The sequence below is a fragment of the Papaver somniferum genome, chromosome 2 (assembly GCF_003573695.1).
Source record: "Papaver somniferum cultivar HN1 chromosome 2, ASM357369v1, whole genome shotgun sequence".
Lineage (NCBI taxonomy): Eukaryota > Viridiplantae > Streptophyta > Magnoliopsida > Ranunculales > Papaveraceae > Papaver > Papaver somniferum.
Genome location: NC_039359.1, coordinates 58,830,706 through 58,902,794, shown reverse-complemented (window position 1 = coordinate 58,902,794; position 72,089 = coordinate 58,830,706). Strand labels below are relative to the sequence as shown.

The 72,089-nt window shown below is 38.0% G+C and overlaps 1 protein-coding gene across 1 annotated transcript; it reads left to right on the top strand.

Annotated features, from left to right (window-relative positions):
• Positions 1–47,572: 47,572 nt before the first annotated feature.
• LOC113351138 (mediator of RNA polymerase II transcription subunit 15a-like) lies at positions 47,573–51,638 on the top strand. The gene is made up of 10 exons (XM_026595187.1): positions 47,573–47,657; positions 47,852–49,141; positions 49,341–49,420; positions 49,614–49,688; positions 49,821–50,109; positions 50,321–50,400; positions 50,725–50,866; positions 51,019–51,080; positions 51,275–51,349; positions 51,438–51,638. The coding sequence occupies exons 1-10, from the start codon at positions 47,573–47,575 to the stop codon at positions 51,636–51,638; spliced, it is 2,379 nt and encodes a 792-aa protein (XP_026450972.1).
• The last annotated feature ends 20,451 nt before the right edge of the window (positions 51,639–72,089 follow it).

Sequence of the window (72,089 nt, the reverse complement as noted above, 5' to 3'; positions counted from 1 at the left end):
CTAAACAATAAACATTTCACGGATTGAATAGGTAAAATGCAGAGCAATATTCCAAAAATCCACTACTTAATCAAATTGAATCCAAGAACCCAAGATTATCAAATCAATCTTTCTCGAAGACAGAAACATCTCTCATTCATCAAATTGTAACCGAGTAAAGCAATAAAAGTAAATCTGAAAGAAAAATTCATACCCCAAAGAAAAATTTCTAAGTTGGATGGTTCCTTGAATCCTTTCCCTTCGTCTTCTCCTTGGCGTGATAACTTACCCTGTGAAACCCTAAATTAAATTAATCCAGTTCCAAGCAATTAGTCATCAAAAATCAAAATAAAGCTCAAATTAAAAAAAATCAAGGAACCCAATAGTACAAATCAAACGATTTAAAGATTAAAATTGGAGAAGAAAAAAAGCAAAAAAACTTACAATAGAATCACAATCACTAATTTTTTTCTCCTTCTTCTTCTGGATCGAGAGGTGGTGTAACTTGTAAGTGTAACTGGTGGTGTAAGTAACTGGTGTGGTGTTCGTGGAGTTGAGAAATGAAGAAAACTCTTCTTCTCTGTAAATCTAATGGAGTTCTTCTCCTTCTCATAGAGAGAAGAGTGAAGACGGGAAAAAAAAAAAAACGAGAAACCCTAGCGTCCTCGCCTTATTGTTCTATTATACCCCCCCTCCTTAATCTAATGGCTATTATTAGTTTTTACCCCTAAATCTAATGTCTATAATTCTTCGGTACATTCGGTCTGGGACGGTCCGGGACTTGGACAGGACCGTGTACGTGTACCTCCTCAGCCTCGGTTCCTATTTTTTGGACCGGTACCTGTACCTCCTTCCTCGGTTCGGTACAAAAACAGGTACGGTTCCACCGGTTCCTAGGCGGTCCGGCTTTGTTCCTGTACACCCTTACTTGCAACCTTTCAGATTTACAAAGTTTTACCAAAACGTTTTTCACAAAACGTCAAAAATTTTGTTTTGTACTAAAGTAACGTTTTACAACAAAATCTCTTTTAAATCTGAGCATCTTTGAGTACTAGGGAATCTCAGTGAACGTTCAAGGAGAAAAACTTCTTACAAAGCATTTAATGCACCTTCCTTTTTATGATTTGACATCCTTTTTTAATCATTATCAACATTTAAGATTGTTTCTGTACAAGGTTGTCATAAAACATTAAATACCCATCTTTTCAGACATTATTCACGTACTTTTATGAAAAAGCTGCTTAGCCATCTTCTGTGTCAGAGTATTAATTGCTACTTTTTAACAAGGGAACCCGAGTAGCAAAAATTTCCATCTTTTCTGTGTTCGCAGGGTAGCAGAAATCCGAAGACATGCAGAAACCAAGTGATGTACCAGCAAGCTCACGACCTGCTGTTACAAGAGGTAGATCTCAAAATCCATCTCGAACAAACCAAAGAAATGAAGCAGAGTATGGACAAAGCGAGATAGCAAGAAAAATGGATGCTACAGAACCACCTACCCCTGCTGAAGGGATGGGGCAAACATCGGGAGCACAGCCAATATACGACATGCTGTTACCGGAGCGACCAAATGTTACAAATCCACCTACGGTAAACGGAGGGTTACCCGGAACCTTGACCCCCACGGGACAAGGATTGGGAAGCCTAACACCAATACAGATCGATCCCGATGCTCCAATAGAAGAAGCAGGCTGCGATGGCTCTGAGGACCCGGAGAACAGCAGGGTGGCGGAAATCAAGAAGAAAAACAAATAACAGCGCAGGTAGCGGCCCTCCTACTACGTAACAAAGAGCATGAAGACACAATGCACGCCATGGCTCAGGAGAACCAGAACCTCAAAGACATGCTAGACAACCAGATTGAAGGTTCTCAAACTCACCCGCCTCTGAGAAAGGGTGAGAACGGAGCCATCTGAAGAAGACGATGGGTGGGTCTCAACCCAGCAAAGGATAACCCAACAGGGAGAACAAGGAAAATGAAACACGATCCAAATGAGATTGATCCAACTTACAAGACATGTTAGTATTATTATGATGATACATTTTCTAGAGATGCTCACAACGTGAACATGGTCATGGATCAAATGGAGAAGATGCGCAAGGAAATACAAGGACGTAAAACTGGCCGCGCAGGAACAAGGATAGAAGAAGTACTCCAGGAAGCGACAACATCTCGGTTGTCTTTTCGCATTTTAAAGGAGCCTATCCCTGCGAAATGCCCGGTACCTACGTTTCAGGCGTACAATGGTACCTCAGATCCCGCAGCTCACCTACGTTACTATATTCGTGTCCTTTCCCTTTGGGAAAGAGATGAGATAGTACTTTGTAGTTACTTTCCCGTAATCTTAACATGATCAGCATTGGCATGGTATGAAAATTTACCAGCAAACTCAATTGACTATTTTGAGTAATTGTCTACGGTGTTCTTGGAAACATACATGTACAACAATTCAAAAAATGCGAGGTTAGGTAGGCTATTTGCATTAGCCATCGGACCCAGGGAGACATTGATGTAATACACAGACAGGTGGCAAGAGACGTGCCAAGCAATAGGAAAGGTCAATCCAGAAATTAGCATTATCTGTTATAAATACGGACTTGACAGAACCTCAGCTATCTTCGTTGAGCTTCACAACAGAGCTCTGGATTCTGAAGGGGAGCTTCGGGTTGTTCAATATCGTTACATCGGGCTCGAGGAGATACAAAAGGACAACCCAAGGGCACAAACAAAAGCAGCAGCGTACAAACTCTCTGGAACCAATTCCGGAAGTACCTAAGTGACAAAATGAAGCCGGGAGCAGAACCAGCTCTTGAGACAAAAGATCAAAGTACGGAGATGGCAAAGGCAGGGGAAAAGGCAGACAAGAGTTCGTAGATAAAATCTACACAAATCTAAACACCATGTTCTCCCACATTTTAAGCAAGGAAGGAGGAAAGACAATTTTTCCTTACCCTAACACTAGGGGAAAGCAACCTAACAAAAAAAAGAATGCGAAGGAAGATTGTGAGTACCATCAGTACTACGGGCATACAACGGACACGTGTTACCACCTGCAGAACACAATTCAAAGATTCATCGATGAAGGAAAATTCACGGAGTACGTGCAGGTGCAACCTGCTGATAATGAGATATCCCCCAAGAAAAGGGTGGAGCTACCACAGGACAACAAATACATCAACATGATCACCTTCTCTAATGGGGGGAAAGAGGAGTTACTCGAAGATATCCTTGAATTGACTCGAAACAGGAGAAAGTTGAAAACCCATGAAGTTTTCAAACTAAGTGGACCACCAGCTAACACTTGGGAAGAATGGATGGCTACGCCATTAACATTCTCAACAAGAGATGTCAACCAAGAGGTTGATATGCACGACGATCCTTTGGTGATCACCCTTCCAATTCACGTATGGAACGTTATGAAGGTCCTCATTGATGGGGGAAGCTCGTTAAATGTGTTGTTCTATGAACCATACCTACGTATGGGGTTAACAGTCGAGCAAATGGATTCATCCACTTGCACAATCTATGGTTTCAATAGAGATCGGTTTCAATACCAAGAGGAGAAATTGTTTTACAGGTACGAGCAGGACATTTGGTGATAAACACTAGATTCTGTGTTGTAGATGCACCTTCACCATACAACGTTATTATGGGAAGGCTATGGGTCCATCACTTACGAGGAACAACTTCAACTTATCATAAGTATCTCTGTTTACCCACACCCATGGGAGAAATGGAAATCAAAGGGGATCAACAAGATGCAAGGCTATGTAACCTGACGGAGGTTAAACTTAACGAATAAAGAGTCGCTGCACAACAATACGAAAGGAAAAGAAGAAAAGCAAATACTAAGAAAGTGAAGGATGGAAACTTCTTGGTTCCCGAAGCCTCCCCGGCCCCTGATGCAAGCACCTCCGCTACCCTAGGAGCCAACGTTTCCGCCAAATGACAATTACAGAAAAGCGCTCCTCAAAGACCTTAGAAGAAAATCTTGTCATCGGTAGAGCCAACAAATAAAATCAACATCGGAACGGAGGCAGAACCAAGGATGGTCAGCATCGGCACATTACTTGAAGAGGACGAGGAGACACAACTACAAAGGATACTAAGTGGATACTTAGATGTCTTCGCATGGTCAATGGAAGATATTCCAGGGATTGACCCGAATCTGGTCTCACACCACCTTCGGCTCAAACCAGAATTTGAACCATTTAAACAACATATCCGCAAGGTGGCGGATATCTACCACGAAGTAGTGGATAAGGAACTAGAAAAGCTCCTAGCATCAGGATTCATACGAGAAGTTAAGTATCCCACATGGATATCTAATATGGTGATAGTACCTAAAAAGAACGGAGGTGTGCGCATCAGCATCGATTTTAGCAATCTTAATAAAGCGTTCCCCAAGGATAGCTACCCACTACCCAATATCGACCAACTGGTCAATGCAACCGAATGACACCAGAGACTGTCCTTTATGGATGGTTACTCAGGTTACAACCAAATCGCCCTTGTGGAAGAATATTAGTAGCATACTACGTTCTTTACCCCACGAGGCTTGTATTGTTATACAAGGATGCATTTTAGACTAAAGAATACGGGGGAAACATGCCAACAATTGGTGAACAAAATCTTTAAACCATGGATAGGCAAGATACTGTAGGTCTATGTAGACGACATGCTCGTCAAAAGAAAAGAAGCGAAAAATCATCTGCAGGACCTAAGGGAGATATTTGGAGCCATGAGAAGCTTTCACATGAAAGTAAACCCGGAGAAGTGTGTGTTCGGAGTTACCTCAGGGAAATTCCTAGGTTACTTGGTGACAAAGCGAGGAATAGAAGTGGACCCTGAAAGGGTCAGAGAAATAATGGAAATTTCATCTCCACAAATACTAAAAGAAGTACAGAAGCTAAATGGAATCTTAGCCTCCATGGGAAGATTCATATCAAGATCGTCTGATAAATGCAAAGTATTCTTCGACGCACTAAGAAAAGGAAACAGGTTCGTATGGACCGAGCAATGCGAACAAGCTTTTCAAAAGATCAAAGAATACTTGGCTTCAGTACCCATCCTACAGAAGCCGGAGCAAGGTGAGATACTCACCGTATACTTAGTAGCAACAAGCTATGATGTGAGCGCAATATTGGTACGAGACTAGGGGAAAGGAGAAAATCCATCTACTACATCAGCAAAACCTCAAAAATTGAGGATATATTTTGATACACACACCATCCGAGTCTTCACAAAGGCTCAGCTTGGCCAGATCATCGATAGCACGAATAAAATCGGAAGAGTGGAAAAATGGAATTCCATGATTAAACAATTCCATATAATCTTCGAAACTAGGAAATCTGAGAAATCACAAATCTTGGCAGATTTCCTAGCAGACCTGCCTCTCAGTGACGAAGCAGAAATAGACGACATCCCAGGAATGGAGGAAGACAAGCAAGAACCTGAAGACCTGCTGGAACCTCAGAATTCACGAAGGTGGAAAATATTCTTAGATGGATCCTCTAATGGCGAAGGAGAAGGTATAAGGATTGTAATAACAACCCCTATGTGCCATCGACTAATTTATGCATTCAGTTTAGAATTCGAACAATACACCAACAACATCACAGAATACGAAGCAGTTATACATGGTCTACGCTTGGCACGGGAGTTAGGATTGTCAGATGTTAAGTTAACTAATGACTCTCATCTAGTCATTAGACAAATCGAGCTTAAATATCAAACTTTGGATCCAGTACTATCTTCGTATCTGAAGTTAGCCCAGGAGCATGCGTCCAAAATTAGCAACGTGACATTCAGGCACGTCTGCCGAAAAGACAATAGGCACGCGGATGCCCTGGCATTCATATCTTCAATGCTAAAGGATAAAAACACCACGGCATTGCAAATCGGGAGGATATATGAACCTTCGATAGAAGGTCTTATCTCAGGAACCGAGGAGACCTTGGTTGTCCAAACACGGGCCATGAGAGAGGCGGAAGAAATACGCCTAGAAAAAGAAGAGTCAGATGAGGAAACAAAGGAGTCTTGCGAAGATCAATCCATGCCAGAAGAGGACAGTGGAAACGAAGCATAAGATGATTGGAGAACTCCAATCTACGACTACCTTTACAAAGGTATATTACCAGGTGACATCAAGGAATCCCGGAAGATCGAATCAAAGGCATCAATGCATAGCCTACGTGACGGTATACTGTATAAAAGGTCATTTATGGGACCTCTGTTACGGTTCCTCTCACAAACCGAAGAAAGGAGGGTACTTCATGACATACACAGCAGAGATGCTGGAAACCACAACGGAAGAAGATAATTGGCAGGTAAAGCCAAAATGCAAGGGTACTACTGGCTAAGTATGGATGAATATGCAAAAAAAGTGGCTAAACGATGTGAAAGGTGCCAGCACTTCGCCAAAAAGATCAAGGCACCAGCAACAAAGCTTAACTCAGTTATCAGCCCTTGGCCATTTGCCAAGTGGGGGGTTGATATTGTTGGACCTCTGATAGAAGGAACAACAAAGAGGAAATATCTTATCGTAGCGAAGGATTACTTCACCAAATGGGTGGAGGCCAAGCCTTTGGAAAGAATTAGAGACACGGATGTCTTCAAATTCTTGTTTGAACAAATTATATGCAAGTTCGGGTTACCAGCTGCCATGGTCTCTGATAATGGCAAACAGTTGCAAGGAAAGAACATCGATATGTTGTTCGACACTGTAAGGACCCTCAAGCTCGTCAATGATATTAGACTAGTCAAGATACGTATTAGCCGATAATAACTCGATTAGTTTAATATGAAGGTTAATTAATAGGAACTAATCTAACAACGATCTAGATATGAAACTAGTATCATTAGATAAATATCGAAAAGTTACGCAAAATGGACTACTCGAACGTGTCAATCATATACCGGGTGAAGAAGATATCATTGGTTTAGTATGAAGGGTAAACTCCTCATTTCATGGAAAATGCTATTGATGCAACACAGACACGTGGTGGCTGCCCATATCAATTGAGAAGGTGCCTTTATCATGGGATGCTGGCCTTATCACCAAAACGTGACGACTCGATAGAAGACTTTCACTTTATATTTTATTTTTCTATTCTCTTCTTCTTCTTCTTCTTCTTCTCGTTTCTTTCTTCTTCTCTTCTTCATGTTCTTCGCCTGCGAGAGAGTTGAGAGTTGTGAGTTTGGTTTGACAGATCTAGTTAATGATGGAGAGTATATTAAGTAGAATATGGTGATGATGTGTGGTCAATTAAGCACGGGATGAAGGAGGAGATTAAGTTACTGCGAATCGAAATTAGGGTTATAGATTTGTTTGATGTTTTGAAGAACAAGAAGATGATATACAGATCTACTGTTGGATGAGGAAGCATGGGTAGATGTTTAATTGAAGTTCTGAAATCATTTTGAAGATGAATTAGAGAACCAAGTTAAGGATTCTCAGGTAATTGAATTAAAGTTCAAATTAATGATATATAAGAGGAATTAAAGATTGGGTTTGGCTGATTGAAGAAGGGTTGGTATTAATTTTTCGATGTGAAGCTGTTCTTATGAAGAATCACAAATTAGGCGAATTAGGATTTCATAGAAATAATCTAGAGAAGCTGTAGAAGATAAAATTGATGTTCTGGAAGAATGATTCGAGATGGGTATTAAATGATTGAGTGAATTAGAGTGGAGTTATAGATGAAGTTAACTCTCAGAGGATGAAACTGATGGTGATGTTTGATCAATTAGGGTTTCGGAGGAATTGTCTTGGTGAACCAGTGATTCAGAAGATGTTAATGTTTGGGTAAGCCTTTAATTGTTTAACTTTGGTATTTTGAGTTGAATTGCTAAGATTATTTGAGTTTACATGTTTGTGTTTGAAGCTGAGGTTGAGATGATTAGATAGTGAAACTGTAACTATTGTTAGAAGTGGTGTTGATAGCAAGTTACTGTTGAATTTGAGTATAGTTGAAATTGGTGTTTGCTGAGAAGGACTGGGTTTATTCTTGTTGTAATTGTTATAGGTGAAGATTGAATTGTCTTGGGTACAAGTGTTAGTCAAATGATTTGTTGGATGTTGTTGTGATAAACAAGGTGGTTGGGTTATATTAATAATGGTTGTTATTTGTGTCTGAGTTTTGATTGAGATGGCAGTGTAGAGGAATGTTAGGATGGTTGTAGCATAGTGGTGTTGACTACTGTTGTGTGTTGGTTCAGAGATGGTTGAATTGTGAATGGAGTGTGAGAAGATTGGTTAGTTGTTGTTGTGGTAATGATTTTATTCTTGTAGTATTATGGAGTTCAGGAAAGGGGTTAGTGGTCTGTTGTTGAACTGTTAATGTCTGGATTCACAACTGCAGGGGCATTGCAGTGGCAGTTCAATTGTGTGTGTATGGTTTAAGTGTTGTCAAGATGATCTGGGTTTTTCTTAAACCTGCAAGTGCAGGTAGGCATAGTTTTATTTGTAAATCCATTTTGATTTATTTTTGAATGATTAAGAATAGATTGTACTTTAAAATGGAGTTGGAATTGAACTATGGCAGGGAAGATTGGTTGCTCAGTTTGAGCTTAGTTTAGTTGAGTCTTGTGATGCACTACTGTGGTGCAGTTTAGCTTTTGGCCTTTGCATAGGCTTTGGCCTCGAGTGTTCCTGCTAGTCAGATGTCAGACTTACCTATTTAGCTGACTCAGTTAATCTGACTGAGTAAAATGTGAAACTGACTCACCTGAATCAGTCTTGTAGACTGATTAACTCACTGAGTTTCCTTATCTTGACCTGAATTGAATCATTGACCGATTCATGTTTGACTCATTTGACCATTGACCCTGGGCTTGACTTGACGTAGACTGTTAGTAGACCTGTGACTATTAGTGACCGTTTGTTGGCCTAATGGACTGGGCCTTAGGTTAATGGGTTGGTTCAGTAGACTTGGGCTTAGGGCCATTCTTCTTATTAAACAAGAATTAGACCTTTGTGGTCTGAATTAGTCTTCGACTTCTCCTACAAAGTTGTAGATATTCACAAGACTTATCTAGTGGACTAGAGAGACAATCTAATTCAATTAGTAAACCTTGGCTATGCTAAATATAGATAAATAAAACATGTATAACCTTAAATGGGCCTAGAATCATTAGAAAGACTTGTATGATTCATGTGTGAGCCTTTTGGCTAGATTCTTAGACTTCTTGTGTGATTAACAGTTAGTCTATATTAACAACGATCGATTCAAAGGATGAACTAGTGGATCGTGGATCTCGAGGTAGACATGGATTGTCATCAAAAGACGTGGGAATACATTTGACTCTTTTGTAACCATTGATGTTTTCTTTTACAAAGATTTATGTTTATCAAATTTATGCATTGTCTAGTTGTGCATTCCATGATTTTTTTAAACTGTTTTACTGTACTTCTGTTGATTTTGTTAATCTTTCCATGGTTTGGAAAGGACTTGTAATGTTTGTTTGTCATATGAATTGTTATGGGAAATACGAGTTTCCACTTGTGGTATATAAGATACGCTCCATCACATTTATATCTACATGAATTCAGCTTTTATTTTTTAGAGTGGGTCATCATGGTCTTGGTGATATCAATAGCTAATGAGTGTGGTTAGCACGAATATTATATATTGTTTGAAGAAGGAGTTTGTCCATATACATGTTTGTTTATTTCAGTGACTTGGTCACTTTTTAATGTTTGGGAAAACATTATTGTTTTCCAAATCTTGTCGTGATTACTTGAAAGTTAAATGTTATTCCTATTGGGAACCCCTTTTAGGGATTATGTGCCCACCCTTTTCAGTTTCAGAGACGTATCAGAGTTGCGCAGCGAAAGCTTCAAGGGTTGTTATCGTTAGTTGGTTAACTTCTATTATGTTTATTAGATTACGTATTGTATCTGTAAACCAAATGACTATTGTATATGTATCATTTGAGAGGAATTCTTATATATATATGTTTCATAGCGGGTTAGTTTTGGGTTAAGTTTTGTATCGCATTTTTTTAATTGAATGCTTAAGTACATGTTTTGGATTCTTAGTGCCTCTTTATTTAGTTAAACTCTTGGATTAGTCAGCTGCTAGCTTAGGAGGCGCTACAGACACCTTTAACATTCAGAATAACAAGTCTACTCCCATATATCCTAAGAGCAACGGACAAGCGGAGATGACAAACAAAACCATTACAATGAACTTGAAAAAAAACTAGGAGCATACAAAAAGAGATGGTGCGAACAGCAGAACAATGTCCTGTGGGCCTATCGAACTACAAAAAGGTCAACCACGGGAGAAACTCCGTTCTTACTAACCTACGGAGCCGAATCAGTCATCCCAACGGAGATAATACTTCCAACAACAAAAACGGAAGCATGGGAGAAGAACCTAACAACAGACTTGATGTTAGAAAAGATGGATGATCTCGAAGAAAGACGGGAAGTAGCTTTACAAAAGATGGTGAACTACCAACGAAGGCTAGCCCGGGAATACAACAAAAAGGTTATTCCTAGAAACTTTGTGGTTGAGGAATACGTACTGCATCAGATACCACCATATCAAACGCACAAAAAGTGGGGCAAACTAGCTCCAACATGGGACGGACCTTATATCATACACGAAATAGCAGGAAAGGGGTCTTATTATCTAAGGACCACGAAGGGTGAATTCTTACAACAAACTTGGAGTGCAATGTACTTGAAAAAGTATTACCCATAAGAGAATGGTAATTACTTAGGAGAAGAAAGGAACGGGCCATAGCCCACCATGTTCTATTGATAGGTGTCTAGAACACCTAATTTTGATAACAATTTCTTACAATTTTCTTATTAATTCTCTTGAAATTTTTTATATTACGCATTTTTTCTATGTTTTTAGATACAAAAGCTTGAAGTTGTGAAAAGAAAGAAAAGGCGTCACTAATTTTGTTTTCTTAAATGTTTTATATCAGTAAAATTTCCAAGACATATACTCCATCATAGTTTCAATTTGGTTACACCGAAATGGAACTTATGTGGTGGTCATGTGACCATTTTATGGAGTGCTTTTTCTTTATAAGAAAAAAAAGAAACAAAAGAAAACAGAAGGGCACACAAGGGCACTACACATGTGTGCTGGTGGAGGAAACAAAGAAAAGGGAAATTAGGTCTCATTTAGGCCTAAATCCAAATCGAGAAACCAATTTTTCATCAAGCAGAGAAAGGAAAGTGAAGACCAACTGCCGGAGATGCTGTTACCCGATTCACTGCCGTCAGTTCTATCCAAGGTCCTTATTTCATTCATAGAAGCAAGGAAATGGAGCTGGTAGAATTGATGTTGGTCTGGGGTTGTATTGGGTTTGATTTTGAGCTGGAGAAGAAGAAGGATACATAGTGTGCTGGTGATATTTGGTTCGAGTATGAGTGGTAGTTGTAGCTCAAATTGCAGGTTGAATTGGGTTCGAATTGGAAGAGAATTGCGTCTGTCTTATGCCTGAAATTCAGACGGAGAGAATATGTTGAAGACATGGGTGCTGTTGAGCTATTTGGATTTTTTGAGCTGAAATTCAGATGCAGTCTGAACTGATGCTGTTGCTGTTGGTTTGTGACAATGAATGGCACAGATTGATGAAGATTTGAAGTCCTTGGTGGAATTGGAATGATAGGTCTCTCTAATTGATGAGCACAAGGTGGAGTTTGAAGACTAAATATCACCTGAGAATACAAGAGAAGAAGTGGTGTTGTTGCTGATGATGACTGAACGAATGGTGCTGTTGTAGTGCATCTCGACAGTTCTGGAGTGCGTGTAGGTGCTGAGACAAGGAAAAATAATGGGTTGTCTGCAATGAGTCTCGGTGGTGTTTGTGCTAGCAGCTTGGCAGAGTTTTTAGTCGAGTCTCTGGCAGCAAGAAAGTACCAGTTCTGTGCGAGTATTGCAGTAAACATAGTGATGCTGCTGCCATGGCCATTTGGATTGTGTGGATGAACTAGTTGGGGATGAACTGAATTGGGATTGTTGACTGCAATTGGGAGTTGTTGTTGTTATTGCTGTGCAGTTGAGTGAATGGATGATTTCAGATGGAAGTGTTGAAATTCAGGTGGAGTTGTTGGCAGTGAGAAAGAATGGGAGAAATCCACCAGTTCTGCTCTAGTTAGCAGTACTAGCCATGGTTCAAAGGCCTTGTATGATAGTTGTTTGGCACCTGCTAGGAGAGAGAGTTCTGAGCTTGTTTTGCAGACTAAAATCAGTGAAGTAAGAGGGTTATGTAGCTGGTTTTCCGTGAGCTTATAGGCTGTATACAAGGGTTTACTGAGAAGACAGGTTTTGTGCAGTACTAGCCAAGGTTCAAGGGCTCCGTACAGGGGTTGAAGTGTTTCTGCTGGTTAGCCGTGGCCAGAGTGGTGTCTGCAGTAGTTGGTGATTGCGAAGGTTAGTTTCAGCTATGAGCCATGGCTCTATGGGCAATGAATGATGCGTGTCTTGCATTGGCTAGTATTTGATTTAAGACTACAGGGTAAGCTAACTTGGGTACCAATTTATCTCCATTTTGGAAGGAATTTCTTGCCGTGAAAACAGCCAAGAAGAGGTGACTTTGGCGAGAGTTTTGGGAGTTGAATGGCTGAGAAGATATAAAAGAGAGGCGCAGAATACAGAGAAGACCTACCTCTTTTCCACCAGTTTAGCGCCTGCAAGCTGTTCGCAGAAATTCCTGAAAGAGCTACACAGAAGCAACAGTTCCTGAACCTGTTTTCTCCAGCTGTTTCACAGTGGTTTGCTTTCGCAATTGTTTAGCTTTGAAACCTTATTTATTTTGAATATATTTTTGTGCTTAAACCAAGAATATGAGTAGCTAATCTCTATATTGATTGGGGAGGATTTCAAAACTCCGAACATGTTTTATTGAACAATCTTATGCAAGTTATTCTTCCGATAATATCTTTTGTTGATTGTCTTTTACCGTTTATATGACCATGAGATGTTTGCTAGATATCTAAGTGCGCAATTAAGCATTTTGGATGCAACTCTAATGCTAGTATTGAAAACTTTAATCCGTAATTGTTAGAGTGATCTTTACATAAGTAGCGGTGCACTATTTGTTGCAAAGGGAAGTATGCAATAGTGTGTAAAAGATAACCCTAGGTTAACGTGTCGAGCTTACGAACATGTGGCTAGGAGCAACTTGATTCACAAATTTATCAATTGATTGGATTACATCTAGAGAGCTTATTTTAGGTGGCCCATTTGATTAGAATCCGCTAGAGAACTTATTCTATGCGGTGATTTAAAAAATCTAAAGATTAGTTGAGCTTATAACTTGTCTTAAGTTGTTAACAATCGAAATTAATTGGAAGTAGAACTTGTATGATTAATAATATCTTGTTTCGTAGTGGAGAATGAATCTCTAGTCAATTCCATCTCATAATTTGAAGTACAATCTTTATAATTTGTGTTTTCCAAAAACATCAATTTGTCTTACATAATAACTTAAAACTCACACCTCCCTGTGGATACAAACTCAACTTGCCTCACTACTTCTTTATAGATTTGTGTAGCATAAGAGAATTATTATTGATAGGTTGAAAACCTAATTATCTATCCCTGATCAAAGGTATTATAAACCTTACTAATCAATGAAAGAAATTTTTTGCTAAAATTAAAGTTTGATTGGTAGAATTGGGTTAGAATAGACAGCCTCCGTCAGAATTGACGATGAGACAAGGCAAGGCACAACTGTGCATGTGTCAATACTCGGATCCTCGGGGTGACAACACCCTTTAAGAGGCAACAAGAGAAAGTAAGATATCCCCTATAGAGATACCTGGTCGAAGTAAAGCAGTCTTAGCGCTGAACGCGTAGGGTTACAGAAAAATTATTGCCCACGTAAGAACCTTCGCCACCACGGTACCTTCTGGACAAAGGATACTTGGGTAGGACGATGAATGTTCCACCAAAGGTTAAGTATACCTTGGCACCTAGTGATAACTAGAATGTGCGATAAAATAGACACAATACGTCTAGAAATGAAACATCAATAACATGGTTAAACTACTAATGTTACCAAAATACGACTAACATGTCTTAGCAAAGTGCAGATAATAAAGGTGCAAGCATCACCACCAAGCATTGTTTCGAGGAAAAGGAGACATCTCAGCTATAAAAGAACACCCACGCTGAGAACCAAGGAAACAAACGAAGGTTCTTACAAAGGAAAAAGCTCTCAGCAAATCAAGGATAAGGAATACGAGGGAAGGTAACTACTCCTTCATCCTGACGCTCGGCTTCGGAAAAAGCATTATTAATGTAATCAATAGCCGAGCACTCCAACTGCGACTTCATCTGGGCAGACTGAGCTTCCAAGACTGAGGCTGCGTTGCGTTGGAGCTCCCTCACCTGAGCGCTAAGTTGATCATTGGCATGTTGAAGCGACTCAGCCTTAAACTTAGCAGCAACATCATACTGGCGGGATATCTGCAATGAAGATACTTCACCCTCGAGATGGCTAACCTTATCATTCAATCCAACGATTTTCTCTTGAAGACCTGCGTACAAACAAAGGCTAAGCTACCTCCGGCATGGCTAAGGGATTCTTCTAGACTAAATTGAGCCTCAGCAAGATCTACTTCGACAGAATCAAGATCTTCAACAAGGGAATATCGTTCGGTACGAAGATCCTCGACATCAATCCGGAGCGAAGCATTCTCAGAAGATAAGGCTTGGTAAACATTTTCTAACTCTTCCAACCTTTTTACCTTAGCCAAATGAGACATGGAAGATGAGACGGAGTTAGCTTCGTTGAGTTTGCTCTTGAGATAACAAACTTTCGAAGCCAATACGTTACGCTCAACAGTAACCTTAGCTAAGGAGGCACAAGCATCCTCGAAGGCCGTATGGTGTTTCTTAAGGATAATCTCTTGGGCTGAGAGGCATTTCTCTAACAAAGCCATGTCACTCTTCTGCTTGGAGATTAGATCCTCTTTCCACTTAAGAGAATCTTCGCATTCTTTGCGAAGCAAAGCCATCTTCTTCACTAGATCTGAGTTATGATCAGACTCAAGGGATTCATTATGAAATGTTACGTTCATTAATCTATCATATTTCTTCTGATAATACCAAACATCGTATCTTAGATTGGATACTTGCTCTTTGAGGTATATAAGTTCGCCGGAGCTACCAACTGGCAGGCGTAGGTTCACTCAGGACCATGCTACCATACAAAAATGAAGGAAAAAAGTTACGAAGGTAAAAGGAAACGAACCTATAACTTTGGAGGCCTCCGCAGCAAGCGCGGAGTAAGCAGCTCTATGGCCTTCCTCAGTAATCTTTACAGCATTGTTGGCTCTCTCGAGTGCAAGAAAGCAGGCTTCGAGATACCGTTGGGTCTTTTCTAGCTCATCCTCCAGCAAAAATATCTTGGCAGCCGAGACAACATCATTGGAAGAAGGTCGTTGCGCATGTTCTTGGTGTACATGCTCCAATAAAGCACTTAAGCGAGTGCACTTAGCCCTGTAGAACTTGAAAAGGGTACAACCAACATAGATTTGTTTGCAAAGCTGTAAACAAAGGAGCATAAAAATGAACAAATATTCAAGGACCATAAAAATGAACGAAGGTTCTGGGAGCATAAAAACGAACGAAGGTTCGAAACAAAGCGTGGATCAGAAACATAAATGCTACTTAACCACGATACATATAGACGAGGGAGAAAGTCAGCGTAGGTATCCATGAAAGCCTCCATCTCCTAAATACTACCTCTGCGAGTCTCGCCAAAGACTTGGATAGAATGAAGGTAGTCTGGATCGAAGAATAGATCCTTAGCCATTCGGTATTGAGCAGTCAAGGTATCCAACCTTGTGGTAATGTCGAAGGAGCTGGAAAAACAATGGTGATCAACTTCTGAAGAAAAGGGTCCTTTCGAATCCCGAAGAATAGATGCAAGAATGGCATCATCAGATCTACCAAGGCTCAAATTCTCAGCCGAGACCCCACCAATCGCTTGGGAACGAGCATGGGGCACAAGGGCTGAACCATCACCACGATAAAGAGAAGGCGAGATGGATGAGCTAGGAAACAAAGAAGGATCTTGGCTAGAAGGACCACCCAATTCCATAGTGCCAGCTGAGGGTAGATTACCCAGCACGGTCCAATATGGAGACGAAGGCGGAGGTCCAATAGGCTTGAAGATAGGAGTAGTAGAGACAGACTGAGCACTTCCCAACGAAGTGGGGGAAACATTAAAAGAAAATCTTCCAAGGGAAATCACAATCTTCTTCTTCGGCTGAGAATCCGAACTTCCAGCTCTCACAACCGGAGCCACGCCCTTCGAGAATGAACCAATCGAATGAAGCAAAGTGACAGGAGAAGAAGGAAGACTCTTGGAGGACACTACCGCAGCACTAACAGTAGACAAAGAAACAGGCTAAAAACTCACAGGAGCGGACAACGAAGGTACCTTCGCTACAGAAATAGGAGTTGTAACTTGGGTGATGTCTTGACTCACCAGCAAAGAGCCGCTAGCACCATGAAGGTTATCTCCTTCCACAGAATTAGCAGGGGCAGGACTGGGAACATCCTTGGAGAAATCCTTCTATATGTCATCCAAATGAGGACTAAAGGCGGTATCCTCAACATCTTCCATGCCCCCGTCCTAGGGATCCTCCCCACCATCTTTGGGGTCCTCATCAGATTCATCAACATGGATCACAACTTTTAGCTTTCCCTTCTTCCCGGAAGCCTAAGGGAAAAGCACATGCGATAGCTAAGGATCAGGGGAAAGATACTAAAGAATCTATGAATACTTAGGTAGGAATGTAATCCTTACCTCCGCAGGTGTAACAACAGCTTCAGACGAAGCCCTCCTCTTCCTTGTCCTAACACCTACAGTATTACTAGCAGAGCCAGCATTCCCAACAGAAGAAGTAGGGGCAGGCTACAAAAGGAGTATACTTAACAAAAGCCAGGAGACAAAGGAAATCAAAACAAAGGGATCTACGGATAGAAAGCATACCTCGTACGTAGCAGGATTGAAGACCCAAGGTTGATACCCATCATACTTAGCAGGAAAAGACGAAGTTGTGCGGGGAACATCGGGGTCTGCAAAGGTAAATCCATAAGCCCAAGGACCCGTAATGCGAAGGGGTGTATGAGACCAACGATCATCATGATCCAGTCAAATGCGATCAACTTTCGGAAAAGGAAGCTTCGCGGAATAAGGAATGACAGTCAGCCCAGTCTTCTCTATTTCCTCCAACAAACGAAGGGCATTACCTCCCTAATATGCTTGGAAGTAACATGAATACTTCGAGGGATAAAACTCCAAGGAAGAAGTGTAACACCCTGTGTTTTTAGCATGGCGCATGCTAAAAGATGCGCCATGTATTGAGATGAAGCTTCATCCAAGCTTCGGTTGCGTATGGAAAAGAACATTGGCTCTTGTCCAATGCGTTGACAATGTGCAGACAACATGGATGGACATCGGAGTTGGCATTTGCAGTGAACAGCCAACATGGCTGGACATCGGGTTGGCAGTGAAGAGCCAACATGGCTGGACATCGGTTTGGCAGTGGACAGCCAACATGGATGCACATTAGAGTTGGCAGCGGACAACCAACATGGTTGGACATCGGAGTTGGCATTGGCAGTGAGCAGCCATCTTGTCCGTTCATTCATAAATTCATGGTAACGGCCATGAATAGTGAAGCAAGCATGTCAATATGCTCCCCTTTCCATACTTATAGAAATTCCATTAAGACACATATAGGGAGGAGTACTTGGTTGAAGGTGCACATACGAACCATGCACCAAGTGAAATAGCCTTCGAGATGTACAACCATTACGGATAAACATTGGAGTGGCCTATGGGCCAAAGCCGGAAGTACATCCGTCAAGGCCCTTCACAGGACCTGGCTCAGGAAGTGTTTAACCATAACGGCCGGGCATCACAGTTTGCCAGGGTGGTAAGATGCATCCATCACGGCCTGAGGAGTTGATGAATGATTTTTACTCCCCTAATTTAAGTTGTAAAAATGTAAAGTTAACATATATAGGGAGGGTAGTTGGTTGAAGGTACATATGGGACCATGTACCAAGTAAGCTTCATAGCTTAGCCGGAAGAGTATAAATGATGCCTAAGTCTCATTTATAGCCGTGAAGCCTTACAAACGGAGCGTGTTAAGCATGGAAATCACTATGCCATGCCGCAGGCAAAGTATTCAACACTTGGATACATTTTGACGGAACGGCCTATACGGACTAGGCCATTACCATTATTGTTTGGCCACGGCCATGCAAACGAGTTGGCTTAAGCTTCCGTCCCTTCGAGGATTAACTACGGTCTGTGCTTGATCCCTTTAGAGTATGGAAGGGTACGTATGCATCCGCAATGAGTTGCAGCATTGCTGGTCCAGCACGTTGTCGCTCATATCATCTAATTTAGAGATGATTGCGGCACTTTGGCCCCTCATATCATCTAAGCTCGGTAGCTCGATGCAAAAGATAATTGTGGCCAATCTTGATGAGGCTTATTTGCATGCCATCAAGTGGATGCTAATACTTCCTATCAAGCTACAAAGAGTAAGCTAAGTTGAGGCAAATGAGCAAACTATAGTCTATCTGGAGGCTTAAAACCCGAGTGTCGTAATTTAACTCAAGAGGAGTCCATTTTGATTGGAAACATCCCAAAGATCAAGACATGTTGATCTATAGATCCACGTGGTCACCAGAATTTAGCCAAATCCCATCGTTTAGCATATTAAGAAAGTTTTTATTTTCTTGATAAACCCTCTGCGGAATAAGGGTAAGTTGGAACGGTGTGGAAGCTAAGTTTTCCGCATCATGCTCGTCGAGTATGCCTGCGAGGGCAAATGAGCGTGCATTTTGCCTAGCTTTAAGTCCCGTATAGTAGCTTCATCATGGCGCATCGGGGAAGTTACGGCATGCGGGGCAACGCGCCAAAGGCGTAATTTTCTGGTCCGTCACAGTTGGTATCAGAGCAAGTTCCGAGATAACTCTAGGGACTGTGCGAAGTGGACTCGTCAACGAGTAATTCTCCTTCAAATAGGAGATAAAGTTTGAGAGTAGGCCAACTTTTGCGCGGAAAGGAGTTTGTAACTGCTATGCCAGTTACTATGCGAATCGAGTTGAGCTTGTTAAGTACTGTGAGTTTTCTTGGCCTACACTAGTGGAAAATGGGTGTTTAGCGACCTACAGCAGAGACCCCCGGTAACGGTAGTTGGGCCGCAGACCCGTAAAAGCGGTCTCTGATATGACAAAAACAAGGAAAAATTCCGAGATGATTAATAGCCGTCTCAGGATAATTACTATTTTACCCTAAATCTACCGCCGATCCCGCGACCCTTCCAAACCGATTCAAATTTGATAATTTTTTATTTTTTATGGAGCATATAAATACTTCTTTCTCTCACCTTCTCTTTCTCTTTTCTCTTTCTCTTTTTCTTTTTCTTTCTCTTTTTTCTTCTCTCTCTCTCTTCACTTATCTCCTCAGCTAGCAGAAACTCATATCTTCTTCATCCACCAAATCGAAACTGAAAAGAAAACCCAGAAGAAATCAATTAAATCATCTTCTCTCTCGGTCTCTTATCCATCTTCTTCATCGACCAAATCGAAACCTAAAAAAACCCATAAGAAATCAATTAAATCTTTGCTCTTAAACCCATGGTTTGTTTTTATAAATTACAAGAAACACCCATTTTTCCAGTTTGATTAAATCATTGGGTTTGTTTCTATAAGTTTCTTCTGGTAATTAGGGTTTATTGTTTGATTTTTCTTCAACTTTTTTCTTTTTCCTTTTGTTTCTTCATAAGGTTATTTTGAGTATTCTCGTGATTTAATCCAAGGTCTCTTCTTTTAATTGATAGCCATTTAGGCATTTTTCTTAATTAGTCTCCACAATTTTCGATTTATTTTGGTTTGATGAATCAAGGTTCGATTATCAACTCTACTTGTTTTGCTAATCTGGGGTTTGTGATTTTGCTATAATATGGTAAGATTTCAGGTCTAAATTTGTTAGAATATTTGTTTGATTCAAAATCTAGTTGAAGTATTCCTTTTTCTCTCAATTTTTATACACAAAAAATTGGTAAAAGATTTTATTTATTTTTTAATTTTGGAATTATGGGTTTGATATTGGAAACCTAACAAGGAGGTTTTATTCCAAATTGTTTTTATCTCACTGATTGGATGTCCCCTGTTTAGTTGTTTTTCATTGATCTCTGAATTATTTGAATTTTGATGAGCATTTTTGTTTTCCCTTGATCGCAGTTGGTAAGTCTTTGTGCCATGGAAAGAAATTGAAACTAGTTTTTTAGAGGATCTGTTGTTGTTTTTGTTGGATCAATTCCAGATCTGTTAATTGGTTCTGGAATATCAATATCTGCAATGGGGAGTCCACTTTCCTCGTGTTGCTGGAATTGCTGGAATGTTCAAGCATGCTTTGCAACCCGTCGCTCTATCTTGAGGAAATGCAGATGATGAGGCCCATGGAAAGTCTCTACACATGAAGGTTAAAATTTTAAACTATCTCCCTTATGTATTAGTCTTGATCAGTTTGCTCACATGTATGCTATTTAATTTTAATGTTGAGTTGCATTTTACAAATATCAAGAGTATGAGGAATCCAATGAAGCCTGCTGGAGTTTAGGAAAGTTTGCTTTGTGTTTGTGTTAGAGAAGTCTTCAGATTCAAAATGGGTTTTTGTAGCTAATTAAATCTTTTTGGGTTGTGGCAAAAACATGTTCTTTGTTGCTGAAAAGTATATAGATGATTAGTTTGTCAACACAATTTTGTGTATATAGCTAATTAAACTTTGGGGGGTTATGATATAAACATGTAAGTTTGTTTTATTTTTGATTCAAGAATGTTAAATGGAAAAGTGCTTGGTTTGCTTGATTTTAATAGTTAATTTTCTTTTCTACTTGATGCAGGTTCTTGGTTTTGAAGCTGGAAGACCCTACACATCCAGGGTAAATACTATGATCTGCTTGTATGCCTATGTTTAATGGAAAAGTGCTTGGTTTGCTTCAAGAATGTTACATGGAAAAATGCTTGGTTTGCTTGATTTTAATAGTTAATTTGCTTTTCTACTTGATGCAGGTGCTTGGTTTTAATAGTTAATTTGCTTTCCCCGAAACAGCACTGAGCTCATTGCTTTTCTAGTTAAGTGCTTCTGTTTAATATCGAGTAGCAGGCAACCAAGTAACAGCACTGAGCTCATTGCTTGATTTTTTTTTGGTTAATCAGGGTTTATGTTAGTGATTCTGTGCTTGCACTGGAAGAGTTCAACTTAGTGATTAATGATGATTTATCGGTTTACCCTTTCCACGTGGTCATTGTGATTTCATGGTGTACTAGAGTCTTAGTTAAATTCTAGGTTACTTGACTTCTGCATCGGCTCAGCATTTGAATTTCTAATTAAGAAGTTTTCAGTGATAAATTCTTAAAAGGTCACCTAATTGCACAATGGCTAAATCACTGAACTATACAGCATTGTATTGCTTTTAGAAAGTCATTTACTGACATTCTGTTGATTTTATGACTTGAAAGAACTGTGTACATTTTTGTGCATTTTAGATGTTTAATTGCCACATTTTCAATGTTCTCATCTTTTTATTCTAACCAGGGAGCTTCGAGGTACCTCGACCAAACATAAAGGTCCAGTCAACTATTTAAAATGGAACAAAGAGGGTGATCGTCTTCTTACTGGAAGTTCCGATGAAGCTGTTGTGTGGCAGTGGCAAATGAATACCTTGAGACGGGCTCAAAACTTTGAATTTCATACTGGTTAGTGGTTAGTCCTTTGGTTTTAATAGTTAATTTGATAGCTATTCGGACCGATTTTCATACTTGTCTTTAATGGGAATTGGAAGCCACATATCATAGAGGCGTCTTATTGACGAGCTTGCTAGAATGGGACTGAATGATTCCATTGTAAGGATTTTTTTCTTTATCAATTTAGTTTTATGCTTCCATTAAGTTTATGATGTGGATCTTTTTCTTGGCATATCTGTTTTTTTTTTCTGTGCCACTGAGAAATGATACTATAATAGTGCCATCCACTTGTCTTTAATGTTCATAATTACCCATGGCAGGTGAGAAGAGCTCTGTTGATTATGCACCAGAGAGAGGAAGTTGAATACAAGAGAGAAAGACGTGTTATTCTTCGCAAAGCTTGATGTTTTTGTAGTGCAGAAAAGAAAGGTAGAATCTAAGGATTTGCATATTTTCTCAGGGAAATGGCTCCTACGTTGAATCATTACTACAGTTCTTCACTAAATTTCTCCCTCGGAGATTTTAGTATTTGCCTGCACAACTTCATTGTTATGATGTTAACTGCATTGATAATGTTCAAACTAATCATATGTATTCTACTCCCGTTGTTCCTTGAGATTATTCAGTGTCTTGTAACTACCTTTGGTATTGTAAATATTCACTCACTAATCCCTCCTCGTTCTCTTCATGGCATCTGCAGTTACATCGAATACCTCTTCTTAGGGGAATATGTTGACCTAGGCCAACTCAGCTTAAATGATTAATGTTTTGCTTGCATTGAAGGTATTTCTTGGGGTATCGTTTCCCGTTTGTTTCTTTCTGGTGTTTACCCTGTTTTTTATAAAATGAAAGTGAATTAAGTGTATTTCTATGGCCATCTGTACATCCCAGGTCGAGTATCCACAAGATGTACATTTTATTCGTGGAAACCCCGAGGCAACAGATATTGATGTTGTGTTTGGATTCAGGATCGGGTGCACTGAGGATGGTATTTTTCACAATCTCATTGGCTTCCTAGTTTCTTCTCTAATTTGTTTGACAAATGATTCACTAAGAACTAATGTGTTGGGAGGTAAGGTGGTCATCTTTTCGTATTACCTTACTCAATTACATGGTAATAATAATACTAGTTGTACACATTAAAACTACAGGCAAGAGAAACTACTTGAGATGGTTTCCAGAATTACACTAGATGGTTTGTTGATGGTAATGAAGAATAACTAGATGTTATTGACTTATCCTACAAGTGTGTTTCTCTGTATACAAGTGACCTGGCTAATTTTTTTGTACAGAAGCTTGATATCTCCAATTTGCTGTTTAATCAAATGTCTATTAGTTTCATCTTGTTGTTCAATTGTAGATATTACTAGTTAGATAGAACTTAAATGTTGTTTTGAACTCAGGATTCAATCCTTTTGTTGTGTAATCTTAAACCTAATGGGCACAATGAATGAATGTTGAATTTTGAGTTTGAGTTGAAGTTATTGTTTCATTTAAATTAAGTTTGGATTGAAATCGACTTTAATTTGAATTAAATTTGAGTTTCATTTGATGTTCAGTCAGATTATTTCAGATTTTGCCATTCAGGCATTTCAACAAATCTGAATATATTTTTTTTTTATATTATAATTTAAATCTGAGACTCACGGTTAAGGGTCTGTACCTCCTTACCCTTAAAATCAGTCGTTATTCTGAGACACACGGTTTTGGGTCGTACCAAACAGAGACGCTTTATCAGAGACCCCAACAGAGACGGTTAAAACTGGTCGTATAACTCGTATATATGACTTGTCCTGACAGTCGCGGAACTTCTGTTTTCCACTAGTGCTAAGTGGCACCCCACTTACTAGTGGATATCCGGAAGACCGTCTAGGACGGTGGGTAGACAATGAGACTGATCATCCCTACACGTTGGAAACTGGCCAAGTGTGTGTTGTCAGGCCCGGCTAGCATCCCACTAACGAGTAGCAACCTGGATGACCGTCAGGGACGGTGGGAAACTGGATCATGCTCCACATAGTACTAGGTGTTGTTGACATCAACTTTGTGAACTTTAGGGACTCCTGAGTGTGTAGTATGGGATGCACATTTGGGATACCTTGTTGAGATATTTTTTTGGCACTGGCCAATTGAGATTCTTGGTGACGTTGTGGACTCTTTTTGGATTCCTGGGCAGGCGGTATGATACCTTTACTCAGAAGGTCTAAATTGTTGTTCATGACAACTTGAAGAAACTCGTGATTTCTGAGTATTTGGTATGAGACTTTTGCTCAGAAAATACAAACCGAAGCATTTGTCCACAATAGTTCTTGTTTTGAATTTCTGGGAAGAATTTTTTTAAAGTGGTGAGTAATGTAACACCCCGTGTTTTTAGCATGGCGCATGCTAAAAGATGCGTCATGGATTGAGATGAAGCTTCAACCAAGCTTCGGTTGCATATGGAAAAGAACATTGGCTCTTGTCCAATGCGTTGACAATGTACATCCAACATGGATGGACATCGGAGTTGGCATTGGCAGTGAAGAGCCAACATGGCTGGACATCGGGTTGGCAGCGGACAGCCAACATGGCTGGACGTTGGAGTTGGCAGCGGAAAGCCAACATGGTTCGACATCGGAGTTGGCATTGGCAGTGAGCAGCCATCTTGGCCGGTCATTCAAAAATTCATGGCAACGGCCATGAATAGTGAAGCAAGCATGTCAATATGCTCCTCTTTCCATACTTGTAGAAATTCCATTAAGACATATATAGGGAGGGGTACTTGGTTGAAGGTGCACATACGAACCATGCACCAAGTGAGATATACTTAGAGATGTACAACAATTACGACTGAACATTGGAGTGGCCTATGGGCCAAAGCCGGAAGTACAGCCATCAAGGCCCTTCACAGGACCTGGCTCAGGAAGTGTTCAACCATCACGCCCAGACATCGCAGTTGGTCAGAGTGGTAAGATGAAGCCATCACGTCCTGGGGAGTTGATGAATGAATTTTTATTCCCCAATTTAAGTTGTAAAAATGTAAATTTAACATATATAGGGAGGTAGTTGGTTTAAGGTACATACGTGGACCATGTACCAAGTAAGCTTCATAGGTTAGCCGGAAGAGTATAAATGATGCCTAAGTTTCATTTATAGCTGTGAAGCCTTACCAATGGAGCGTGTTAATCATGGATATCACTATGCCATGCCAAAGACCAAATATTCAACACTTGGATGCATTTTGACGGAACGGCCTATACGGACTAGGCCATTACCATTATTATTTGGCCACGTCCATGCAAACGAGTTGCCTTAAGCTTCCGTCCATTCGAAGATGAACTAAGGTATGTGCTTGATCCCTTTAGAGTAGGGAAGGGTACGTAGGCAGCTGCAATTAGTTGCAGCATTGCCGGTCCAGCACGTTGTCGCTCATATCATCTAATTTAGAGATGATTGCGACACTTTGGACCCTCATATCATCTAAGATCGGTAGCTCGATGCAAGAGATGATTGTGACCAAGATTGATGAGGATTATTTGAATGCCAGCAAGTGGACGCTCATACTTTCTATCAAGCTACAAAGAGTAAGCTAAGTTGATGCAAATTAGCAAACTATAGTCTATCTGGAGGCTAAAAACCCGAGTGTCGTAATTTAGCTCAAGAGGAGTCCATTTTGATTGGAAACGGCCCAAAGATCAAGACATGTTGATCTATAGATCCACATGGTCACCAGAATTTAGCCAAATTCCATCGTTTAGCATATTAAGAAAGTTTTTATTTTCTTGATAAACCCTCTGCGGAATAAGGGTAAGTTGGAACGGTGTGGAAGCTAAGTTTTCCGCATCATGGTTGTCGAGTATGCCTGCGAGGGAAAATGAGCGTGCATTTTGCCTAGCTTTAAGTTCCGTATAGCATCCCCACACGTTGGAAACTGGCCAAGTGTGTGTTGTCAGACCCGGCTAGCATCCCACTTACGAGTGGCAACCTGGATGACCTTCAGGGACGGTGAGCAACTGGATCATGTTCCACACGGTACTAGGTGTTGTTGACATCAACCTTGTGAACTTTAGGGGCTCCTGAGTGTGTAATATGGGATGCACATTTAGGATACCTTGTTGAGATATCTTTTTGGCACTGGCCAATTGAGATTCTTGGTGACGTTGTGGACTCTTTTTGGATTCCTTGGCAGGCGGTATGAGACCTTTGCTCAGAAGGTCTAAATTTTTGTTCATGACAACTTGAAGAAACTTGTGATTTCTGAGTATTTGGTATGAGACTTTTGCTCAGGAAATCCAAACCGAAGCGTTTGTCCACAATATTTCTTGTTTTGAATTTCGGGGACGAAATTCTTTAAAGTGGTGAATAATGTAACACTCCGTGTTTTTAGCATGGCGCATGCTAAAAGATGCGCCATGGCTTGATATGAAGCTTCATCCAAGGTTCGGTTACGTATGGAAAAGAACATTGGATCTTGACCAATGCGTTGACAATGTACAGCCAACATGGCAGGACATCGGAGTTTGCATTGGCAGTGAAAAACAAGCATGGATGGACATCGGGTTGGCAGTGAAGAGCCAACATGGATGGACATCTGGTTGGTAGCGGATAACCAACATGGATGAACATCGGAGTTGGCAGCGGACAACCAACATGGCTGGACATCGGAGTTGGCATTGGCAGTGAGCAGCCATCTTGGCCGGTCATTCATAAATTCATGGCAACGGCCATGAATAGTAAAGCAAGCATGTCAATATGCCCCCCTTTCCATACTTGTATAAATTTCATTAAGACATATATAGGGAGGGGTACTTGGTTGAAGGTGCACATACGAACCATGCACCAAGTGAGATAGCCTTAGAGATGTACAACCATTACGTCTGAACATTGGAGTGTCCTATGGGACAAAGCCGGATGTATAGCCATCAAGTCCCTTCACAGGACCTGGCTCAGTAAGTGTTCATCCATCACGGCCGGACATCGCAGTTGGCCAGGGTGGTAAGATGCAGCCATCACGGCCTAGGGAGTTGATGAATGATTTTTTCTCCCTCAATTTAAGTTGTAAAAATGTAAAGTTAACATATATAGGGAGGGTAGTTGGTTTAAGGTACATATGCGGACCATGTACCAAGTAAGCTTCATAGCTTAGCCGGAAGAGTATAAATGATTCCTAAGTTTCATTTATAGTTGTGAAGCCTTACCAACGCAGCGTGTTAAACATGGACATCACTATGCCATTCCGCAGACCAAGTATTCAACACTTGGATGCATTTTGACGGAACGGCCTATACGAACTAGGCCATTACCATTATTGTTTGGACACGGTCATGCAAACGAGTTGGCTTAAGCTTCCGTCCCTTCGAGGATTAACTACGGTCTGTGCTTGATCCCTTTAGAGTATGGAAGGGTACGTATGCATCCGCAATGAGTTGCAGCATTGCCGGTCCAGCACGTTGTCGCTCATATCATCTAATTTAGAGATGATTGCGGCACTTTGGCCCCTCATATCATCTAAGCTCGGTAGCTCGATGCAAAAGATAATTGTGGCCAATCTTGATGAGGCTTATTTGCATGCCATCAAGTGGATGCTAATACTTCCTATCAAGCTACAAAGAGTAAGCTAAGTTGAGGCAAATGAGCAAACTATAGTCTATCTGGAGGCTTAAAACCCGAGTGTCGTAATTTAACTCAAGAGGAGTCCATTTTGATCGGAAACGGACCAAAGATCAAGACATGTTGATCTATATATCCACATGGTCACCAGAATTTAGCCAAATCCCATCGTTTAGGGCCTCAAAAGGCCGTTTTTGCCGTATTAAGAAAGTTTTTATTTTCTTGATAAACCCTATGCGGAATAAGGGTAAGTTGGAATGGTGTGGAAGCTAAGTTTGCCGCATCATGCTCGTGGAGAATGCCTACGATGTAAATGAGCGTGCATTTTCCTAGATTTAAGGCCCAGATCGTAGCTTCATCTTGGCGCATCGGGGAAGTTACGGCATGCGGGGCAACGCGCCAAATGCGTAATTTTCCGGTCTGTCACAAGAAGACTGCTTCTCTAAATGGCATTAGCATAGGTGGTATTGAAATTGGAAGGAGTATAATCTCCTTGCTTAGATATCCCCGGAGAAAAAGAGTCATAAGACTCCAAAGTAGTCTTACCCTTGATACGGTACCAAGACTCACGAAGGGCACGCCAATAATTACCATTAGACTGCTCTACTCCTAGAACCTGAGTTTTGTTCACCGGATCATTCATAGTGGACAAAAAATCATAGTATAAAGGGTCCTTCCTACTATACAAAGGCAGAAGTAAACCTGCAGCCAACTGGCCTACGCTGATCAATAAGTTGTTTTCATCATAAGGAAAGCCTCGGATCAGAGACTCAGTAAGAACATCAGGGCCATCAACAAAGGAGATCTCAAATTTGTGAAGACGAAAATATTTACAGATGTCATCCAAAGAAAAATGAGCGTAGTTATCCTTGTCACGAGGCTGCAACCTCTGGAGCTCATAATGGGGTGGAGGAAGAGCAAGATCCTCAATAGCAACTTCTCCAGCATCATACTGCGTAACAACCTCAGGGACCACAGCCACCTCTATAACATCAATCTCCTCAGGAGGAGGAGAAGGCATAGCATCAGGATGATCCATACGCGGAGGAGGCTCAGCAGAAGATCTAGGCCTCGTATCCTTACGCATAGGTTTCTTCGGAAGCCTCATAATCCCTAACACCAGCAGGAAGAACAATCTTCAACAATGGCGGACCAAAAATTGCAGATAAGATAAAAATGCAGTTGGGGAGAAAACTAAAGTACTTTGGGCATCGGTTTTATTAAACCAAACAAAGGAAACAGTTAAAACCATTCACAAGGCATAATGAACGCAATCTCACATCATCACCAAAATCATGAAACCAAGACAGTCATGAAGGAAGATTGAGATATGAAGCAGTTGAAGAAACACCCAATTCCACAAATAACAAAGAGAATACACTGAAGACCACAAACTACACATACAAAGATTAAAGAACATAAAGGATGCTAGGAACAAGGCAGTTAAGGCAAAAGCAAGACTAACCCAAGTCAAATACACGAAGAATCAAGAAGAAAGACGAAGAATTATTGACCTGTGAGTAATGACCAAGCAAGGAAAGCCAGAACTCCAGAAAGATCGAGTGAAGAATCAAAAAAGCGGGCAAACAAAAAATCTCTGAAAAAGAGGATGGAGAGCAACAGTTCACAAAGAAGGAAAAGAAGTTAAAGAGAATATTTGCTATTATTCTCTTCTTATAGGCGGCTTGAGAATCCAGAAATTTGAAGGGCCCGAAATACAAGGGAAAGTTATTGCATGAAAGGACATGTAGGGATCATCCAATCGGTACGTGCAAAATGGCGGCGTTACAAAGAAACGTTTTTCCTCCAATCATATCGGATGGTAGAATATGAAAGAAAAGGGGCAAACTGTGAATATCAATATTCCACGGAGCACATGTCACGATCTCGACGGTCGCATATAAGATAACTGAATAACCCTTGTTGTACAGAGGAACCTGAGCAGCAGAAGATACCTTCGTATATCTACTTTATCTTCCCCCAAGAAGAAACGTCTCGACGGTCAAGATGGATAAAGTAAAACCTAGCCTAGTGGAGGCAGCTGATGAAGGGACAGAGTTAGATAACAAATCTAATCAGCATTAAATGCAAAAATATCTTATTTATACGCATAATCAAAGCACGTGGAGAGAAATGACGTGGAAGGACTCGGTAGGAGAAATCTAGCGGCGAGCGAATCTACAATCTGTACTGAGGCTTGGAAGTTCCCGAAGGAACGTGGGTCAGCTGAGGTGGCAGAGTTCGACTGGAGGAAACATGCTGTGAACGAAGGTGACACTTGTACGGAAGGTATATCAGGATAACGATGGACTCCAAGACAGAAAAGATATACCTGGAGTCGAAGGGGCTATAAATACCAAGCCTCGCCAACAAATTAAGGCATTCAATTCTTAGGAGAAGAAGATCTAGTGTTAAGCTTATACCTCTTTAATGTTTAGAACTTAAGTATATACAACAACTTGAGTTCTCTTTATTACTTTGGGAAGCATTTAAGATCTCTTGTAACCATCTAAAACTTAATACAAACAATCACTCATTTCCCCTTTGACGTAGACTAAATAGTCGAACCACGTAATCTCTTGCGTCATATGATAACTCAGCTTTATTTTCATTACTTATTATTCTTTGTTATCGTTTTTATCTAGAGAACCATTTATTTACTTAGCATCATCAGTTCAACAGAGGTACCTTTAATACTTAGTATACGATTCTCTGAGCTGTACACATTACGTAGACTATGGGAAAATTAGTAGTCACAAGATTCAAGTGATTGTGTGCAGGTTTTGATTGAATATTTAAGAAGATTTGAAGACAAAGAAGATATTTAAGATCTGACTTGGGTTTATAATCTTTGGTGTGCACAATACTTATTTCGGTAAAAGAGGATCCAATTAATAATCGGTTTATCCTTGTGGTAGATTGGATTGACTAATTGAGTAGATCGGCATCAACACAATTCTTTGGATTAAGAGTGTTGTTGGCTTAATCTTAAACGATTACTTCGGTAATTGAACATGAGATAGATCTAAGGACCTGACAAAGGAGTTTATGTTAAGATAAACAGAAGAGCCGTTGTCTGACTCATATCACTTGGTTGAATAGAGTTGATACAAAACATATTTGTTGTTCCTTTACTGTTTGGAATACGAACCAAAGGAATTATTCCAAGTACGTGACTTATTTATAAGTTGGAGGCGTGGGAATACAGACGAAACTAAGTGAACTATAGGTTTAGTTGCTTGGTCTCAACTATACGAAGTTAGGTGTAATTTTGTGTAGCGGCTTAATCCTGAGAGTATTCAATTCTGGACAAGGTCCTGGGGGTTTTCTGCATTTACGGTTTCCTCGTTAACAAAATCTTGTTGTGTCATTTACTTTATATTTCCACGTTATAATTGTTTTATTATAATTAAAGTAAATTACACAAACGTTAATTCCTATTTACTTGATAAGCAATCCTATTGTGTTTGGTTCAATTAAACATACTTCGTTGTTGTATTGTCTCGATCTCGTTTCCATAGACGATCATACGAAGTGTGAACCGATTAGTTGTATTGTCTCGACTCAGTCCATAGACAATCACTTTAGGAGAAAGGACTTATAGGTAGGAAAAGTTTTAGCTTGAGGTATTTTTGGGTACCCTCGCCTTTTCAATTGGTATCAGAGTAGGCAAACACGAAAAGATCTAAAAATCTGTGTTTGGTGTGATCCAACCTATAAGAATGAACTCGAGTTCTCTTGAATCGACTTCAATTAACGTATCTCCAAGATTTGATGGAACAAACTATCTATGGTGGAAATCTGCTATGAGATATTTTCTTCAATCACGAGACTTTAATACTTGGTTATTAGTCGTCGATGGTTATATTCGTCCAAAGATAGAAAATTCAGAAATTGAGTTTAAACGCTTAGTAGATTTTTCGAACGAAGAAAAGGCACTTGCAAAGCAGAATTCAGATGGTTTGAATGCTATTATTCATGCTGTAAGTTGTGATTTACAACATCATGTGTCAACATGTCAAACTTCGAAAGAAGCTTGGGATAATCTTCAGATGGTATTCGAAGGAAATTCATCATAGAAAGAAGCTAGACTTCAAACTCTCACTTCCGATTGGGAAAACCTTCGAATGGATGCCAACGACACTTTTTAAGAGTTTGATTTTATATCGAACTCTCTGAGATAATTAATGATTCTTTCTCGTTAGGAAAGACTATTTCTGAAAAAGATATAGTATGCAAGATTCTCAGATCGTTGCCATCTAGATACGATTCTAAGAAGCATGCAATCATAGAAGCAAACGATCTCTCAACTCTCTCACAAAGCACACTCGTTGGAAAGTTAAAGATCTTTGATCATGAATCACATTCTATTCAAGGTAAAGAAATCGTTTTTAAAGCTGCAAGAATTCCGAAAGCTCCAATGGAAAGGAATAGACAAATGGATGATTCAGATGAACAGATTGCAGAAAATTCTGATGATAAGATTAAACAATCATTGTCATTAATTACTAGACAGTTTCGAGATATCTTAAAGAAAAGAAATAAGAGATTCGTTAAGGATACTTATCGATCTTCTTGCCCACATGATCGAGTTCCTGTCAAAAAGGATCATGAAGAAGATGATAAATATCATCCGCAGTGCTTCAAGTGTAAAGGGTTTGGTCATATTTCTAAAGACTTTCCCAATCTTAAGAAATACACTGGAAGCAAGGCATTGGTTGTAACTCAAGATGAGACCTCTGATTCATACGATTATGAAGAAGAGGAAACAACTAATATTGCATTAGTTGTAAATCTTATTTCTTCCTCCTCCATTAGTGATTTAACCATTTTAAGAATGGACATGTCTTCCGATGTTATTAAATCATCTAATGGAAAAAGGAAAAATAAGACAAGATGCAAAAACTGTCTTAAAAACAGAATTGCTAAGAGTTGCATATCCAATTCCAGAAAATCTCAAGATACTTTGTTAGTTCGAGGTAACAAAAGGAGATCTTTTCATATTATATTAGATCATGAACACTCTGGTTGTTCAAAATTCCATAATGAGAGAAAATCTCATACTAATGCCTCTTGATTGGTATTAAAATTATTTCCTCACCACGTGTGCCAAATGTTTGAGTGAGGAAGAAGAGAAATTAAGGCACTTTGTGTAGATTATGGAAATAATATATAGTATTTGAAAATATTTGATATATTCGTATTTTTAGGAATATTACATTTTCGGTAGTATGAAAAATATAAAAAGATTCTTCTCCTATTTTGATCATTCATTCTCCGAACTATGGGTCTGGATCAAATGGTTTCTTTGGAGAAGATGCAAGATCAGAAAGATTGTGACGGACCAGAAATTACGCCTATGGCGCGTTGCCCCGCAGGCTGTAACTCCCCCGGTGCACCATGATGAAGCTACGGTCCGGGCCTTAAAGCTAGGAAATTGCACGTCCATCTGCACTTTAAAGCCCTAAACGATGGAATTTGGATATATTATGGTGACCATGTGGATTTATATATCAACATGGCTTGATCTTTGGGTCTTTTCCCATCAAGATGGACTCCTCTTGAGCTAAATTACGACACTCAGGTTTTTGGCCTCCAAATAGGCTATAGTTTGCTCTTTGTAGCTTGATATGAAGTATGAGCATCCACTTGCTGGCATGAAACTAAGCCTCATCAATCTTGACCACAATCATCTCTTGCATCTATCTACCGAGATTAGATGATACGAGGGGCCACTCTGCCGCAATCATCTCTCAATTAGATGATATGAGCGACAACGTGCTGGACCGGCAATGTTGCAACTCATTGCGGCTGCCTACGTACCCTTCCCCACTCTAAAGGGATCAAGCACAGACCGTAGTTCATCCTCGAAGGGACAGAAGCTTAACCAACTCGTTTGCAAGGCCGTAGCCTAGCAAAAATGATAATCGCCTGGTCCGTAGGCCATTCCGTCAAGATGCAGAATGATTATGCATCATCGGGTCCGCGACATGGCATAGTGATTCCTAAGCATCAAATTCCCTCTTCTCAAGGCTATGCATCTATAAATGATCCTTAGGCATCATTTATACTCTTCCGACTAAGCTACGAATCTTACTTGGTACATAGTCCGCATATGCACCTTCAACCAAGTACCCCTCCCTATATATTTCTTAATGGAATTTCTACAAGTATGTTTAGGGGAGAAAATTGACATGTTTGCTTCACTGTTCATCGCAATGATTGCGTTTCTTCGCAATGATTGTGTTCATTTGCAATGATTTCTTTACTTCGCAATGATTGTGTTTATTCGCAATGATTGCGTTACTTCGCAATGATTGCTTTACTTCGCAATGATTGTATTCATTCGCAATGATTCCGCAACACTCGTTCGGCCAGCCCTATCTGGCCTGATTCACAATGATTGTGCGATATTGGCTCTAGGCCAATAACTTTCGTAATGCGCCATTATTATGCTGCAAGCTCAAGGCCACCTACCCAACTGGCCTAATGCATCATGATGATGAAACATTGACCCTTGGCCAAATGCCAAACATAATGCGCCATTTTGGCATGACATTGGCCTTAAACCAATCTACCGCGTACCACGCAATAGAAGCTTTAGATGAAGCTTCATCTCAGGCCACGGTACATCTTTTAGCATGCGCCATGCTAAAAATACAGGGTGTTACACTCTTCACCCCTTCAAAGAATTTCGTCCACGAAATTCAAAACCAAAAACTATTGTGGACAATCTCTTCGTTTTGGATTTCCTGAGCAAAAGTCACGTACCAGATGCTAAGAAATCACGGGTTTCTTCAAGTTACTGTGAACAACAATTTATACCTTCTAAGCAACCGTCCCATACCTCCTACCCAGGAATCCAAAAGTTCCCACAACAATACCAAGAATCGCAATTGGCCAGTGCCAAGAGAATATCTCGACCAGGTATCCTAGATGGCATGCCATACTACGTACCACCCAGGAATCCTAAGGTTCACAAGATTAAAGATGTCATCGAAATGACAATATTTTAGCACAGTACTGTGTGGAACAGTTTCCAGTTGTCCACCGTCCCTGACGGTCATCCAGGTTGCCACTCGTAAGTGGGATGCTAACCGGGCCTGACAACGCACACCGTTTACCAGTTTCCAACGTGTGGGGATGATCACCCCCATTGTCCACCCACCGTCCCAGACGGTCTTCTGGATATATACTCGTAAGTGGGGTGCCACTTAGGCCAGGCAAACTCACAGCACTCAAACAAGCTCAACTCGATTCGCATAATAACTGGTATAGCAGTTACAAACTCTTTTCCACGCAAAAGTTGGCGTACTCTCCAACTTTATTTCCCTTTGAAAGAAAAATACTCGTGTGATGAGTCAACTCCGCACAGTCCCTAGTGTTTTCTCGGAACTTGCTCTGATACCAACTGTGACGGACCGGAAAATTACGCCTTTGGCGCGTTGCCCCGCAGGCCGTAAATCCCCCGGTGCACCATGATGAAGCTACGGTCCGGGCCTTAAAGCTAGGAAATTGCACGTCCATCTGCACTTTCAAGCATGCTCGTGAATCATGATGCAGCTAACTTAGATTCCACACCGTTCCAACTCACCCTTGATCCGCAAAGGGTTTATTAAGAAAACAAGAACTTTCTTAAAACGACAAAAACAGCCTTTTAAAGCCCTAAACGATGGAATTTGGATATATTATGGTGACCATGTGGATTTATATATCAACATGGCTTGATCTTTGGGTCGTTTCCCATCAAGATGGACTCCTCTTGAGCTAAATTACGACACTCGGGTTTTTAGCCTCTAAATAGGCTATAGTTTGCTCTTTGTAGCTTGATAGGAAGTATGAGCATCCACTTGCTGGCATGCAACTAAGCCTCATCAAGCTTGACCACAATCATCTCTTTCATCGAGCTACCGAGCTTAGATGATATGAAGGGCCACTCTGCCGTAATCATCTCTCAATTAGATGATATGAGCGACAACGTGATGGACCGGAAATGCTGCAACTCATTGCGGCTTCCTACGTACCCTTCCATACTCATAAGGGATCAAGCACATACCATAGTTCATCCTCGAAGGGACATAAGCTTAACCAACTCGTTTGCAAGGCCGTAGCCTAGCAAAAATGGTAATAGCCTGGTCCGTAGGCCATTCCGTCAAGATGCACAATGATTATGCATCATCGGGTCCGCGACATGGCATAGTGATGCCTAAGCATCAAATGCCATCTTCGCAAGGCTACGCAGCTATAAATGATCCTTAGGAATCATTTATACTCTTCCGACTAAGCTATGAAGCTTACTTGGTACATAGTCCGCATATGCACCTTCAACCAAGTAGCCCTCCCTATATATGTCTTAATGGAATTTCTACAAGTATGTTTAGGGGAGCAAATTGACATGCTTGCTTCACTATTCATCGCAATGATTGTGTTCATTCGCAATGATTGCGTTACTTCTCAATGATTGTGTTCATTCGCAAAGATTGCTTTACTTCGCAATAATTGCGTACAATGATTGTGCAACACTCGTTCGGCCATCCCTCTCTGGCCTGATGAACAATGATTGTGCGATATTGGCTCAATAATTTTCGTAATGCGCAATTATTACGCTGCAAGGTCAAAGCCACCTACCCAACTGGCCTAATGCATCATGATGATGCAATATTGAACCTTGGCCAAATGCCAAACATAATGTGCCATTTTGGCGCGACATTGGCCTTAAGTCAATCTAACGCGTACCACGCAACAGAAGCTTTAGATGAAGCTTCATCTCAGGCCATGGCGCATCTTTTAGCATGCGCCATGCTAAAAACACAGGGTGTTACAAAGATCATCTTAAAACTAAGTCTGGATTGCCTCTTGATATTAAGGGCAAAATTAAAAAGGGAGATTGTCTTAGCAATAAGGAAAGAGAGAATACTCTGAAGAAAGATCAGTGTATTAAGGCATTGACACACTTTTGTGTTCAATCAAAGACAAAATTACATGCTCTTACAGAATCCTTCAAAAAAAATTCTCATCTGCAAGAGACTCTGGTGAAGCAACAAGGTTTTATACTTGAAGAAATTCAAAAGCTAAAGAGTAGTAATCCACCTTCATTCAGCTATGATATGATGGACTAATTTGCTAGGAAAATAGACATCAATTTTTGATTTCTTTCATTGATTGTATTGGTCTATTATGAATAAAACTATTATGAATAAAATTATTTGATTGGTAATTTTTCTTGTGATAGTTTTCGGTTTACATAGCCTGTGCTTGAATGCTTTTATCTTATTTCTATGTATGTTTTTGGGATGTTTGATTTTTGTTTTACTACCTTAATATTCGATCTCATATATTGTGAACCCTTGTGGTTTGGGTGACTTTTTGATTTAGCAGGATTAATTTCTAGCCCATGTTGGTAGGATCTATCAAAGAATCATGAGGGGTTCTGGTAGAAACAATATGTGAAAAAGTCACAATACGTTGAATCGGTTTTGGTTTAGCATAAAAGCATATGTGTTTCGACGGTTTTCAACTTTTGCTTGTAATTGTTAAAACCGATTCTCTACCTTTATCTGGTAAAGGTTGGTTGTTGTTATTCTTTTGTTTATGCATAAGGATGACAACATGATGACATTTCGATATCAATTCTCCCTGGACGAAGATGCAACCATATTGGAGAAGTGGATGCGAAATTTGAGGCAACAATCTTGTTAGTTAATTGTTTTCCTGTTTAAGAAAAGACTGAGTTTATATCATATATATTTATTGCTTTTGCTTAACAAAATTTCGGTACAATTAATGTTTATTCCATGATGAGTGTGCGGATGTGTGTGATTCAATTGGTTCCGGTTAAGAAAAACTATTGTTATCTTGCTTTATTGTGTGGTATCAATTGTTTAGGCTTACAAAATTTCGTACAATTGATGTTGTGTGTGATTCAATTGGTTCCGATTAAGAAAAACTATTGTTATCTTGCGTTTGTATGGTATCAATTGTTTAGGCATACAAAATTTCGGTGCAATTGCGGTGCTTTTAATGTCTATGTTGTTTCAATTGCTTCTGGTTGAGGTGAATAATTATGCAAGTTGATTTATGTTAGTTTGTATGAATTATTTATGGCTTAATGAAATAAAAGGTGTACGGGATGAGTTGTTTAGTCCAATTCGATTCCGGATTAGAGAAACTAAGTTAATTCTGATCTTAGTTAGACTTATCAAATTGAGGTTTCAGTTATTCAAGTCTAATCGAATGCCTTAACAAGAAATGCTAGTTAACTAACCTCGTACTTGTCTTATTTAAGTTTATGGATAATTAGAACCTGATGAGAAAAATAGAGTTATCTTTATTTTGGTCTTATCGAATTAAGCGGTTGTTTTTGAAAAATCGGTTTAGTAAAGGGACTAAGGTGCTTAGTTGATTTTTTTTTTTCTAAACTAAAGTGGAAAAATTGTTTCGGACAATTGTTTCCTTGGTAACATATCAAAATAAAACTACTTGTAGTTTCGGTTTGATATTGGTTATCATAACATGATGTGTGGAACCCTCGTGCCTAACTCTACAGGTTGCAAGTCTGCTGAGATTTGTAAGATTCTTTTCGTGATGTCCTTTATTTATTCGTTTCTTTGTCATTTTTGTGACAAAAAGGGGGAGAAATATATGGATTAAACAGGTGATACTGGCATTGATTTTATATCGATTGGTATCGCTAAGGAAAAGAACAGTGGTGCTTGAACGTTTATCTAACGAAAGAGTGAAAGCACGGACTAAGGGGGGGTAACATGTCATATGAATTGGTATAACAAAGACGTGCGGATTGAATATCTACATATCTTCCTTGGGGGTAATAGTTTTGTTATTATAATGTTAACAGCGGCATTTTCAAGGATTGAATGTAAGCAGTTTTACTATGTTGTTGAATCAGGAATCAAGCATATGTGTAATGAATTCTTGTAATTCGTTTATCCATATGATGTAAGAGTTATGTCACTAAAATTGACAAAGGGGGAGATTGTTAGAGCATTGCTCGGTTGAACTCACAAAACTTTGGTATGTCAAGTTTGGTTGTCATATTTTAGTGAATCAAAACTCATGTTAAGAGTCGTTTGATTATGTACTAGAGTCAACTTCGTATAGGTTAGCTTGAAAGTGTTAGGATATGAGATATTACAAGTACTGTGAAGACTTGAAAGATGTGAAGAAGCAAGGAGCTACAACGACAAAAATCATCTTTCCACTTGAGGTTAGTGATATTTGACTTGAACTGTTTCATTCCCTAATGTATCTTTCAAGTCGTGCATATTGAAAACATAAATGCGAAGCATATTTGAACTCTAGATAGACATAGTATTAAGGAATACAATACGAGGTTTATTGCTTAACCATTAAACTTTTGTAGATAAGACATCACCATAATCATTTGAATGTTATTGTGATTATGTATGGTATGAGGTGAGGATTTCATCCTAGGGAACAATGTTTACATGTGTTCTAAGGAAGTAAGTTCATAAACTTGTTTGTGAACCGAAAAGGAAATTTCCAGGTGTTATTGGTTTTGTTATTCATTGCATCTCTTATGAACAACCAATATGTGTGATTGAGTATAACCGCTCACAAATTGTTTGTGTTCTTGGTATAACTATTCACAAAGGCCTGACTTATGTATTGGTATGACTTTTATTAGTGAAACCTATATTAAGTAATCACCTGAGATGGTATGATCGGGTTTATGTTATTTCTGACCAAATTTGGGAAAGGGGAACCGATCCTAGTAAGAGGTGCAGTACATCAAAAAGGGTAACCGATCCTTGTATGAGGTGCAACAAGGTTTATAGCAGAAAGGGGTACCGATCCTATGGACATGTGAAACACGTTTTTAGGAAAAGGGGAACCGATCCTATGTACATGTGCAACACATATAAGTTAGATACCATATATATGTGGGGAACCGATCCTAGTACCTAGTCAACCGAATTTTTGGAAAGCTAGTGTGACTATGCACAATACTCACATGGAGGTATAACCGAAACTTGTTTTGGTAGAACCGTTAAACCCATGATTGTGATTGAATGTTTGATTGATCAATCACATAGTTCTTGAAAGTCAGATGAACCAATTCTAAACTTGTTTGGAAGTGTGGCAAATCGGTTTCAAGGTTGTAAGTGTGAAAGAGAACTTACAAAGTGAGGATGTCGACATACTTTGAACACGCTGTGAATGTTTATTTCTTTAATTGTTCAAAATTATTCCTTAATAGCTAAAGGAAGAAAATCCCAGGATGGAAACATAAGTAAGTTAAGAATCTTTTAGTTAAGGTAATTAATTTCATTTTTATAGGAAAATATAAGAATTAGTAATGTGCATTTACTAATTAGATTTTCCGAGAGATTTCAATCATTATTTTTGGACAGAGCATTTCCAAGAATTATGGAAAGCGAATTTGTGCTTTAATGAATATCTTGAGAATATTTTTGGGTTTGGAAATTCGTTGGTGCCCAAACTTCCTTGTCTGTAAATACTTGAAGTTTTCCTTTCTAGGAAATTAATCCTTCGTAACAACAGACTTCCTCTTTTGTTGTTGTTACTGGTGAAGCCGCCTATTCGGAGAGGAGAGTAACCTAATTAGGCGAAATCTCTTACGGCCGCTCATTTTAAAGTCTTATTTGGGATTGAGAAGCTCTAGCGTGTACCGTTGGTGGGAAACTAGATAATTACGGTCTATCTTTTGTTTTCGATTGATTTGATTGACTAATAGTGGTTGAAATCTGATTGCACCTGGTTTGTTTATGGTTGAGGATCTTCTCTTCTGATATAAGATTCACTCAAACTAGTTCAGAGTTTCGACAGGGATCTTTAGACTGTTGTTAGTTCTAAAGACGATCTTGTGATAATCCATTGTTAAAAGACTCCATTCTGTACGTGATTGATCACATGAGATTCAAGTGATTGTGCGCAGGTTTTTATTAAAGATTTAAGAATATTTGAAGACAAAGAAGATATTGAAGATATGACTTGGGTTTATAATCTTTGGTGTGCACAATACTTGTTTTGGTAAAAGAGGATCCAATTAATAATCGGTTTATCCTTGTGGTAGATTGGATTGATTAATTGAGTAGATCGGCATCAACACAATTCTTTGTATTAAGAGTGTTGTTGGCTTAATCTTAAACGATTACTTCGGTAATTGAACATAAGATAGATCTAAGGACCCGACAAAGGAGTTTATGTTAAGATAAATGGAAGAGCCTTTGTCCGACTCATATCACTTGGTTGAATAGAGTTGATACCAAACAGATTTGTTGTTCCTTTACTGTTTGGAATACGAACCAAAGGAATTGTTCCAAGTACGTGACTTATTTATAAGTTGGAGGCCTGGGAATACAGACGGAACTAGGTGAACTATAGGTTTAGTTGCTTGGTCTCAACTATACGAAGTTAGGTGTAATTTTGTGCATCGGCTTAATCCTGAGAGTATTCAATTATGGACAAGGTCCCAGGGTTTTTCTGCATTTTCGGTTTCCTCGTTAACAAAATCTTGTGTCATTTACTTTATATTTCCGCATTATAATTTTTTTATTATAATTAGATTAAATCACACAAACGTTAATTCCTATTTACTTGATAAGTAATCCTATTGTGTTTGGTTAAGTATGAACCTTTGTATCAAGTAAACATACTTCGTTGTTGTATTGTCTCGATCTCGTATCCATAGACGATCACACGAAGTGTGAACCTATTAGTTGTACTGTGTCGACTCAGTCCATAGACAATCACTTTCGGAGAAATGACTTATAGGTAGGAAAAGTTTTAGCTTGAGGTATTTTTGGATACCCTCGCCTTTTCAGTATCCTATTTATCAGTAGGAAGTCTGATACTAGTAATATTGTGTGACACTACGGAGTGAGGATATCTAGGCTTATGCAGGTTCCGAGAGGATTTCTTGACATAAGTCCTCAAATTTTCAACAGTGTTAAGATTGATTGAAGATGCAGACAGATTTTTCATTTCATCAATAGCAAAAGTGATCAATTTTTTAAGTTCAGTAATTTGTTTTCTTCTAATGCTAAATCACCTTTTTTACCACAGTGTGAACAATTTCGTGGATTAAGAAACTTAGTCAATTCATGATCTTTATCGAAAGTATGTACTGGTTTTCTACGCAATTGTTTCTTACCAGTTTCCTTTTCTAAAACGAAATTCTCAATACTAGGTAACGTCTTTGAAGATTCAAGGACAACATCAGGTTTTGAGGATTCCTTACTCATAAGTACATATATAATTATCCTTTTTAAGGAGTTTATTTTTTTCTCGAGCTAAGAGAAGATCATAATCGACTTTTTCTTTTTTAACACAAAGTTCATTCATTTCTGATGAATGAGTCTCAATTAGATGTTTATCACGTATCTCGTTTTCCTTAACAGTATCCTCAAGCATACTAACCTTTTCTCAGAGAATGTTAGTTTCTTGAAAAAGTTTTCGATATCGTCAGGGATAGATTCCATCATGTTAATGAGATCACGCTTTGTAACTAGAAACTTTTCAATTTCATCAATATACTAAGCCTTTTCTTTTTCAAGTTCCTTAATTCTGGACACTTGAAAATCAATCATCTCAACAGCCCTTTTTAAGCTTCTGGTTAGCTCCAATTCGGATTCTGATATGAATCCATTTATGTATTCAGGAGTATCTCCTCTGGATTAAGAAGAACCAACTAAGGTGTTATCCTTTGAGGTAAATCCCAAACACTTGGCATAATCAAAATCAATAGGAGACATGTTTGTACGTGAATACATATTCCTAGAGAGTTTCAAACACAAACTTATTAGGTATTAAACGTGTTTGCCTGCTCTGATACCAATTGCAAACGTGGGGGTACTAAAATACACCACCAACTTTTTTCTTAGGCAGTCGGTATGGAAAAATTTAAATACAATTCCGAGAGTTCAACTTAATGAATCTCAATCAAGGAATAATATTTAGAGTTATATCTCTTTCTCCCACAATCAGAAAGTTTACCAATGAATGCCTGTTTATGTTTTTTTAGGTACTTCTGACACTCTTCACCATCCATGATAGAAATGTTTGCAGACTATATCATTCCTTCTATCTCAATGCTTTTCCTTTCTTTCTTGAAGGAGATGGATAGTTTGGAGAAATCAAATTGTACAGAGCTTATTGTTTTCATCCAATCTACCCCTAACACCATACCACAACCCCCTAATATAATACTCTCATACTAAACTCAAAAAGGTGTTCTTGCATACTCCATGAAAAACTTGGGCATTTAGCATTGCTATGTAGTATACCCGAGCTTAGGTGGCCTTTAATAGAACATGAAAGCATTTCATGAGGACTTAAACCGTGATATGGCCCACAAATGATAACGATTTTCCTCTTCAAAATTTGAAATGTCCGTTCCTCATCTTTCCTGAACGTCATTTAGTGGTCGTTAAAATACCGGTATGAACGACCCATTTCGCGGATAGGGGGCTGACGGAAACATTGGACCAATGTTGACCATTTGAGATAGATGTCATCCACAAGATAATACCCATGAGTGTATTGATGGTTGTTGGTCGTGAAACGGAATTGGGGCAAATTCCATTCTTTAGATTTTCAAATTCCTCATCGCCAAGTTGTTGCAATCTCCATTAAAGCATTTCTTGTTGTAATTTAAACTGATTCATAATTACATTTCTCTATTCATTAGATCTCACCGATGAAATTTAAAATTGAGAATACATGTATAGGAATACGTAAAATATATGTATAAATAGATGTGAGTAATCTGATAAGTGAAGGGGCGTATGTATATGAATGAAATAAAGGGGAAATAGCCGTTAGGAAATAACTGTTTGTTGAACGATTTAGTTTCCATCGGTTTATGGATATATCGCTCGTTAGGAATTCTATCGTTTTAACCGCTTTACCATAATATCGCAACTGGTTTTCCATGTCACCTGGTATAACAAACGGGGAAAATATCGTTTGGTCCTTTTTTAGGTGGGTCCATGTCAGTTTAATCCTTTGGGAAAACGCCTTTACTGTTTGGTCCATAATTATATAAAAATATTAAATGGACAAAAGTACCCTTCCGTGTAAATTTCTACTTTTTTTGGTAGCAGTCCATTCGTCAAAATGAACTCTTGTTAATTTCTACTTATTTTTTCAGAAATCACCTATATAAACCAGAGGTTATTCCAGAAATGAACTCCATATAAAAACCTAAAAGAACAGAGTTCATTCCAGAAATGAACTCATATAAAAACCTAAAAAAACATAGTTCGTTCCAGAAATGAACTCCATATAAAAACCTTAAAAAACAGAGTTCATTCCAGAAATGAAGTCCATTTAAAAATCTAAAAAAACAGAGTTCATTCCGGAAATGAACTCCATATAAAAACCTAAAAAAACAGAGTTCATTCCAGAAATGAACTCACCTAATAAAAACAGAGTTCATTTATGGAATGAACTGCAGCATCATCATCTTCAAAACAGCAGCAGAAAGAAATTCTTCATCATCTTCAGCAACACGTCGTCTTCAACAGTAGCAGCAAACAAAACAAACAAAAACAGATATTTATCATCAGAAATCAATCACCGTCTTCAACAACAACAAATCTCGAAGTCTTCATCGTCTTTAAACAAACAGATCTCGTAATCTTCAACTGCAGATCTTTAACGTCTTCAACTGCAGATATTTATCATCAAACAACAGACGCAACAAAAAAAGCAGCAACACCAAAATATTATCATCTTCACCGTATTTCACAGCAAACAACAAACGAAAAAAATTAGTAACCCAATCTTCAAAATCAACAGTTTAACAGCAGCAGCAGAAAAGAGAAGTGAATAATAAGAATCTCAACCATCTTTTACTGTATAATAAACATAAATATAAATCAAACTCCATTTTTTTCTTTCGTTTCTTGATTTTTTCTAGAGAGAAGAAGAAGAATGCGACGAAGTTTTCATTGCGGACCTAGGTTTTCTTTAATTAAGAGACGTAAAAACAAACAGTAGCAGAACTCGAAGTTTTCTATGTATAAAATCTTCATCTCAATCTTCAAACAAAACAGCAGCAGGAAAAAAAATCAAATGAGAGAGAAAGTAGATCTGAAACTAAGAGAGAGAAAGTGAATCTGAAAATAAAATTATTTTCCATTGATTTTTTGCATATATACGGGTCCCCAAAAAAGGATATTTTTGTCCCTACCAGACCAAAATTACATCATTCATTACGTCATCTTAGGACCAAATCATAATTTCTAGGACCAAACTATAATGTATTTTACCAAAAAGGACCAAACAGACAGTTGACTGGGTCAACTAGACTAGACTCATCCTAATATATTATTCCTAGGACCATATGGTATTTCCTATATAACAAACTATGGCTGCACATGGTCCCGTACGGCCCGGTTCTCTTATGGAACCGGTCCATGTACTTGGTGTTGGCCGGTTCCTCATTTTGAGGACAGGTACCTGTACCTGTACCTCCGGTACCGGTACCGGGTTTTTACCCGCTGAATCATAAATTTCTTTCTTCCTTTCATTTTCAATCCATTCAAAATTTCCAACTCAATCTCAAACAAAACTTAAATCAAACATTCAATTAAATTTACAAATTAATCAAACATTCAATTAAATTTACAAATTTAGTTATATCTATAACTGTTGTACCTAAAATCAACCGAACATGAACCCTAAAATAATTTTCAGGTTAAAATGATTGATTTATTCAAGCATTCATAATCATTCCCTATAGCAGTACCAACACTTCTCAACTGCAATTCAACCAATAATCCATGAAAATTAACAGGAACAATATCTTCTCTTTCTCAATTCACAGATCTATTCCAAACCCATCTACAAGCTTCAATTCCTGTCTTCTCATCCTCTTCTTCATCTAACAATAATTCACAGATCTATTGAAAATTAACAGGAACAATATCTTCTCTTTCTCAATTCACAGATCTATTAACAATAATTTCAGTTCCAATAAAAACACAAAAATCCATCAATATTACATATTCTTCAAGCAAATTAAGATCTGGGTTTTTCTTTAGACTTCAATTCAAGAAGATTTCAATAACAATCAGAAGAAATTTCATCAGGATAAAAAAAACTGATCAAATTAGAAGAAAAAGAAAAAGACAAATAAACTTGAGAGAAGCAGAGTACTGAGAATAACAATTAGAATCAGAGATTCGAGAAGCACTTGGATATGACGATTGCGACGATAATAATGACGACGAAGCCATGATTTTGCTGCTATACCCTTTCTTCTTCGATTCATATCGGTTGTTCTCTTCGGCAGTGGAGAAGGAGGAGGAAATAAGGAGTGAAAATATCTTGACCTAAAATAATCGTTAGGTTTGGGATTAGATATATCTTTAGTTGGACGGCTAGGATATATATTAGATTAAATCCAAAATGAAACAGGTTGCTGGGTCCGGTACAGGCCGGGAATAACGCTAGAACAGGTATCTGTCCCGATCTACACCGGTTCCCATGTTTCATTCCCGTTCTCTGTACCGGCTACACCGGTACGGTATCGGTCCGGTTTTTCCGGTCTTCTCAACCGGTTCTTGTGCACCCTTATAACAAACATGTAATTTTGACCTAGTGCATAATAATATGCCTCAGTTTGGTTGTAGGCCGCCGGCGCTATCCCAACCCGCTCCAGACTAACAAGGGTCCATTTAATGCGTCGGTTTTGGCCGTGTCTAAAACAGTAAAACTCTCGCTATATAGAGCAATCTCCATTAGTGATAAATTTTTGTTTCTCTCTCCCAAACCAGGACAACAATCTCACTACTGTGTGTATCGGTGAAAAATAGTATTATCAGAGTCGACGATCTTCCTCAAATGGTTCAATAAAATCAACTAATGATTTTAGGGTTTTTATTAAACTATTTGAGGGGTAATCCCATTTTTTGCTGGCTGTGATTTTAGGATTTCATTTTTATCCTCATCTTCTTCTCTGTGTGCTGAAGTTGAACCACTTAACACATGGAGGACGCTACTGGTGTAATTCGCATGATTGTTAAGTACGCATGTCATTTTGCGCTGCACTAGTAATTGTTTTTTTTTTTAATTTGTTATTAACGGATCTTCTGGTGTAATTCGCATGATTGTTAAGTACGCATGTCATTTTGTTTCTAAATTGATATCATAACCTTTTACATAGAACAATCCTGATATATGTAGTGCACATGACATTTCATGTACACAGCTCACTGAACTCATTTGTGTTCTGCTGTTGCAAAACTTGTGTGAGAACCTCAATTTCTTACTTTTATTATATCTTCTCTGGTTCTCAATTCCATTGGGTTATCCCTCCAGAACGTACTTCATTACCCGAAAGGCCTAAGTAAGAGTAGCTAAATTATAGGGGGTTGTTTGTGAGAATTTGCTCCGATAAGCCAATGGTAAATATACATTCTGTGTGGCATGCCTTTCCCTTTGAACTTGTTGGAAAGATCTGACTGCAGATGGTCGATATAAAAGCTTTACTCTAAATATGATAGTTAACTGAGTTGTTACCGTTTTGCTATGTCCTCTAATTATTCGGTTCCAAACCGTTCCGACTTCTGACTAGTAATTCATTTTTCCATTATAGATATGATCTGAATTTTTGCTATGAGGAGATCTCCTTATCCATCTCCTTCTCTCTCCCAACCAGAATCTTTAGCTGTGGCTTATAAAAAAATCATGTCTGTTGTTAGGAAGCTCCATGGTCTGTCACTCTGTTGGTAGTGTTTGATCCTGCACAACCTTGTTTTAGTTTCCATATATATTTTGACCCCTTCTGTGCCACTCTCCTCTGGGTCCTAGATGGTTGATTTTGTCACTTTACATTCGAAACATATAAGTTCTAAGCAATTTCAGGTTGATTTTGTCACTTTACATTCAAAACGTATAAGTTCTAAGCAGTTTCAGGTTGATGGGCTGTTTTCAGGGGAATAGATGGTGTACTAAAAGAGCAGAATCATGTAATAAATATACTTTACATGGTCTCTACATAGAAAAGTGATCTTTCGTTGAGAACTGGGTAAAGATCAGGTGCATCTGGTGTAATTCATCATTACTTGAAGGCTGTTTATCATCTCTGCATCATATATTAATTTTTGTCCGTATTCTTCGTTATATTTTGCTCAATAATCTTTTCTTTACACACATGCAACACTCATGTAATCTAACTAAATTAATTATGTAAATTCAGTTGGATTATCTCCAAAAAATATCTATGAAGATGCTGACAATGGAGACAAAATCTCATACAAATGGAGTTGCTAATTCTCTACCTGTAAATACTGGTGGTGGTAGTCAAAATCCTCAAGATCCAGGTAAGAGTCGCCGGTTTACAATATTTTGTTGATGCAAAAATATATCCTGTAAGGAATTTTGTTAATACGTACTCAACCATGGTACAGCATTGACTGATTTGGAACGTGGCACATGCTTTACTTATTCTCATTTGTTGTGAATTATTGGTCACCTTATTATCTGTTTTTTTCCTCCTGTCATTCTACCAAAATAGCGTCTCACAGTATGCAGTCCCAAGGTCGCAAACCAGGGCAGTCACAAATTCTTCTAGCGAACCAGTCTCAAGTACGGCAGCAGCTGTTTTCCCAGAATATTCAGTGTTGTGTCGGAGATTCTGGAATCCAAGCGTCCGTGGCATTGTCATCTGCATTGCCTTCAGGGGCCAGTCTCACTCAGTTCTCTATGCCCAATGCCGTTAGTCAGGGATCCAACATGCAGTCTGGAATGTCACAGAATTTTTCTGGGAATCTAGTTGGTGAAGGAGGTGTAGCATCGAATATGTTTGCTAACTCAACAAGGCAGATGCAAGGAAGGAAGCTTCCACAACAGACCGCTTCTCAACAACAGCAGTCTCTAAGTTCGCAGCAGTTTTTGTATCAGCAACAACACCTTTTGAAGCAGAAGCAGCAGCAGCAACAGCTACAAGGAAACATTCCCTCCATAATGCAGTCACACATGCAGCAACAACCGCAGCTACAACAGCAAAATCCAATACAGTCAACTCATCTGCAATCTACTTTACAGACTCACATGAAAATGTCATTTGGTCTTCAGCCATGCCAATCCACTCTTCAACGGACTTGGCCCTTTGCGATGCAATCATCTTCAGGTCTTCAACAGAAACGGCAGCCCGCCTTTGCACAGTCCACACCAAATGTTCAACAACATCCACAAAGTGTCATCAGGCAACCACAGCAACAGTCTCAACAGTCTATGCACCAACAAGCTCCTGTTCTGCATCAGCAACAGCATCCAGTTTTGCCTTCACAGCAGCAAATAAATGCCCCAAACTTGCAACAGAATCAGTTAATTGGGAAACAAAACGATGTATTGAATATGCAGCAAAGGGGGTTGGTAAACCAACAGACTAATGTCACAAACATGCAACAATATTTACTTGGAAATAATATCCCTTATCAGCAGCAGCTAGGTCAACAAAGTAACATGTCAGGGTTACAGAAGCAGCAACAGCAGCCAATGCATACCATGCATCAGCAAGGAGGAAAGGCGCAGCAACAACAAAATGCACAGGTATCACCAAATATGTTACAATTCCAAGGGAAACATGCACAATCCCAACCAGCACAACAACTTATGTCTCAGCATCCATCTCAAACAACGCAAATGCATAAGCAATTGGGATTGCAGCAACAACCAAAATCATTGCAAAGCTATATGCAACAAAGGATCCAGACATCTGGTGGCTCGATGCTCAACCATCAAAGTTTATTGGACCATAAGCAAGTGTTCCATTCACAAACACCACCTCCGGAGGCCTCATCAAGTATGTCATTTTGGTCGAGAAGTCCACTTTACACTGCTTGTGTTTGGGTTGTTTCTTCTGTAGAACTCTTCTGCTATTTGGATACAATTATTTTTCTGTTTCCTTCCTTTCCTCTTCTTCAGTTCTGTTTTTGTTTTTTACTGTAGAAGAATGGCTGGGTAGTAGTCTAATGGGTAATTATTCGCTGTTTTTCTTCTAGCCTCAATAGATGCATTAATGACAGGAAATGCAACCGCAACAGGAACTGCCATCGACATGCAAGAGGAAGTTTATCAGACAGTATAGTTCTAATCATCTCTTTTAGCTTTCTCTATGTTTTCTTTTCTTTCCAATGTCGTTTGCATCTGAGCCGTCTCAAATATTAGCCATTAGAGCTTTTGTCGGTTGACAAGTTTAGCTAAGTTGCGAAAAACATACCATCATGGCCAAATCCAACTACGTTCTTAACAATTTTATTTTGTTATGATTGTAGATTAAGTCCATGAGAGAAAAATACTTACCAGATCTTAGTGACATGCGCTGGAAAATCTCTCAAATATGCCAACAGGTCAGTATTTTGTTTTTCTTTCTATTTACAATATATTCAAGACCACAGTTCTCTTAACCTGCAACATTTCTCATTTATCTATTGGGTAATTGAAGTTGATAAATTGTGTCTCCTTTTGTCTTGTGATGATAGTATGATTCTCTTCCACAACCACCAAAGTCTGAGGGAATCGAGTTGCTCAAAAATTTCAAGATCGTGGTGGACAGGATGATGGGGTTCTTGAATCTTCCAAAGAGTAATGTGATACCTAGTATGAAGGATAAGTTGGATTCATATGAGAAACAGATTTTGGATATTCTGACCTTGCATCCCCCAAGGAAACCTGGTCCACCCCAGCAACAAATTCAGCCAACTGGTGGCCACCCACTCTCTATACAGCAACAACAAGAGCAGCAGCAGCAACATCAACTGCCCTCATCAAGTATGTCATTTTAGTTGAAAAATCCAATTCAGATTACCTTCGTTTGGGTTGTTTCTTCTGTATAACTCTTCTGCTTTAATGATTTTATATAAAATTATTTTCTGTTGCCTTCCTTTCCTCTTCTTCAAATCTTTCTTCTTCTTTTTTTTTTACTGTAGAAGAATGGCAGACTAGTAATCTAATGAGTTATCATCTGCTGTTTTTCTTTTAGCGTCAATAGATGCAGTAATAACAGGAAATGCAACCGCAACAGGAAGTCTGGTTGATGTGCAGGAGGAAGTTTATCAGACAGTATAGTTCCAATCACCTTTTTTAGCTTTGATATGTTTTCTTTTCTTTCTAATGTCATTTGCATCTGAGCCGTTTCAAATCTTAGCCACTAGAGCTTTTGTCGGTTGACAAGATTAGCTGAGTTGCGAAAAACATACCCTTCTTGGCCGTATACAACTCCGTGACATGCACCGGAAGATCTCTCAAATCTGCCAGCAGGTTAGTATTTGGTTTTTCTTTCTGTTTACAATATATTCCAAAACCACAGTTCTCTTAACTTACATCATTTCTCATTGTTGTATTGGGTAATCGCGCTTGAATAATTTTGTGTCTCCTTTTGTCTAGTATGATTCTCTTCCACAACCACCAAAGTGTGAAGAAATTGAATTGCTCAAAAATTTCAAGATCGTGGTGGAAAAGATGATGGGGTTCTTTCTTGCTTTAATGATTTTGGTCGAAAAAACCACTTTACATTGCTTTCATCGGGGTTGTTTCTTCTGTGTAACTTTTCTGCTTTAATGATTTTCGATACAATTATTTTCTGTTGCCTATCCTCTTTTTCAGTTCCTTCTTCTTTTTATTGTAGAAGAATGGCTGACTAGAAGTCTAATGAGTTATCATTTGCTGTTTTTCTTTTAGCGTCAATAGATGCAGCAATAACAGGAAATGCGGTCGACGTGCAGGAGGACGTTTATCAAACAGTAAAGTCCTAATCTTTTTGCTTTCGTTATCTTTTCTTTTCTTTTTAATGTCATTTGCGTCTGAGCCGTCTCAAATCTTAGCCATTACAGCTTTTATCGGTTGACAAGATTAGCTGAGTTGGGAAAAACAAACCTTCTTGTCCAAATTCAACTACGTTATTATTATTAACCATTTTATTTTGTTATAATTGTAGATCAAGTTCATGAGAGAAAAATACTTACCAGATCTTAACAAAATGCACCAGAAAATCTCTCTAATATGCGAACAGGTTATTTTTTCGTTTATCGTTCTGTTTACAACTTATTCCCCTTTTTTTTAATTGCTAAATGTTTGTTTCTCCTTTTGTGATGTGGTAGTATGATTCTCTTCCACAACCACCAAAGTCTGAGCAAATTGAGAGGCTTAAAATGTTCAAGAACTTGTTGGACCAGATGATGGGCTTCTTGAATCTCCGAAAAAGCAGTGTGATGCCTAGTTTCAAAGATAAGCTGGTTTCATATGAGAAACATATCATAGATATTCTGAACTCGAATCGGCCAAGGGAACTTGATGATTAGTGTGTCATTTGCTCTTTTTATGTAACCCGTTATAGGTGCGGCATGGTTTGTTAGAGGGGCGGCATTCTAATAGGACAAAAAGGGTCATTACATGATCATTCAAGATGTCCCTTATATAAAAAATACTGGAAATGACAAATTAACCCTCATAATTGATAACCTAGTTTAGTGATGATAATCAAATTTAGTGTTAATGATTAATTTCACTTATGTTAACTCAAAATCAAAACCAAAATCAGATTTTTAGAGTTAAAAAAAAAGTTTAGATGAGAAGGTCAATCTCAATCAATTGAAGAAATTAACCAACAAAATGAACAATCAGGACCTGAAAATGACCGTGTATACTTCTAAATTAGTCCCAACTAGCTTTTTGTTGCTCAAAGTTATCTAAAGTACGTAAAAAATTCAATTTTTTTATATTTTCAGAGCTAATTACGGTGGGAATTGTGCTCATAACCAACCGTAAATCGAAGTTACGGTTCGTAAAAGATTAACTACCAACCGTAACTGGTTAAATTTGAAGAAAACCCAATCGTAAAACCAGTTACGGTTCGTAACCAAATGCTCGATACCAACCGTAACTGAGTTACGGTTCGTAAACTAAAATGGTTACCAACCGTAACTGAAGAAAATTCTCAGATATAAGAACATACGGTTGGCAATTGAACTATTACCAACCGTAACAACATCAAAATATCCAGTTACGGTTCATAATTGAGTTAAAATCAACCGTAACTCACATAAATCCAGAAATTTCAATGTCAACTCTATAAACCTTAATTTTCGATAGAAATTAAACTTAAATCGAACAAAATAAACCAAATCATAACTGGGTTTTCAAAACATACCTCATATAAGTCATTACACTACACTTTATTAATTTTCGAATCATTGATTAATCGAAGACGATGAAATTTTGAGTTTAATGGAGGTTACGGTTGATGGGAGGAGGAGAGGGATGAAGAAAGAAAACAAATTTTCAATTTAGCTTTGATTTAGGTTAAAAAATGGGGAGGGTAATCTAGTTAATTTACACCCCCTATAGGACATCCCCTAACCAACTAGAGGGACATTACTATCACACTGCCGCCCTCTGATAAACCATGCCGCCCCTATAACAAGATACCTTTTTATTGATTAACTTTTATTTTTTAACAAAAATAACATAGATAAATGTATTACAAGGAGGTGGTTGGGAGGCTAGCAACCAGATGGGCTCCTACTTATTAATCACCAAAAGAATTACACAAATTGCAGGACACTGGGCCCAAAAGAAAGAAGGATGACACGCCAAAAGGCCCATTATCCAAAAAAAAAAAAAAGAAACAAAACATACATCAAGTAAACTGAAAGAATCATCATTTGGGGCATACAAGAAAATTTTGTGGCATATTGAATAAGACAAAAACAAAATTGGAAATAGTATTTCTAGGGTATCTCTTATCCAACCTATTTTCATAAATGCGAAAATACCCTTGAATGATTAGTGTTTAATTAATGTTAATTTTATTAATTAGTTGTTAATGATTGTAGTTAGGTTAGTGTTAATTTAGGATTTTCTTTTTTAAGAGAGTGAGTGAGTTATTTTAGAAGAAGAAGAAGAGGAGGAGGAGGAAGTAGAAAAACAAAAACTTTTTTTTCTTTGAGATTTTTGTGATTGTTGATAGATGTGTGATCCAAATTCGAGTGAGGAAGCTGAATCTTCATCACGTAAACCTAAGAAAATACATATCAATTACGATAGAGATCCGTAGATGGCTTATTTGTTGGATTATGAAATTGATTTTACCCAAACTCAATCTCAAACTCAACTTTTTTCTCAAGCTCAAGATGATGACTTTTTGGAACCAAATCCCAAAGATGAGTACATGGATAAGGAACCCAATGCTAATAATACATAAGTATGGTTGTAGACGTTGTTAATGTCAGTTTTGTAGCTTGAATTTACCAAAAGTTTTGATTTTTGTATGTAGTTCGGTGCAACAGAGTTAGGTTCGACAGATAATTTGTATGTCGAACCTTGATAAATAAGAACAGTTCGGTTTGTACGATTGAATTCTTTACAAGACGAATTGTCATATAATTATTTTCGCACCAAATAAATTCCATGATTCGGCTTAAAGAGGATGTGCTAATGAGCCGAACTTCAAATATCGACTTTCAAATAGTATTGCGAATGAGCCGAACCTAACTCCACACGATAGTGAAGTCTACTAATGGAGAACATCAATGTCCAAATTAAACTCATTCAAATCAATGAGATATTATCGTCATCTTCAAGAGAACGAAAAGACAAAAACAACGCAAATAGAATGAGCCCATTCCGATATCGGACGAAGAAGTTATGGCCAAAATAAAATCTAAAAACTTGAGTTTACAAAGATAAGTTCGGCTGATAACTCATCATCACGAGTTATCCGAACCTGAAGCCTACAAATCAAGATTTTCGAAGTGTTTACAAAGATAAGTTCGGATTAAAAGTAATCTAATCGGGTCATCCGAACCTGACAACCACCTGGGGTAAATTTCATTTGTCAGGTTCGTCCGGGAAAGGTTGGAAAGGTATTAGATGAACCTGACACTGTTATGGGGCATGTTTGGACGCAAGATTGACTTTTATCTCAAGGAGAAACGGTTTCAGAAGGATTCTAAAGCTTAACTTTGAGAGCTTTATTTAAGAAAATCCTTAAGAAGAGACCTTTCAATCTTTATCATCTCTTTACACCACATTTTATCATTCATATTATCTTCCACATCATAGAAAATACATCCAAAGGTCTAAAACGACATGCATCAATTTTGAGAAGAAAAATCAAGTTAGAGGTTCGCGATCACCACCATATTCATCATCCCCTCCTCCGCCTCCACCACCATCTTCATCATCACCTCATACTACACCCTTATTTTCATCATTATCATCCTCTTGTTCTACAGGCAAACATCCACCCGTGTCATTTCTCCTTTTCCCTGCATGCAAGTTTTTGGTGCCACCACCTCGAGGTTTGGGAGTTTTTAAATTAGAAGGAGTCACTTCCATTGTTCTCCTTTTAAGCTTCTCTTTGAATTTTACTGTATGGGTGCTAAAACAAATGATACACCTTAATTAATTTTCCAAAATAAATAAATATGACTCTACTAAACAATGTGATAAGTCACCTATAAATGGACGAGTTTATAGGAAGCTATTAGCCATTCACAGAGTAAAGTTCACATATTCGATATTTATCAAAATGAGCCGAACAATGTGCCGAAAAGTGTAAGATGGATTATTCAAGTTCGGCTGATTATCATAAAAAATATTTAGAAGCCGAACATGTAGGTTCGGCTGATTTGATATTCAAAACACAACATGTTTTTCAGCCGAACTGTTCTTCGTCTGTAGAAAAAAAAAAAGTTCGGCTGATGAATATCAGCCGAACACTACTCTGTAACTACCAAAATCGCAAGGAATCATCGATTACATGTCATGAAATCAATGAAATACGAAAAGAAAAAAAAAACAAGCTATAGGTTTGTGGGAAATACCTTTCTATGTGCAATTTTATGGAATCAGGGTCTATTTCTCGCTCTCCAACACCAATTAATCCACTATCTTCTTCATCTCCATCTTTTCCAAAAACCATAGATTGAGATGATACAGAAGCAACACCAGGATTCGGCGTCTTACCTCTAGCACATCGCTTATAACAAAGTGACATATATGGGTTTAATCGAGAGCTTAATCGAAAAATCAAATTTTGAGAATTTGGTAGTTGTTTTTGGAGAAGAAGAGGAAAAGAAGAGGGAGAGAGAAAGGGTTTTTGTTTTTAAAAGTTTAATTTATTTTTTTTATTAAGTAACGATTAATTAGTGGGTTAATTAGTGGGTAACGGTTAATTAGTGGAAGGATAGTTAATTAGTGGATGGTTAATTAGTGGAAGGATTTTAGGATTAGAAATTAATTTAATGGAAGGGTAATAATGTAATTTAAACTATATGAGGGTATTATAGTAACTTAAATATCACTAAAACACCCCTTATCATCTTGCATTGGATGGCATAATAAGTTTGTATGTCCCAAATGAGGGTTCAACCCAAAACATACAATCAGGTGTTCAATCCTAAGCAAGTTACTTGGTCGAGAATTGAATTGCATCACTTGACCTTTAGCAACCTTTTTTGCGCAAAAACAGAAAAAAAATCAGCAGAAAAATTTACTTCAGCATGCTTAAACGGGAGAGCTTGCAGTTTGAAACAAATCTTTCTCCACTTCGACCACACAATCAAAGGAAGCTTGTTATTCATGAAGGGCATAATCGTTGCCGAAAAATCTGATTGAAGAATCGCTCCAAACCACATATAATGAACAACTTCAACAATGAAGTTTGTTGTACCACCCAGACCACCTAACAGTGCAAAAAATGAATCCACTAATGTCCTAATCACAAACCCAAATCCAGGATGACCTGGATTTCCTATTGATGCTGCGTAACAACAAATTAAGATATTATGAGCATTAGGTAATCGAAAGAAAACTTTTTATAACGGAGACCATTTTGACCTTTCTGCAGGCTATACATTAGCATATATCCTTTAAGCCTAATTTCACATTTATGTACTTTGTGAATAATTCTTCTTTGTGAATAATCCTTCTCTTAAAATTTTCAATGTCAAGTCTTGTATATTTCATTTCTCATAAACCACTGACTTACCATAACATTGAAACTAGCTATCAACCAAAAGTTTCTGAAGAGCATGACTTTTATGTTTGCAAAGATTTATAAATCATTCAAGAGAATAAGGATTTAGAAAATAAAATATACCTCCAAACCAGTTCCAAATTATTTGAGAAAAGTCACAATGCTATAGGTGCTGGTCCATAGCATCTTGATCTTTGTGGCAGATGAAACATCTGAAATCCAGGTTAAAATCTCTTTTCTTCAAATTTTCATCATTAGTACAGACCCCTCTTATACTTTTCCAGATATTATTAGCTGTGGAAGGATGAACACATGAACTCTAGATCTTCTTATACCACATCAACTTAGGCATTTTTATTATGATCTTTTCAATAGCATTAGAGACAGAAAAACAACCATCTTGACTGCCACTCCAAATCACAATATCATCACCAGAAGACAAGGAGGAAGTTGATCATTAGAAAAGAATTCCATCATTGTAGCTGGGATTACCCATTGATTCTCAACTATTAGATCATAAACTTTCAAATTAGGATTTTCCTTAATGAATTCATGATCATGAAAGTCTTTAATTATAGCAGATTCAAGAATCCATTCCATTCCAGACTGACATATTAGTACCACACCCTATACTCCATCGAGTATAATCATTAACATCTTGAATTAGCCATTTTATTCCAGGCCATATCAAGGATTGCTTGTAATTAAATATCCAATTTCCTTTCTTATCCTTATATTTTGCTAAGAAAAATCTAGTCATTTCGGTGTATGCAAATCTTGAATTTTTCAAAGCAGTTTCATCAGTAGGAAATATAGGCTACCTGAGTATTCCAAGAATCTTAAACAACCTTCATAAAATTAGGATGAGACAACCGCATCGTTTGAAATTTATAAGGAATGTTTTTTGGTTTGGAAATAATCACATCATAACCAATTAAGAAGCTATGGTCAAAAATACCTCTTGCATCAACATAATAATTCCAACCATTATAGTTTTCTAATCATTTCAAATTATATATTACAAAGAATTCTATCAAGATTCCAATCATTGTGTTCTATCAAGAATACAAATAATTCTCTTATTAGCACATCTCCCATTTGACCACAAGAAATTTAAACCACCATTTGGAGCCTGGAGAAGACCACAGTGATCAATGCAATCATTAAAATCTTTCATTGAAATATTTAAAGGACATCTTCCACCCTTTTTCTCACTTATTGAAGTAACATAATTAAAATTACCAATCACCATCTGGGCTTATTCATATTACTAATGTCATAAATATATCCTTATATAATTCTCTTCTGTTGATAGTATAAGTATCAGCATGAACATCAGTCACAAGATTTCAACCAATATCAATTGTAATACACTGCCTAGACATATAAACAATAGTAGGAGCAGATATAGAAAAAAAGTATATTTCCTTTTTTATTCTCACAGGAGTTGTGAATTATTTATAGTGCATACCGGGACATTTTATTCTTCTAGCATCCAAATGCTTTATTTTAGGTTCTACCACACAAACTAAAGAAGAATTATTTTGTCTAACTAAAGATTTTAACTTTTCTTTAGACCTATCTCTTTTAAGACCTCGGACATTCTAAAAAAGAATCTTCATTTGAAGGAAGGAGATTGGGAAGTTGAGGAGCTTCCCTTATTATTAACAGATTTCATGAGTTCCCTATTTGTTATTCTAGTAACATGCATTGTATTGAGTTTAGCAGTTTTTGTGGGAGGTTTCTTCTCAACAACATTTTAATATTAACCTTAGGATGCATAGAATTATTCTCCATAATAGTTATCTTTTGAGGAGGAGAAGCATTATTCATCATAAAATTTATACGAACCTCTTTGATTTCGCCATCTTCAGAACTATCAAATTCATATCCTGCTTCAGAGTATTGTAAGGCTACAAATTGGTTATCAGTACGAGAAATATGAGGCATGTGTGGGGTTGTTTTCGTATTCTAGAAATTACCAAATTGAGGCAATAAATTTAGATTTGCTTGTGATTCCACTGGTCCTGTAGCTGTTACTGATTCCACTAAGATGTTGACCTTCTCAGTATTAGATAGTAGAAATATCTTCATTCACACCATTAGTACCAATATTCATCTTGAATCTATATAAGTATCTTTACAATCTTGATTTTTCGAAACAGAAGAATTTGATGTAACCATTCCTTTCTCCACCATCTTAACTCATGATGTGTTTGATAATGGTTCATCAGAATTTTTACCTAAAACACCATTCAGAATTTTGATAGTTGAGTCTGTCCCATTCATTACAGAATTTTCACAGATATCAAAAGGAATTATAACTGTTTCTTCTTTATCCTTATGCTTCTGAACATTCACAACATAGTGGGTACTTCAGCCTTTGTTTTTCTCCAATCTACGTTCAGTAATCAAATGCCCAACTATCTTGCAAGTAGTACAAAACTTTGGACAGTATGGAATTAATACATCTTGGAAGAGGCCACCAAACTTAGTACATTGGACACCTTATTAGTAGGAACCGATTGAGAAAAATCAATTTCAACAAGAACATTAGCATAAAATCCCAACTCACATTTTGCAGTCGCAATATCAATTTTAATTGGAGCACCAAAATCCTTACAAATAGTAAATTGTATCTCATCACTCCAAAACTCCAAACCTAACCCAGGAAAACAAACCCATACCATAGCCTTTGAACTTCTTTGATTATCCGGACGAAAATTAGGAACCCAATTCTTGATATATAAATCATGATTTGTTACTTCCCATGCTCCATATCTAATATATTGTCTCAATTTCATTATCCAGTTGAATTGTGAAAAAGCCTCTTCCCAACGGAATAATCTTGCAATCTCCAACTAATTTTCATTGATTACGTAATATTACAGAAGCATCTACAAACTTGATCTTCAGTAAAACCAATCTTACTAGAAGAGAAAACTTCCATAGATTTATCAATATTTAGACTCAGCAATATTGAGCTTGCTTCAAGTCGCAGAACTTCCACGACTAACTTCCTTAAACTTGCATGTGTATATCAATGTTCAGATTCTAATCATTCTAGTGTTCAGACATACTACCTCCTCAACACTCACCTGTGTTGTCAGGCTTCACTGCCTTAACACATCATCCTAATGTTGAGACGCACTACCTCAACACTCACCTGTGTTGTCAGGCTTCACTTCCTCAACATCCTAGTGTTGAGACGCACTACCTCCTCAACACTTACATGTTTTTTCGGGCTTCACTACCTGAACACATCATCCATAGTTGAGACGCACTACCTCCTCAACACTCACCTGTGTTATCAAGCTTCACTGCGTCAACACATCATCATCAGTGTTGAGACGCGATACCTTCTCAACATTCACTTGTGTTGTCAGGCTTCACTGCACAACATCATTAGTGTTGAGACGACATCACTTCCTCAATACTCATCACTATGTTGACGGATCAACTTCCTCTACACCCACCAAAGTGTTGACCGCTCCACTTCCTCAACACTCTTCATGATGTTCAGGATCCACTGCCTCGACACAAAATTTCAGTGTTCTTGGCACCGTCGCCTCAACATTCACTTTAGTGTTCTAACACACTGTTGGCCCGACTGTTATCCTGGTTTATGCTCTTCAGACGATGTTCCTCTCGTCCCTCTCTACTGTCATTGCTCCTTGGATGACTACTTGACATCACTAGGCCGAAAGTATCAAGGTAAGTCAACTACAAGGCCTTTGGTAAAAATCTCACGACTAAAATTAAATTACTTTTTTTGCTCTTATTTATAAAATCACCATCTAGTGCTTACCACACAACAATTTTACTGTTCCGCGTTAAGCATGAGACTTAATGTTGGTGGTGAATTTTTGACAAAGGGTAAAACAGTTATTTTGGGTGAATTTTCGGACCAGGGATAAAATAGTAATTTTACATATCAGTGAAAAAATGATCATCTTATAATTCAAAGTGAAAAGTCATATTCATGAAATTTAAACCAGGGGGAAAATAATCATCAAAATTTGACCTAAAAGGGCATAATAGTCATTTTGGGATTTTTCCCACAATATTTGATTGTCAAAATATTTTAGTGCTACGTTCCCTAGATGAACTCCTAATAAAGCTTATCTGACATTTATGTTCATTCTCAGCTTACCTCTTTCCAGGGCAAACCTAGAAAGAGGTTCATTGAGTCGATAATGGACAAAATTAAACTAAAATTTGCTACCTGTAAGGGCAAGTCTCTTTCTATGATGGGTAGAGTGGAATTAGTGAATTCTGTAATAGCAAGATCCTCATTATATAGTTTTCACGTGTATGAATGGCCAAAAGCCTGTATTCATACTCTGGAAAGATGGATAAGAAATTTTATTTTGTCCGGTGACATTAGTATTATATATTAAACATACCACAGTAGGTTGGGACAAAATGTGTTTACCTACTTCTGAAGGTGGATTAAACATCAAGTCCTTGGTAAGCTTGAATCATGCTACTCTAATGAAAACTACTTGACAAATCATGACGGGAGACGCGTAATGGTGTTAGTTTACTAAGTCTAGATTTTTACTAAGTAGTTCTTAGAATAAATCATCGGTATGGCCGGGGATTTGTCGTCAATGGGAATGCATTAAGCTTTTTATTTTTTGGTTAGTTGGAGATGGATCAAAGATTTACTTCTGGCGAGACAATTGGTGTGGCGCCTTTGGTTCATTGATAGGTGACTATCTAGAGTTGGACGTCACCTAAATTCAAAATATGGTAGCTGACTTTATAGTGAATGGCAACTGGGTCATCCCAGATTACATGCCATAAATTCATGGAGAGATGCAAACAAATCGCTTATATCCTACATGCTCCACTCTGTCCAATCAAATCGCTCATAGCCTACATGCTCCGCTCCGACCAATCAGATCGCTTATAGCCTATTTGTTCCGCTATGGACAATCAGATTGCTTATAGATTACCTGCTGCGCTCAGGTAAATCTAACTAGTATAGATCATCCCATGACCAAACAATCATGTCTCATGGTGTTTACCTGTCACCCCTCTTTCATTCTGACCAATCAGAATGCTCGAAGCTAATCAGCCAACTTGGTCGGTCTCCAAATTCACATGTACGACCAATCATATATCTTCAGCTTGGTCGGCCATCCCCCCTTCCCTTCCGACCAATCACATCTTTTTAACTTGGTCATACGACATCCAAAAGGTCACCCAAGGTTGTCTGAACAGCTGGGCGCAATTCGTAAAGAATTTAAGTATGAATTATATGACAAATTTTTTGTATAGATATCTAGTATAACATACTAACATATCACATCAATAGGATTAACAAGCTAAACGATATAACTTAAAGAGCGAGTTAGGTCATAGATGAAAACTAAAGAAATTCCTCTTGAATTCTTCATGACTTTTTACTGTCGATTTGTTGTTACCTCTTAAACTATCTCAAAATCTAAATATTACCACGAGGGAAGATTATAAATTCTCTTCTGATAAGAATGGTGGGGTCAACCATCAAGATATGAGTTCGTATGAAGATTCTACAATTGAGTTAAGTAGGTGACTTATTTCGAAACATGTTTCTTTTACTAGAATGCAAGAATCGACACATAGTAATTGCTTGTCCTTTCACTGGGTCACTAATCAAGTGTCAAATACTTGTGTTTCCATTTCTACCAACTCTCATGTTCTAAGAGTTTCATCAATAGTTCAATGTTTTTCTAATTTACTGCTTGAGTGGGAGTCTTAGAACTAGTATCTATAACAGAGTCTCTACCAGAATATGTGTTAGTTGTAATGAATCAGTTAATGATTTTGTTGTACAACCACCTGTAGGTTACCTGCATGTTAGTAACTGAAAAGGCGGGGGTCTAACAACCACACCAATATTTCGTTTAGGCAATCTGTATGGACAAACTCCAATATATAATTCCAAGAGAATCAACTAGACAGTTAGACTCAATTAATGAAAGTATATCCAAGAGTTGTATCTTTGTTTCTCAATGTAATCAAACAGATAGAATCCGTGAGCCTGATTATTATGAGAAACAACTTGAACGGTACCAATGTTCAAGTGTCAATCAATTTATATCAACAACCAAAGGTTGGATTATCTAACTGATTAAACTATGCACAACCGTGATATTTTAATTATATAAACAAATATAATGCAGAAAACAAATAACACATACACCTAAAAATTTGCTAACGAGGAAACCGCAAATGCAGAAAAATCTCGGGACCTAGTCCATATTTGAGCACCACTCTGTGTTAAGCCGCTACAGAAAATATCCTACTGTAAGTTAACTTCGGACTGGAATGTAGTTGAGTCCTAACCAATGTCACGCTGATCAAGGTACAGTCGCGTTCCTTACACCTCTGAATCCCAGCAGGACTCTACGCACTTGATTCCCTTAGCTGATCTCACCTACAACTAAGAGTTGCTACGCCCTAAAGTCGAAGACTTGATAAACAAATCTGTATCACACAGAAAAGTCTATTGGATAGATAAATCTGTCTCCCATAGAAATACCTATGAGTTTTATTCCGTCTTTTGATAAACCAAGGTGAACAAGAACCAGTTGATACACCGGACTTATATTCCCGAAGAACATCCTAGTAACATCAATCACCTCACAATAATCTTAATTGTATGCAATGAAACAAGATATTGTGGAATCACAAACGATGGGACGAAGATATGTTTGTGACTACTTTTTATCTTAGCTATCAGAGATTAAATCTCAAGCAAATCTTAGAGAAGATAGTACTCAATACGATAGAACAAAGTAAGATCAGAACACGCAACTACAAAGAAAATAGTTGGGTCTGGATTCACAATCCCAATGGAGTCTTTAAGTCGTTAACCTATAATGGTTTTAGGAAAAACCTAGGTTAAAGGAGAATCGACTCTAGTCGCAACTAGTATCACACATGAGGTGTGGGGATTAGGCTTCCTAGTTGCTAGAATTCTCCCTTATATAGTCTTCAAATCAGGGTTTGCAATCAATGTTTTCTTGGTAAAAAATCATTCAATATTTACCGTTAGATGAAAACCTGATTAGACTCAAGCTAGCATCTTCCAACCGTGAGATTGAACTTAGCTTGTTAAACACAAATGAAGTGACTTCATTTATGAAAAAGCGGGGGTCTAACAACACCACCCAATATTTCGCTTAGCAATTTGTATGGATTAACTTGAATATACTTTTAAGAGAATCAATAAGACTCAATCAATTAAAAGTATATCAACGAGTTTATATCTCTCTCTTGATTTGATTTACTCAAGCAGGAACTGTGAATTCTAATCAAATGCAATGAATAACTTGGATGGTACCAAAGACCAATATCCAAGGATCAATCAATGATAATCAACAACCAAAGGTTGGATTACTCTAATTGATGATCTAAACGCATAACCTGTATTATTTCAGTAATAAAGATAAAACAATATAATGCGGAAATTGAAATAACACAGACACCAGAAATTTTGTTAACGAGGAAATCGCAAATGCAGAAAAACCCCGGGGCCTAGTCCAGATTGAACACACACTGTATTAAGCTGCTAAAGACACTAGCCTACTCCAATCTAACTTCGGACTGGACTGTAGTTGAACCCCAATCAGTCTCCCACTGATCCAAGGTACAGTTGTACTCCCTACGCCTCTGATCCCAACAAGATGCTGCGCACTTGATTCCCTTAGTTGATCTCACCCACAACTAAGAGTTTCTAAGACCCAAAATCACAGGCTTTGACAATAAACAAATCTGTCTCACACAAACAAGTCTATCAAAGGATCAATCTTTACGTATTTTGATAATAATCAAGGTGAACATGAACCAATTGATAATCCGGTCTTATATTCCTGAAAAACAGCCTGGAGTTATCAATCACCTCACAACAATATTAATCGTATGGTAGCGAAACAAGATGTCGTGGAATCACAAACGATGAGACGAAGATGTTTGTGATTACTTTTTATATCTTGCTTATCGGAGATATCAATCTCAAGCCAATCAATCTGATTGTACTCGTACGATAGAAGATGCAATATCAGATCAAACAACTACGATAAAAGTAGTATCGGTCTGGCTTCACAATCCCAATGAAGTTTTTAAGTCGTTAACCTGGTTTTAGAAGAAGAAAACCAAAGGTTAAAGGAGAATCGACTCTAGTATGCAAACTAGTATCACACGTAAGGTGTGGGGATTAGTTTTGCACAATACTAGATGTCTCCTTTATATAGTCTTTCAAATCAGGGTTTGCAATCAATGTTAGCTTAGTAACAAAGCATTTAACATTCACAGTTAGATGAAAACCTGATTTAGATTCAAGCTAATATTTCTCAATCGTTAGATCGAAAACTTAGTTTGTTACACACACGTGACAATGCATGCTTCTAGGTTTGTTAACCATACCCAAACGTATGCACTTGTTGGTTCAATAATAGTCAACCAAAAGGTTAGTCATATGAGCATTTCATATCAACCATGTTCTTCTTCACCATAACTAGTTCAAATGACTTCAAATGAACTAGTTAGAGAGTTGTTCAATTGCAAGGAAATCTTATTTACAACACAAGACACAATTGAAGCAAATATGATTTGATTCACTTGAATCGGTTCATGAAATTTTATAGCCACGGTTTGCATACTGCATTCCTTAGTCTTTATATGTTTAAGTTCAGAAATCATCTTCAGATATATAACCTTCTTAAGTTCGCAGACTAGGTTCGCGGACTTAAGAAATCGGGTAGAGTTTACAAACTCCAGAAGAAAATCTCGGCAAAAGACCTTCCGCCGGTTCGTAGACTGGGTTCGCGGACTGGTACTCATGAAACTAGTTTTTCAACTCCAGCAGAATTTCTCGGGATGAGAAGTTCGGCAGTTCGCGTACTTGGCAACAAGCCATTCTTTCGGTTTCTCTTGATCAACAAAGTTCGCAAACTTTGGTTCAAGGAATAGAACTTATACATAAATGTGTTTCCATAACAATGCTTATATCTACCATTGGTTATGTAATCTAAACTCTCGTTTCAATCATTGAAACATTCTTAGAGGACGTTATATAGTTGTTACACCATTTATCGTCAAAGCAATTTTCAAGATGAATGAAACATATCATGACTTTCGTCACTAGGTAAAGATAAACTTGATCGAAGCGAAAATCTTACCAACACATATTTCGAGATATAGATAGGCGAGGTATACTCGGCTCGAAATACCAAATGTGTATAATCCAAGTCTATATATATATCATACGACTTCTTGTCTCAAAGAGTAGGAGATAGAGTAGATAGACTTTTAAGTGATAGATAAGTTCAAGTCTTCACATACCTTTTTGTCGAGAAGATCCACCGGTTCCTTGAGTAGTTCTTCTTCTTGTATGATGAATCGTCATGAAGTCCTTGAGCTCAACTACACTTTCTATCCTAGTCCGAGACTTAGATATAATAGACTAGAAATCAAGACTTATAGTTTTGATCACTAATATTGACAAATATGCTTGAGATAGCAACGCATGCGCGGTCGACCGAGCAACGCTCTAACAATCTCCCCCTTTGTCAATTTAGTGACAAAACTGTCAATACATATGGAATACAAAAAAGATAAAGAAACTCTAGTAGCTCCTGTTCCACATGTCTAATCTTCAACATTCCTCGAAATCTTCGTCACTTCCAAGTACTCCAATGATACCAAAGGTTGTAAGTTTAGCATCACCGTTGTTGAATATCCATAGCTATAACAATGAGAAAGCATCGGTCTCGATCATTGTTATACAGTGTCATAGTATTATTACACGGTGTCAAAGTTCTATTGTGTCACAACTTCAACAATAATATTATGGTGATATGTATCACTCCCCCTTAGTCAATACTCCATCTCACATGGAAACCACTCCCCCTTACATAATGATCCGAAAACCATATGTATTTGTAGTATGAACTACATCTTAATTCTCCCCCTTTTTGTCAATAAAATTGGCAAAGGTACAAGAACGGGATCCTAATGAAATTTCCGAAAGAGACGTTTCATAGACTAAAAAAAGAAATACATACCAACTAATTTAGATGCAATCATAAAGCCGAAGCTAAATGCCTTCATCAAGGAGTTTAAAGATACAAGATAAACCCTCTAATATTCCACAGCGGCACACCCCTCAAGATATGACCATTAAGCACAAGTTCAAAAGAACTCTCCCCCATTTGATGTCATTCCCGAAAGTACAACAAGAACGACCTTAATTTCAAAAGAAAAGAAGGATTTAATTAGACACTAAAAACCATGAGAATGATTCTATATCCAAAAAACTCAATCAAATTAATCACAAGTAAACCTATGATTAATTTAATCGGAATACGCAATCGAATTAAACACAAGAGGTGATCAATTCAATTGATTATGCTCAACATAAGAGAACTTATGGAGACACGCTCAACTAGATTAATTACAAGAGAACCCATAATTAATCTAATTGGAATACACAACCAAACTAATTACAAAAGTAATCGATTTAATTGTCATTTTTTTTGTTCGACATAAGAAAACTTACGGAGCAATAATTAAAAAACCAAACAAGATGATTAATTTATTTCAATATGCTCGACATAACATATCTCACGGAACACCAACTAAGCTAATAAATCAATTTGGTTGTTTAGTTCTCAACATAAGATGCATTACGGAGCCTCATAGTAATACATAAAAATATGGATCAGGGATGATCAATACTGCGGAAGACACAAGGATTCATTCTATCTTCAATCACTATTTGCATAACGACGATTAATAGACATAATCCTTGAAAAAAAAAAGATTTTAACCTATCTTCCATCAAAAGTTTGACAATATAGGCTTAACTTTTGTATTTGTCAAAAGTCTATTCATTCTTTTACCAGTACGTTAATACCGATCACAAACGACTTTACTTTTGACAGAGTATAGGATAGACATAGTTCATGGACGTAAACACCAATATCCCATAAAAAATTGCAATATATCAAATCATGAAGATTAATACTGCAAAAACATCATCATCCAAAAAAATTTAGAATTTAATACCAAATAAACCTAAAAAAGAACAAGAAGATGAAAAATAATAGCTATGTGTAGTCACAATCATTGCTATTCCAAGCACTAGTTATTCTTCCAGCTAAATCAAAAAGAAGACATACTAGGCAACTAAAAAGCAAAAATCTAAAGAAAAACAGACTCCAGCGCTATGCCCGAACACGAACTAAGATCATATGGACGGTTCAGGATCCTCACGAGTCATAGAGTCTTTGAGCTTGTGAGCGACAGAAATCATTACAGCATTGGAGAGGTGATTCTCTTTGCGAAGATCATTAATGTAAGACTTTATGAGACCAAGGTCAGTAGTAACCTTTTCCAGCTCAGTTTTCAATGCATCAATATTTTTCAGAGTAACAATGAGCTATTGTTTTGCTTCCCCAAAGTACTTAAGAAAGTCATGAACAACTTCAGCGGAAATCATATCATCCTTTTCAGCATCCTCATGAACATAGGCAAAATAACATGAAGCATTAGGATGATCTTCATCTACAAGGGTTCTTTTCTTATTGGACTCAACACAAAACCTTTGTCAAGGAATCCTCTTGCAAAATCACCATAGAAAGATGAAGAAGAAGATATTCTTGACAACCCAGAAACTAACCTAGAGTATGTGTATGTGACTTTTGTAACTCAATAGGTAAGTATTTAAGGGTTTCTTGACGAAGGGATCTTAGGTTTTAAACAGTTGACTCGTGATGGCAACCCGTGTACACATACGAATACAACATGGCCCAAAAGAATAAAACAAATAAAGCAAAAAAAAAAAACTTATGCAATAATGTTTGTGATTGATACTCTAGATAAAGACGATAAGAAAATAGTTTAGAGAATCAGAAAACACTTTGCCATCAAGTATACCTGACTATATCTCACTCAACCAGGATTTTTGTGAATGAGATTCAACCTTGTGATTAATCAGCACAAGTATGAGCCTTGAGCTCATCAAACGACCGTAGATTACGGTTGACTCCTTTTTTCAAAAGTCTTGAGGAAAAACGATTACGATGTGAAAAGTTATCATAAAATTTGCTATCATCAAAATAAGATGCATAGTTTTTATTTTTACCTGAAGTAGCTTGACCAGGGCAATTTGACAGCCTGTTAATGATCTCTTTATATCCTTCAATTATCATTTTTATATTGTCTTCGCCATATTTGCTTTTTTCTTCTGGTTCCTTTTTCACATCGAGAACAACATCATTTCCCTTTCTATCATAAGAAGATTTATGAACTCTTCTTCGATGAAATGATTTAGGAAGACTGTTTCTCCTTTGAAAATTTGAAGAACATCTTGAACTGACCTTTCTGGTATAGAACACAGGGCGATTATTAAAACCAATTGGTTTAGACATGCGAATGTCAGTTACACCTTCAAGAATCAAATCTAAGGTGTGTTGAAGACGATCAATAGATTTGTCATTCAACCTGGATTTTCTCTCTCGTTCAACATGTCCTTTTGAATCACAAAGAGGCATATTTAATGATCAAAGAGGTGATCAGGAGAAAAAGTTTTACAACCATTGTTAGGAGGCTTCTTCCTTCCATGTGGTGTAGAGATTCCTTGATTAGAGGAAGATACAATCACATCATTTCTTACAGGAAGGGATTCTGATATTACCTCTGGTTTAGGAACGTTTTCAGTCGTAACAGAAGTACTTGTTATATTAGACTGCTTAGAGCATACTTGAATAGAAGTTTACTTAAGCGATGTTCAATTTCCAAGGCATCCTTTTTCAGGCTAGCCTGAAGAGTCATACATGAAGAATGATCTTCAGTATTTTCCTTGAATTCGCAGTCTCTTATTACACCAAGAAGAACATTGACATGGAGTTTCAACTGATTAAATCTATCAGCTTGGATTCTAGAAAGATTTAGAATCAATTCACTCTCTTCAGCTGTTTCCCGTTCATCAATAGAGATGGTCTCTTTTGAAGGGTAATCGGAATCACACATGTCAGTGTTTGTATGTCTCGTCAGAACACAGGGTTCGTCTAAATTCGAGATTTAAGTATCTTTCTCTTTATTAGAATTAGACGAGACAGAACTTTTATTTCTGGCGACGCGTTTATCAGAGATAGTACTCTTGTCCATAGAGTCAGATCGCTACAAACACAGACTTTTGAGGTATTGAACGTGTTTGCCTGCTCTGATACCAATTGAAAAAGCGAGGGTCTAAAAACACCACCCAATATTTCTCTTAGAAATCTGTATAGACTAACTCGAATATACTTTTAAGAGAATCAACAAAAGACTCAATCAATTAAAAGTATATCAACGAGTTTATATCTCTCTCTTGGTTTGATTTACTCAAGCAGGAACTGCGAATTCTAATCAAATTCAAGGAATAACTTGGATGGTACCAAAGACCAATATCCAAGGATCAGTCAATGATGATCAACAACCAAAGATTGGATTACTCTAATTGATGATCTAAACGCACATTTCAGTTATAAAGATAAAACAATATAATGCGAAAATTGAAATAACACAGACACCAGAAATTTTGTTAACGAGGAAACCGCAAATGCAGGAAAACCCCGGGACCTAGTACAGATTGAACTCACACTGTATTAAGCCGCTACATACACTAGCCTACTCTAAGCTAACTTCGGACTGGACTGTAGTTGAACCCCAATCAGTCTCCCACTGATCCAAGGTACAGTTGTACTCCCTATGCCTCTGATCCCAGCAGGATGCTGCGCACTTGATTCCCTTAATTGATCTCACCCACAACTAAGAGTTGCTACGACCCAAAATCGCAGGCTTTGACAATAAACTAATCTGTCTCACACAGACAAGTCTATCAAAGGATCAATCTGTCTCCCACAGATAAACCCTAAAGGTTTTGTTCCGTCTTTTGATAATAATCAAGGTGAACAGGAACCAATTGATAATCCAGTCTTATATTCCCGAAGAACAACCTAGAGTTATCAATCACCTCACAACAATCTTAATCGTATGGTAGCGAAACAAGATGTTGTGGAATCACAAACGATGAGACGAAGATGTTTGTGATTACTTTTTATATCTTGCCTATTGGAGATATCAATTTCAATCCAATCAATCTGATTGTACTCGTACGATAGAAGATGCAATATCAGATTACACAACTACGGTAAAAGTAGTATCGGTCTGGCTTCACAATCCCAATGAAGTCTTTAAGTCGTTAACCTGGTTTTAGAAGAAGAAAACCAAAGGTTAAAGTAGAATCGACTCTAGTATGCAAACTAGTATCACACGTAAGGTGTGGGGATTAGTTTTGCACAATACTAGATGTCTCATTTATATAGTGTTTCAAATCAGGGTTTGCAATCAATGTTAGCTTAGTAACAAAGCATTCAATATTTACAGTTAGATGAAAACCTGATTTAGATTCAAGCTAATATTTCTCAACCGTTAGATCGAAAACTTAGCTTGTTACACACACTTGAAAATGCACGCTTCTAGGTTTGTTAACCGTACCCAAACGTATGCACTTATTGGTTCAATAATAGTCAACCAAAAGGTTAGCCATATGAGCATTTCATATCAACCATGTTCTTCTTCACCATAACTAGTTCAAATGACTTCAAATGAACTAGTTAGAGAGTTGTTCAATTGCAAGGAAATCTTATGTACAACACAAGACACAATTGAAGCAAAGAGGATTTGATTCACTTGAATCGGTTCATGAACTTTTATAGCCACGGTTTTCATACTGCATTCCTTAGTCTTTATATGTTTAAGTTCAAAAATCATCTTCAGATATATAACCTTCTTAAGTTCGCAGACTAGGTACGCGGACTTAAGCAACCGGGCAGAGTTTACAAACTCCAGCAGAAAATCTCGGCAAAAGACCTTCCGCCGGTTCGCGGACTGGTACTCACGCAACTAGTTTGTCAACTCCAGCAGAATTTCTCGGGATGAGAAGTTCGCCAGTTCGCGGACTTGGAAACAAGTCATTCTTCCGGTTTCTCTTGATCAACAAAGTTCGCAAACTTTGGTTCAAGAAATAGGACTTATACATAAATGTGTTTCCACAATAATGCTTATGTCTACCATTGGTTATGTAATCTAAACTCTCATTTCAATTATTGAAACATTCTTAGAGGACTTTATATAGTTGTTACACCATTTCTCGTCAAAGAAATTTTCAAGATGATTGAAACATATCATGACTTTCGTCACTAGGTAAAGATAAACTTGATCGAAGCGAAAAGCTTACCAACACATATTTCGAGATATAGATAGGCGAGGTATACTCGGCTCGAAATACCAAATGTGTATAATCCAAGTCTATATATATAGCAAGATAGAGTAGATAGACTTTTGAGTGATAGATAAGTTCAAGTCTTCACATACCTTTTTGTCGAGAAGTTACATCGGTTACTTGAGTAGTTCTTGTTCTTGTATGATGAATCTTCTTGAAGTCCTTGAGCTCAACTACACTTTATATCCTAGTCCGAGACTTAGCTATAATAGACTAGAAATCAAGAATTATAGTTTTGATCACTAATATTGACAAACATGCTTGAGATAGCAACGCATGCGAGGTCGACCGAGCAATGCTCTAACAATTTAGATATGGGTAACGGTACCTAAAAGTGTACACTTGATTGGTTCAACAATAGTTAACCGAAGTTAGCCATATGAACACTTTCATATCAACCTTGTTCATTTTAACACAACTAGTTCAGATAACTCAAATGAAACTAGTTAT

Excerpts from the sequence above, each read along its gene's own strand:
- LOC113351138 (XM_026595187.1), top strand. The coding sequence starts at position 47,573 with ATGGAGACAAAATCTCATACAAATGGAGTTGCTAATTCTCTACCTGTA. Across the intron at positions 50,401-50,724 it reads AGGAGGAAGTTTATCAGACA|TATGATTCTCTTCCACAACC; the intron begins GTATAGTTCCAA and ends CCTTTTGTCTAG. Across the intron at positions 50,867-51,018 it reads TTTACATTGCTTTCATCGGG|CGTCAATAGATGCAGCAATA; the intron begins GTTGTTTCTTCT and ends TTTTTCTTTTAG.